Source organism: Colius striatus, chromosome W, assembly GCF_028858725.1.
Source record: "Colius striatus isolate bColStr4 chromosome W, bColStr4.1.hap1, whole genome shotgun sequence".
Lineage (NCBI taxonomy): Eukaryota > Metazoa > Chordata > Aves > Coliiformes > Coliidae > Colius > Colius striatus.
The window spans coordinates 33,330,329-33,402,417 of NC_084789.1; the positions used below are offsets into that span (position 1 = coordinate 33,330,329).

General features: G+C 46.7%; 1 pseudogene; it reads left to right on the forward strand.

The window, feature by feature from the left end:
• Positions 1-32,573: 32,573 nt before the first annotated feature.
• Positions 32,574-54,600, forward strand: LOC133628525 (tektin-3-like; annotated as a pseudogene).
• The last annotated feature ends 17,489 nt before the right edge of the window (positions 54,601-72,089 follow it).

Sequence of the window (72,089 nt, forward strand, 5' to 3'; positions counted from 1 at the left end):
GCAACATCAGCAGCATAGAGTAAGAATAAAAACGATGAGCGTGACTGGTTCCAATCCACCCCGCTGGCTCCTACCGTCTCAAAAGTAATGCTCCCCCCCCCCCACCATGTAGAAAATGACCGTGGAGGCACGGACGGAGTACGGGAACCATATGAGCCATCAGCCCCTCCTGGGGAACGAGAGTGCCAGCCTAAAGAGCCCCTGCCTCCGCTCCCCCTACATGGTGAGCCTGTCCCTGGGGCAGAGAGAGAACTCTGGGAGGCCATCGCAAGGGAGCGGACGGAGGCTTGGGCTGCACTCGCAAAGGATTGTCTGGGAAAAGGGGATGGCGATGCACTGGATGCAGCCAGAACTTTGGCGTTGCCACTGCTATTCCAACCCATTGTGGGGGGAGGTATGCAAGCAACAATTTCTGCTCTGGATTGGAAGTTGTTATCCCAGTTGCGGTCAACGGTCAGCCAGTTCGGGGTAAATAGTGAACCAGTGAAACAAATGATTGACTATGTATGGGGAACCCAGTTGCTACTGCCTGCTGACTGTCGCGGCATAGTAAAACTTCTTTATAAACAACATCAGCAGCTGTTATTTAATGCACATTGGCAGGCATTAGAGAATGAAAGTGTCGCAACTCAGCGTCAGCAAGGCGACCCTCTCTATGGTGTGACGGTGGAAGAGCTGATGGGTTTGGGACCCTTCCTCCGTACAGAGGCTCAGGCTTTGATAGGGCCTGATAAGTGTAGAGAGGCAATGCGATTAGTAAGGGAGGCTATGGAAAAGGTAAAGGATCCAGGTGGAGTGCCAATATATATGGGCAAGGTCGGGATGAAATGTTCGGGACCTTTATTGATAAAGTTGCCTCCGCCATAGAGAGGGCTGGAGTTCCGGAATATATGCGTGGCGCCTTGCTAAAACAATGCGCCCTACAGAATTGTAAACCAACTACCAGGACAGTATTGAGTACGTTAGGAGCCAATTGGTAGTGTATGGCCCAGGTCCCGACAGGTCAACAAGCTTTTCTCGTGGAAACTATTAAGGAATTGGGATTGGGATTAAAGGAACAGGTGAAAGCAACTCAGAATCAGGTGTTAGCCGCCCTTGCACCCCTTCAAGCATCCGCTGTGACCACTCAAAGGGGCTCTTCCAGTGGACGAATAAAGTGTTACCGGTGTGGCGGAATGGGACATTTCCGTCGTGAATGCAATGCTACAGGAATCTGGTGTCAAAAATGCCAAATGCACAATCACAACACCGGGGCATGTCGTCGCAGGTCGGGAAACTCCAATTCGAGCGTGTCGAACCGCAGCGGCCGCGCACAGACACATGTCGCCGCTGCAGCTCAACAGACTTCAGCAGCTGCCTCCAGCCAGCCACAAGTGGGAGCCTCGGAATGGACCTGGCAGCAGCAGTAGCTGTTACCATTATGACAACAAGTCCACAGAAGATACCCACCGGAGTGAAAGGTCCAATCACTGTAGGGGGACGAACAGTGGGCGCATTGTTGTTAGGACGCTCGTCAACTACCATGCTTGGACTCTTTGTTCTCCCCGGAGTTATCGATGCAGATTATTTGGGAGAAATTATGATCATGGCCCACACCCCCTTTCCACCAATACAAATGATGAAAAATCAGAGAACTGCGCAATTAATACCATTGGAACAAATGTCAAAAGGAATAAGACCAATAAAAGAGGACTTAAGAGGAGAAGGGGGATTTGGCTCCACGGGAGGACTTACACTGTTGACTATGGATCTCAGTGAAAGGCCTAGACGCAAAATAGACCTTGAATTTCAAGGACAAAAAAGGTCCTTGATGGGATTATTGGACACGGGGGCAGATTCCAGCATTATCAGCCCAAGATGTTGGCCACAACACCGGCCCCTGCAACCGTCAGCAACTACTGTGACTGGGGTAGGAGGACTTACTCTGGCTAGTCGCTCTCCACCCATCTTGGTTCATGTGGATGAGAAACCCATAACTGCTAGTTTTTCTGTTGTGCAGCTGCCTCCAACCGTGCAATGTCTTATTGGTCGAGACATACTAGCCCAGATAGGAATGGTCCTAACAAATGAGCACCCTTTGGCATAATGGCCGTTGCATGGACTTTCCCACTTCCTATTACCTGAAAAACAGCCGAGCCATTATGGGTTAAGCAATGGCCTTTAAAAAGGGAAAGTCTTGAGCATGCTCATGAGTTAGTGCAAGAGCAACTTGCCCAAGGACATTTAAAGTTATCTACAAGCCCGTGGAACACTCCTATATTTGTTATTAAAAAGAGATCTGGCAAGTATCGTTTGTTACATGACCTACGTGCAGTAAATGAACAAATGGAACCTATGGGAGCATTGCAGCCAGGACTACCCAGTTGGGCTATGATTTCGCAGGGTTGGCCACTGTTAATCGTAGATCTAAAGGACTGCTTTTTTACCATTGCCTTACATCAGCGGGATACATAACAGTTTGATTTTACCTTGCCTGCAATAAATAGAGAAGGTCCAGACCAACGTTTTGAATGGAAAGTTTTGCCCCAAGGCATGCGTAACAGCCCAACTATCTGTCAGCTGTATGTTGACGCAGCTTGACAACCCTTTCGATGACCATGGCCTAACGTTATCATCTACCATTACATGGATGATATCCTCTTTTCTCAGTGTGGTAGTTTGAGCCTGGCTGGATGCCAGGTGCCCACCACACCGCTTTACCCCCCACCTCCTCAGCAAGCCAGGGAAGGGGAGAAAATAAGATGGGAATCTCGTGGGTTGAGATAAAAGCAGTTTATTAAATAAGAAGCAAAGCCGCGCGCGCGGGAAGCAAAGCAGAAGCAGATAAGCTGTAACTCTCTACTTCCCATCAGCAGCGATGTCCGGCCACCTCCCGAGAAGCAGGGCTTCAGTACGCGTAGCGGTTGCTTTGGGAAGGCCAGAAATGAATCTCGCCTCCCCTTCCTGCTCCTTTCCCCCAGTTTATATTACTGAGCTGACGTCATATGGTATGGAATATCTCCTTGGTCAGCCTGGGTCAGCTGTCCTGGCCATAGTCCCTCCCAAGATCATGCCCACTCACAGCTATTGGTGAAGGTGGGGGAAGGAATGCTGGAGGGACAGCCCCGATGTTGTGCAAGCGGTAGTCATAATATTGATATCAACAGTAAGCACAGCACTGCAGGAGCTGCTGTGGAAAATCACTACCGTCCCAGACCCACTACAGTCTCCACCCCTTATTCCATACCATTTATGTCATGCTCAGACAAACCATCTTCACAATCCATATACATTCTTATATACTCTCATTAACCAGTACCCCCACTCTTCAACAGAAAAACATCATTCTTGTATTCCCTCTTGCATCTTGCATCAAACAAACAAACAACATTCTTATATCTTTCATCCTCTGTAGATGTTCACTGGAGCAGGTCATAACTTCTGTCTCATCCATCAAGATGAATATCCAGGCCAGGGGAAACAGTATGTTCAGTGTTGGGCACCAGCACCGGCTTGGTTTGTCAACTTGTCCGGTTTTTCTTGCAAAGTTCATCTACAACAGATAACTCACATAACAGGTTATTTTTCCCCCAAGGTTAAGTCTCCTTGAGGTACACATCGAGTTTCCCCATCCTTTCTCATCACCCACCAAGTACACCCAGGCCCTTGAGCAAAGACAATCCCACGAATGGGTTTGCCTTTTCCCATGGGAGGTGCAACCCATACTGCCTTCCCCAGCCATTTCCCTGGGTGCACTACGGGGACCTTATCTCCTCCCACAGTATGTAGTGGTTTTGTTTGGGCAGGACCAGGACGGTTAGTTGAACCTCTGCTATTGACCAGCCAAGTGGCTTCTGCTAAATTTTTATCCCACTGCTTCCATGCCCCATTGCCCAGTGCTCTCAACATGGTCTTTAGTAACCCATTATATCTCTCAATCTTTCCAGAGGCTTGAGGGTGATAGGGGATGTGGTATATCCACTCAATGCCATGTTTCTTTGCCCAGGAGTTTATGAGATTATTTCGAAAATGAGTTCCATTATCTGATTCAATTCTTTCTGGAGTGCCGTGTCGCCACAAAACTTGCCTTTCAAGACCCAAGACAGTATTTCGGGCAGTGGCGTGGTTTACAGAGTATGTTTCCAACCAACCGGTAGTTGCTTCCACCATGGTGAGTATATACCGCTTGCCTTGATGTGTTCGTGGTAGTGGTCCAACATAGTCAATTTGCCAGGCCTCACCATACTGAAAACCCAGCCATCGCCCTCCGTTCCAGGGAGACTTGATTCGTGTGGCTCGCTTGATTGCGGCACACGTTTCACATTCATGGGTGACCTGTGTGATGGCTTCCATGGTCAAGTCCACCCCTCGATCACGAGCCCATCTATATGTTGCATCTCTTCCCAGATGTCCTGATGTTTCATGGGCCCATCGAGCTATGAATAGCTCACCTTTACGCTCCCAGTCTAGATCTACCTGAGCTAGTTCAATTTTAGCAGCTTTATCTGCCTGTTGGTTATTCCATTGTTCTTCATTGGCACGGCTTTTTGGCACATGAGCATCTACATGACGTACCTTCAGAGTCATATTTTCCACCCGAGCAGCAATGTCTTGCCATAATGCAGCAGCCCAGATGGGTTTACCCTTGCGCTGCCAGTTGGTCTTCTTCCATTGCTGTAGCCATCCCCATAGAGCATTAGCCACCATCCAGGAGTCAGTGTAAAGATAGAGTACTGGCCACTTCTCTCGTTCTGCAATCTTTAGAGCTAGTTGGATAGCCTTCACTTCAGCAAACTGACTTGACTCACCTTCTCCTTCAGTGGCCTCAACAACTCGTCGTGTGGGACTCCACACAGCAGCTTTCCACTTACGATGATTTCCTACCACGCGGCAGGATCCATCAGTAAACAAAGCATAATGCCTCTCATCTTCTGACAGTTCATTATATGGTGGTGCCTCTTGGGCGTGAGCTACTTCCTCAGGCAATGCTCCAAAATCTCTGCCTTCTGGCCAGTCCATGATTTCTTCCAGGATTCCTGGGCGATTAGATTTCCCCAGTCGAGATCGTTGTGTAATCAACGCCATCCACTTACTCCATGTAGCGCTGGTTGCATGATGTATAGAAGGGGTTTTCCCTTTGAACATCCAGTGTAACACAGGCAGACGTGGTGCCAAGAGGAGATGAGCTTCTGTGCCAATGACTTCTGAAGCAGCTCGAAGTCCCTCATATGCTGCTAGTATTTCTTGTTCAGTTGGGGTGTAGTGGGCTTCCGATCCTCGATATCCTCGGCTCCAAAACCCTAATGGTCGACCTCGGGTTTCTCCAGATGTTTTCTGCCAGAGACTCCAGGTGAGACCATGCTCTCCAGCGGCAGTGTAGAGGATATTCTGCACATCTGGTCCTGTACGGATGGGCCCAAGGGCGACTGCACGAGCTATTTCCTGTTTAATTTGTTGAAAAGCTTGTTGTTGCTCAAGGCCCCACTCAAAACAGTTCTTTTTTCTGGTTACTCTAAAGAGAGGGCTCACAAGCTGACTATAACCTGGGATATGCATCCTCCAGAATCCCACAAGGCCCAGGAAAGCTTGTGTTTCTTTCTTATTAGTCGGTTGAGACATAGTAGCTATTTTATTCACAACATCCATAGGCACATGCCGACGCCCATCTTGCCATTTTATGCCCAAAAAGTGTATCTCTTGTGCAGGTCCCTTTACTTTGTTTCTTTTTATAGCAAAACCAGCTTTCAGGAGAATCTGTATTATTCTTTTCCCTTTCTCAAACACTTCTTCTGCCTTGTTGTCCCATACAATTATGTCATCAATGTACTGTAAATGTTCAGGGGCATCACCCGTTTCCAGCACAGTTTGGATTAGACCATGGCAAATAGTAGGACTATGTTTCCACCCCTGGGGCAATCGATTCCAGGTATATTGGACACCTCTCCATGTGAAGGCAAATTGTGGCCTGCACTCTGCTGCCAATGGAATTGAGAAGAATGCATTAGCGATGTCAATCGTAGCATACCACTTGGCTGCTTTTGACTCCAGTTCATACTGGAGCTCTAACATGTCTGGTACAGCAGCACTCAGTGGTGGTGTCACTTCGTTCAGGCCACGATAGTCTACTGTTAACCTCCACCCTCCATCAGATTTTTTCACAGGCCCTATGGGACTATTAAATGGAGAATGAGTTTTGCTAATTACTCCTTGAGCCTCCAGTTGATGAATCAACTCACGGATGGGAGCCAGGGAATCTCGGTTCGTGCGATATTGCCTCCGGTGCACTGTCCTGGTAGCAATTGGTACCTGTTGCTCTTGAACTTGCAGCAATCCCACAACAAAAGGGTCTTCTGAGAGGCCAGGTAAATTAGAGAGTTGTTTGATTTTCTCTGCATCTACAGTGGCTATACCAAAAGCCCATCGATACCCCTTGGGGTCTTTGAAGTACCCTCTCCTGAGGTAATCTATGCCAAGAATACAAGGGGCCTCTGGACCAGTCACAATGGGGTGTTTTTTCCATTTGTCCCCTGTTAAGCTCACTTCAGCCTCTAATACAGATAGTTCTTCACATCCCCCTGTCACTCCAGAGATCCAGACAGAATCTGTGCCTCTATACCTTGATGGCATCAGTGTACACTGTGCCCCTGTGTCTACTAAGGCTTTATACCTTTGTGGGTTTGATGTGCCAGGCCATCGAACCCACACAGTCCAGTAGATTCGGTCATCCCTTTCCTCCTCCTGGCTGGAGGCAGGGACCCTCTATTTCTGTTCTTCATCAGAGTATTCGCTATCTGATCCTTTCAATTGCAGACCTGAAGTCTCCTCATTGGCTTCGAAGGAAGTAGCTGCAGTTCTTCTATGTCTTGGAGATTGTTGATTGTCCTCTTTTGTTTTGGCAGTTACTATGCTGACAGCTCTCCTGGGCGGTCCTTTTCTAACAGCTGTCTTCCCCCTTAGTTCACGTACACGCGCTTCTAGCTTAAAAGTGGGTTCACCATCCCACTTCCTCATATCCTCTCCTTGGCCACGCAAAAAGAGCCAGAGTTCATTTCGCGGTGTACTCCTGCGTCTGGGACTTCCCTTTCCCCTGGTCGGGACAGTGGATGACTGAGTTCTTGAGGCAGATCTAACAATCAGGCCATCATCCCACACTGATGAGGAGGTGCAGAGGCTCTCTTCATAGTTCTGTAACCAAGAAGATACCCTCTCCACTGTTGGTATGTCCATGTCTGGATGATACACCATTGCCAGGATATTAGAATATGTAGCTGGGGCACTCTGAATCACTTTTCTCAACATGGCCCGTGTACACTGGACATCGTCTGGATCTGTGGAGGCCTCGACATTATCCAGATCACCATAGATGACTTCCAACACAGCTAATTCCCTTAGATATTGGATCCCTTCATCAGCTCTAGTCCACTTTCCTCGGGCATTTACAAGGTCTTCCTTGAATGGGTATCTTGCCCGTACACTTGAGAGGAGTCGTTTCCAGAGACTACAAATTGAGGTCTTCTTTCCAATGCCTTTATCAATTCCCCGGTCCCTAGCAAGAGATCCCAGCTGTTGGGCTTCTCTGCCTTCCAATTGTTGACTGTCAGCCCCGTTATCCCAGCATCGGAGCAGCCAGGCACCAATCCGCTCACCTGGCTGGCGACTGTAATCTTTTCGCATATCTCTAAGTTCTGTTGAGGTGAGGGACTGAGTAGTTTCCATTTCCTTTTCGATTTCTTTCACTTCTCCTGATCTCCTTACCGAAGGACCAGTTTCTTCTTCTAGCCTTTCCTCTTCCTCCTCTTCTGCCCTTACTAATCGATGATATGGACTTGACCTCCTTATCCACTGCTTCTTTTTCACTACTGGGGCAATCACTGTGGTTGTTGTTTGATTCCCTGACTCAACCATGGTAGTCTCAGGTATAGTTTGAATTTCCACCTCGGCCATAGTTCTCTGAGAGGGCTGGACTGCGACTGACTCAACTATGTTGGTCTCAGGTATCGTTTGAGTTTCCATTTCAATCACAGTTCTCTGAGAGGACTGGAATGCAGCTCGGTAGGCAGAGGCTAGGCCCCAGTATAGTGCCTGAACCTGATGGGCCTCATTAGGGTAGGTAAGACACCCTTCTATCAGGTAGCGTGTCAGTAAAGCAGGGTTTTTTATCTGTTCAGATGTAAAATCCCAGGTTACAGGAGGTGATAACCGTCCTAGGAATTTGCCTAAATTCATCCACATACCCTGCCACCCAGGGACTGGCCGCTTCAGGGGGCATTTTAACATGTTTCCATCACAAATTTGTACTCTCTGATACCCAGATGACTCCAGATTCCACAAGATATATAATATACCAACCATGTTAATTAGTAATATTAAAACTCTCGTATAAGGGTGACTAAGGACCTGGGAAGTCTGTGTAACAGAATTGTCTAGATCAGTCCGAGCTGAGGAGAAAGAGGTGCTTTGCCCCATGGCCTCCACAAGATAGCTCCCACAGCACACTAAATTCATCAGTAACAGAATGAGACTTGCTATTATTATTTGGGCCATCATGTTCCCAGGCCCTTTCATCCTCTTCACAAAATTATATAGCCAGCTTAGCAAAGCTATTAAGGTTAAAGCACAGCCGAGAGTCAATGTTAGGAGCATCGTGTTCCCAAACATTAGAAAGTGTAAGATAAGCTGCATAACAGCAAGGCTCCGTGACCAGCACAGGAACTTTGCTCTCATTGGTTTACTGTAATTGCAATGCATTTAATGTAAATCTGCTATTATCTCGCCCCACGTTGGGCGCCAAAAGGGCTGTGGTAGTTTGAGCCTGGCTGGATGCCAGGTGCCCACCACACCGCTTTACCCCCCCACCTCCTCAGCAAGCCAGGGAAGGGGAGAAAATAAGATGGGAATCTCGTGGGTTGAGATTAAAGCAGTTTAATAAATAAGCAGCAAAGCCGCACGCGCGGGAAGCAAAGCAGAAGCAGATAAGCTGTTACTCTCTACTTCCCATCAGCAGCGATGTCCGGCCACCTCCCGAGAAGCAGGGCTTCAGTACGCGTAGCGGTTGCTTTGGGAAGGCCAGAAATGAATCTCGCCTCCCCTTCCTGCTCCTTTCCCCCAGTTTATATTACTGAGCTGACGTCATATGGTATGGAATATCTCCTTGGTCAGCCTGGGTCAGCTGTCCTGGCCATAGTCCCTCCCAAGATCATGCCCACTCACAGCTATTGGTGAAGGTGGGGGAAGGAATGCTGGAGGGACAGCCCCGATGTTGTGCAAGCGGTAGTCATAATATTGATATCAACAGTAAGCACAGCACTGCAGGAGCTGCTGTGGAAAATCACTACCGTCCCAGACCCACTACACCAGCTACTTTCCTGTGGGAGTTATCTCCAATCCTACGCTCTCGGCCTCGTCAGCTCCCTTTAAAAATACATTCTGTCGATATAAGTTATACCACTGCGTATGGAAGGTACAAGAAAACAGGAAAGCAAACGCAAAATACAGTGTTAAGTAGGTTTCGATGTATTCTATTAGCCAACACTGTGTCAAATTTGCAGCTGCCTTCCTGTGGGCGCTATCTCCAATCCCAGTCACTTGGACTGCTCAACGCCCATTGAAAAAATATTTGCTGTCAGTTTAGTTATACCACTCTGTATGTGAGCTACAAGAAAGCAGGAAGGAAGACCCCACCCACAGTAATTAGTAGGTCCCCATCTAGTCTATCAGCCAGCACTATGTCACATTCCCAGCTGCTTTCCTGTGGGACATATCGTTAATCCCATGCTCTTGGCCTCGTCAACTCTCTTTAAAAATACATTCTGTCGGTTAAGTTATATCACTGCGTTTGAGAGTTACAAGAAAGCGGGAAGGCAGATCCAACTACAGAAGTAAGTAGGTCCCCATGTAGTCTATCAGCCAGCACTGTGTCACATTTGCAGCTGCTTTCTTGTGGGACTTATCTCCAATACCACGCGTTTGGACTCGTCAGCTCCCTTTAAAGATACATTCTGTCGGTATAAGTTATACCACTGCGTATGGGAGCTACAAGAAAAAAGATACGCAGACCCCACCTACAGTAGTAAGTAGGTCCCCATGTACTCTGTCAGTCAGCACTGTGTCACATTTGCAGCTGCTTTCCTGTGGGAATTATCTCTATTTGCACGCTCTTGGCCTCGTCAGCTCCCTTTGAAAATAAAGACTGTTGGTAGAAGTTATACCACTGTGTATGGGATCTACAAGAAAGCAGGAAGACAGACCCCACCTACAGTAGAAAGTAGGTCCTCATGGAGTCTATCATCCAGCACTGTTTCACATTTGCAGCTGCTTTCCTGTGGGAGCTATCTCCAAACCCACTCACTTAGTCTGCTTTGATCACACTGAAGAAATACATGCTGGCGATAGAAGTTATACCACTGGGTATGAGAGATACAAGGAAGCAGGAAGGCAGACCTCTCCTACAGTACAAAGTAGGTCCCAATGTAGTATATCAGCCAGCACTGTGTCACATTTGCACCTGCTTTCCTGTGGGAGCTATCTCCAATCCCACTCACATGGATTGCTCAGCTCCAATTCAAAAAATACAGAATGTCGGTAGAAGATATGCCACTGCGTATGAGAGCTAAAAGAAAGCAGGAAGAGAGATCCCACATAAAGTAGTAAGTAGGTCCCCATATAGTCTATGAACCAGCACTGTGTCACATTTGCAGCTGCTTTCCTCTGGGAGTTGTCTCCAATCCTACGCTCTTGGCCTTGTCAGCTCCCTTTAAAAATACATTCTGTCGGTATAAGTTATACCAATGCGTATGGGAGCTAAAAGAAAGCAGGAAGGTAGACCCCACCTTCAGTAGTAAGTAGGTCCCAATGTAGTCCATCAGTCAGAACTGTTTCACATTTGCAGCAGCTTTCCTGTGGGAGCGATCTCTAATCCTACTCACTTGGACTGCTGTGATCACCTTGAAAAAATACATGCTGCCGGTTAAGTTATACCACTGTGTATAGGAGGTACAAGAAACAGGAAAGCAGACCCGAACTACAGTGTTGAGTAGATTTCCATGTAGTCTATTAATCAGCACTGCGTCAAATTTGCAGCTGTTTTCCTGTGGGCGCTATCTCCAATCCCAGTCACTTTGACTGCTCAACGCCCATTGAAAAAATACAGGCTGTCGGTAGAAGTTATACCACTGCGTATGGGAGCTACAAGTAAGCAGGAAGGCACGCCCCATCTACAATACCAAGTAGGTCCCCATGTAATCTATCAGCCAGCACTGTGTCACATTTGCAGATGCTTTCCTGGTGGAGCTATCTCCATTTTCACGCTCTCGGTCTTTTCAGCTGCCTTTAAAAATACATTCTGTCGGTTATGTTATACCACTGCGTATATGAACTATAAGAAAGAAGGAAGGAAGACCCCATCTACAGTACTAAGTAGGTCCCCATGTAATCTGTCAGCCAGCACTGTGTCACATTTGCGCCTGCTTTCCTGTGGGAGCTATCTGCAATCCCTCTCACTTGGATTGCTCAGCTCCCATTGAAAAAATATATGCTGTCGCTTAAGTTATACCACTGCGTATGGGATCTACAAGAAAGCAGGAAGGCAGACCCCACCTACAGTAGAGGACTTTCTAGGGGAATGTCTGGCAGCCTATCCTTAGGGCCTTCTTTCTTCTGGGAACTATCTGCAGTCCCACTCACTTGGACTGCTTTGATCCAATTGGAAAAATACATGCTGGCGGTAGAATTTAAACCACTGTTTATGGGAGTAACAAAAAAACTGGAAGACAGACCCCAACTACAGTGTGCAGTAGGTCCCCATGTAGTTTATCAGCCAGCAGTGTGTCACATTTTTAGCTGCTTTTCTGTGGGAGCTATCTCCAGTCCTACTCACTTGGACCGCTCAGTTCCCTTTGAAAAAATATAGACTGTTGGTAGAAGTTATACCACTGTGTATGGGATCTACAAGAAAGCAGGAAGGTAGACCCCACCTACAGTAGTAAGTAGGTCCCCATGTACTCTCTCATCCAGCACTGTGGCACTTTTGAAGCTGCTTTCCTGTAAGAGCTGTCTCCATTCCCACTCGCTTGGACTGCTCAACGCCCACTGAAAAAATATTTACTGTAGAATTTATACACTGCATATGAGAGCAACAAGAAAGCAGGAAGGCAGACTCAACCTACAGTAGTAAGTAGGTTCCCATGTAGTCTATCAGCCAGCACTGTGTCACGTTTGCAGCTGCTTTCATGTGGTAGCTATCTCCAATGCCAGTAAGGTGGAATGCTAAACGTCGTTTGAAAAAATACATACTTTCCGTTACATTATCATCGGGGTCTTTACTTGTAGTTGGAGCTGTAGCTTCTGTGGTACTACGAGCTGTTCTGATAACGACCATCTGAGATATTTCCATGGAGCTGTACACTGAACCTTTCCTGGAGCTATCACAAGGTGGCATTGAGCCAGTGCCTGTTGAAACTCCTTCACCTGTTGTTCCGTAAATGGTGCAGGCTGAGAAAAGAGGATATCATCCATGTAATGGTAGATGATAACGTTAGGCCATCGTCATCGAAGGGGTTGTCAGGCTTCGTCAATATTCAGCTGACAGATAGTTGGGCTGTTACGCATGCCTTGGGGCAAAACTGTCCATTCAAAACGATGGTCGGGACCTTCTCTATTTATTGCAGGCAAGGTAAAAGCAAACCGTTGTGTATCCCGCTCATGTAAGGCAATGGTAAAAAAGCAGTCCTTTAGATCTATGATTAACAGTGGCCAACCCTGCGGAATCATAGCCGGACTGGGTAGTCCTGGCTGCAATGCTCCCATAGGTTCCATTTGTTCATTTACTGCACGTAGGTCATGTAGCAAACGATACTTGCCAGATCTCTTTTTAATAACTGGGTATGGGAGCTACAAGAAAGCAGGAATACAGACCCCACCTACAGTAGTAAGTAGGTACCCATGTGGTCTATCAGCCACCACTGAGTCACATTTGTACCTACTTTCCTGTGGGAGTTATCTCCAATCCCACTCACTTGGACTGCTCAACTCCCATTGAAAAAATATATGCTGTCACTTAAGTTATACCACTGCGTATGGGAGCTACGTAAAAGCTGGAAGGCAGACCCTACCTACAGAAGTAAGTAGGTCCCCATGTAGTCTATCAGTCAGCACTGTGTCACATTTGCAGTTTTTTTCCTGTGTGAGCTATCTCTAATCGCACTTACTTGGACTGCTCAACTCCCATTGAAAAAATACAGACTGTCAGTTGCTTTAGGTATACCACTTCGTATGGGAGCTACAAAAAAAAAAAAGGAAGGCATACCCAACGTACAGTGCCAAGTAGGTCCTCATGTAGTCTATCAGCCAGCACTGTGTCACATTTTCAGCTGCTTTCCTGTGGGCGGTATCTCCAATCCCACTCACTTGGACTGCCCAACTCCCATTGGAAAAATATGTGCTGTCGGTTAAGTTATACCAATGCATATGAGAGGTACAAGAAAGCAGGAAGGCATACCCCAACTACAGTATTAAGTAGGCCACCATGTAGTCTATCAGCCAGCACTGTGCCATCCTTGAAGCTGCTTTCCTGTGGGAGCTATCTCCAAACCCAGTCACTTGGACTGCTCAACTTCCATTAAAAAAATATAGACTGTTGGTAGAAGTTATACCACTGCGTATGGGAGCTACAAGAAAGCAGGAAGGCAGGCCCCACCTACAGTAGTAAGTAGGTATCCATGTGGTCTATCAGCCAGAACAGTGTAACATTTGCAGCTTCTTTACTGTCGGAGCTATCTCCAATCCCACTCACTTGGATTGCTCAGCTCCCATTGAAAAAATATATGCTGGCGTTAGAAGTTATAGCATTGCCTATAGGAGCAACAAAAAAGCAGGAAGGGAGACCCCACCTACAGTAGTAAGTAGGTGCCCATGTAGTCTCTCAGCCAGCACTGTGTCTCCTTTGATGCAGCTTTCCTGTGGGAGCTATTTCCAATCCAACGGTCTTGGCATCGTCACCTCCCTTTAAAAATTCATTCTGTCGGAAGAATTTATGGGAGCTACAAGAAAGCAGTTAGGCAGACCCCACCTACAGTAGTAAGTAGGTACCCATGTGGTCTATCAGCCGGCACTGAGTCACATTTGTACCTACTTTCCTGTGGGAGCTATCTCCAATCCCACTCACTTGGACTGCTCAACTCCCATTGAAAAAACATATGCTGTCACTTAAGTTATACCACTGCGTATGGGAGCTACGTAAAAGCTGGAAGGCAGACCCTACCTACAGAAGTAAGTAGGTCCCCATGTAGTCTATCAGCCAGCACTGTGTCACATTTTCAGTTGCTTTCCTGTGGGCGGTATCTCCAATCCCACTCACTTGGACTGCTGTGATCACCTTGAAAAAATACATACTGTCGTTTAAGTTATACCACTGCGTATGGGAGCTACAAGAAAGCAGGAAGGCAGACACCACCTACAGTAGTAAGTAGGTACCCATGTGGTCTATCACCCGGCACTGTGTCACATCTGCAGTTGCTTTCCTTTGGGAGCTATCTCCATTATCACTCACTTGTACTGCTCAGGTCCCATTGAAAAAATACATGCTGGCGCTTAAGTTATAGCATGAAAGAATAGTTTTGCAACGTACCATTTAAAGTCATTGTAAAAGTCTTTTAAAACTTTTACCGTAAAGTCACTACAATGGCACCAGTGCAGTTGGCTAAGGTGCTTATAGCAGATACAATAGGTTGCGCATGAGCTGATAAGAGCCAAGAGAAGAGTTCATGAGCGGGTCACTAGAGGAAGACTACTGACTTCATCCCAGTCACCACCCTATGACCACCAGGAGGAAGAAGAAGACCCCATGGTAACAAGAGGGGCACATGCTCAGAGTACACCAGGGAGCGATGCACTCGACCAAAAATGACTGTATAAAAGGACTCTGATACGGGGAGGGGGGGGATCACGCGCCGTTGGTGAAGCAGGGTGTCCTGGTCGCCCAGCGCTGCTTTGCTTATTTGCCGCTTGCTTAATAAATTTGTTCTGTGAGTCATTTAAATTGGCCTGTGAACTTTTTCACAGCAATTTATAACAATTTGATGCCGTGACTTGGATACAGGTAAATTTGGTATTGGATTCCCAGACTAGGGGGGCGTCCCATCTGCGGATGGCCCTGGTGTGGGAAATTCCCTTGCCAAACTGTATTCCGCACCTCTTCTAAATTTGACAAATAAGCAAATAAACCTGCAGTACCCCATAATTTTTGTGGAGGAAGATCCAAACAAAAACTCTGGATTGAGTAAGTATTTGCGTGGTTCCGTTCGGTTGGGGTGGTTATCCTAGAGTGTGAGTGACTGAGAGGTCTCAAGGAGACCAAGTGAGTGCAGACCCTCCAGTAGTGCAGTTCCCATTGCCCGCGAGGGCGTGGGTCACAACAGAGGGGAACGATTGTGAAAACGAGTCAAGGGCACTCTAGAAGTTGGGACAGAGGAAGAGCAAGCCCTCTGATCCCATGGGTGGCATAAGGATAGACTGCCAGAAAGTCCTCTGGGGATGATAAAATTTTGGAATGATTCCCCCCTGTAGAAGACAAAAGAGTAAGGAAAAGATGGTACATTACTGTATGGAAGTTAGGGGTGGGGGGGAAGAGTCATTAGGAAATGCCCATATTATTTGGCCCATATTTGGGTCTTTTGAGGACTGGTTATGAGCAGATCTCAATTTGTGGGTAAATGATAAGAAGACCGTTACCCAAGAGGAAATTGAATATGCGAGTCTCTGGATACCCCAACCTTCTGATAAGGTATCCTTGTTCGCTCTTAAGGAAAAGAAAGCAAAGAGTCCACCCGAAGAGGAGATTTGGTAGAGGATCCTCTAGGTGTGTCTGAGAGATTAGAACAGTTCTTAGGGCTGAATGTCTATACCTGGGATGAACTATATTATTCACAATGGAGGAAAGGAAAATGATTCGAAGAGCAGGAATGAGAATCTGGGATCAACAGCACCAGGCAGGACCAGACGCACATGTGAACAAAGCATTTAATGAGAGACAGAGAAAAGACAAAACCCCGACTGATTGGCTTGAGAGATTATGTAAAAGCCTTCAACTGTACTCTGGAGTAGATCCAGCAGCTCCAGTGGGACAGGCATTATTAGAGACCCAGTTTGTGGCAAAATCATGGGTAGATATCTGAAAGAAACTAGAAAAAATAGAAGATTGGCAAGAAAAAGGGCTAGAAAGGGAAATGAAAGCGTGGGAGACAGGTGCATTCAACAGGAAAAAAAAAAAAAAGAAAAGGAATCAAAGGACGATGGAATGTTTTTAAGGAAGAATAGGGGGAGTCAGGGGCTCTATTTGCTGAGGACCACAAGAGTAATCGAGCCCTTGATAAAACTGAAGTTAGGTCCTCAGCATCAGGAAGTTGAATTTTTAGTGGACTCGGGCTGAGAGATCTACGATCCAGTGATTGCCCCAGGGGTGTAAGACAAGTAGTAGGGGCAAAAGGGGAAACATTTAAAGTACCTCTTGTGAAGGAGGTACTCTTAGAATCTGAAGCAGCAAAATATGCTGTAGGATCGTTTTTGTTTGTTCCGGAGGCTGATCATAATTTATTAGGGAGAGACATAATTATAGACTTAGGAAAAACCCTGGGCTGCCGGTAAGGGTAAAGCAGTGCCCCTTGTCACAAGAAGGTAGACGAGGATTAACCAGAAATAGAAAGACTAATATCTAAGGGATTACTTGAGCCCTGTATGTCCCCTTACAATACTCCCATATTGCCAGTAAAGAAATCTGATGGGACTTATAGATTGGTACATAACCTCCGGGAGATAAACAAGAGAACTATTACTAGGTTCCCTGTGGTAGCTAACCCGCACACCTTATTGAGTCAGTTGAGTCCAGAGTACCAGTTGTATAGTGTTCTAGACCTTAAGGATGCCTTTTTGGGCATGTTTTGGGACACTGGTTTATAAAGGGAAGTAAGAAACTTGATCCAGATCGAGTAAATGGGATACTGTCCCTACAAGCTCCAAAGAGTAAGAGACAAGTTAGACAGCTTTTAGGTCTGTTGGATATTGCAGACAATGGATTGAAAATTTTATTAAGAAGGTAAAATTTTTGTACCAGAAATTAGGTCGAGATGGATTAGTTAAATGGCCCAAAGAAGATGAAAGAGACTTTGAGAATTTAAAAGTGGATTTGATTAATGCTCCTCTGCCTAGTCTGCCTGATGTTAGAAAACCTTTTATTTGTTACCTTTGGAGGGGAGTTAAAGGTGTTTTCTCCCCACAACATTCGGGGGAGGTATTACAACAAAAGGCGGAAAAACGGATAACTGATGCTCGGCTCTTAAAATATGAAGGTATATTAATTCACTCTCCGAAATTAGAAATAGAAACCACCAGTATTAGGAGCCAGTACACCATAGTATCCCCAAAGTTCCGGAAGAGTGGACAGAATGAATGGAGAAATTAAGAAACAGCTAATGAAATTAATGTTAGAAACAGAAATGTCCTGGATTAAATGTTTCCCCTTAGCTTTGTTACAGACACAGGGACTTCTCTGTTTGAAATGTTGTAAAAAGGGAATGGTGGTACAGAGATCACCCTTAGATATTGCTATCCACACGGTTAATCCTGGGGACAAAGTCTTGATAAAAACCTAGAAAGAATCATCTTTAACTCCCCGATGGGAGGTTCCTTTTCTTGTCTTATTTAAGGACCAATTTCCCAGGATCAGTGGGAAGCTGCAGAGGTCCCAGGAGAAATGATACTTCAGCTGCATAAAAAGTGACATGTTAACTGAGGAGTGGAGTGTAGGGATTTCCTTTTTGTAAAATATTAGAGTTTAATGTTTACATTGTGATCATCAGAAAGGTGTAAGATAATCGGTGGGGCTGTAATACCTATTTTAAAGTAACAGATTGTGGAACAGAAATACCTTAGAAGTATAGAACAATCTGAGTCCAGTGGGGACTGTAATTTAAGTTTATAAAAGGGTGCTTTATACGTAGAAGGCCCGGAGAACCGAGACCTGGATGTGAAAGCCAGTGTTTCAGGCACCCCGTGGGTGCTGGAGCAAAAGGCAAGAGGAAAGAGGCCTATAACGAGAAAGAGAATATCCCTGAAGATTCCGACTGCTGTCGAGAAGATCATAAACCTCACTGCTCTAAGCAACAGAGTAGGTGAAGGAGACAGAGGCGTACTGGGAGTGGGGTACAGAGTCTCTCAAAGCCTCAAACTGGGAATCCTAAGATCCCAAGCCTACCTCTATGAAGGGCAAAGATGTTGCACCTAAAAGAATGTGGGGTGAAAAACTAAAAAGGAAAGTACCATTTTATTTGATAAATGCCCCACCCATTATCCGGGGATGGTATATTTTTATCTGGCTGATGGAGTGTTTAACTCTCCTGCTGCTAGCTATGTTATAGCATGAACCCCCCATTTTCTGAGGCAATCAAACTGACGCAATCAGACCTGTGAACAGCTCAAAGTGGGTTTGTTCGAAAACCAGTGTAACCCCATGCCTCTTTAAAAGGTATTTAATGCCAGCAGTGAATATTGTATTCAGGTAACCGTTCCATGCATTTTATAATCACCCTGAAGAATTTGTCTATAATCATTGGAGTACCAGCACTGTGTCACATTTGCAGCTGCTTTCCTGTGAAAGCTATCTCTAATCTCACTCACTTGGACTGCTCAACTCCCAATTCAAACACTACAAACTGTCGATAGAAGTTATAGCACTGCCTATGGGAGCAACAAGAAAGCAGGAAGGCAAACCCCACCTACAGTAGTAAGTCGGTCCCGATGTAGTCTATCAGCAGGCACTGTGTCACATTTGCAACTGCTTTCCTTTGAAAGCTATCTCCAATATTACTCACTTGTACCGCTCAACTAGCAATGAAAAAATAAAAACTGTCGGTTAAGTTATAGTACTGCATATGGGAGCTACAAGAAAGCAAGAAGGTAGACCCCAACTACAGTGTTAAGGAGGTCCCCATAAAGTCTATCATCCAGCACTGTGTCACATTTGCACGTGGTTTCCTTTCGGAGCTATCTCCAATCCCAGTCTCTTGGACTGCTCAATTTCCATTGAAAAAATACATGCTTTCCGTTAAGTTATTGCACTGCGTATGGGAGCTACAATAACGCAGGAAGGCGCAGCCGAACTATGCCGCGAAGTTTTCGGCTCTTGGCCTAAAAAACAGACTCGAAGTCTGAAAACCAGGCTCGAAGCCTGAAAAATGAACCAGACTCGAAATCTGAAAAACCCAGGCTCGAAGCCTGAAAAACCAGCTCTAAGCCTATTTCATGCGGCGATCAACCCAGGGTCAAGTTCTCAGCTGGGTGGGAAGAAATCTGTCCTACTCAGTGTCAGTGATAGCAGAAATCTTCTTCTTTATTGAGAGCAGGCTCTAACTTATACACACAGCAGCTTCAAAGCTAGCTCAGCAACAGCAGCTAATAGATTTAATTTTCTTCTTCATCTTACTTGTGGTTTCTGCTATAAGCAAGCTCCCTCACATTTTCCCATCTTGTTTTTCCCCAAAGTTTTTTACCACTTTTAGCCGAAAACAGTCTGACCTTGAGGGAATAGAAAGTGGACTGCTGTCTACATGACAGCAACTGCTTTAACCATGGCTCTGACTCTGGTCTGTTATATCCCGGGATCCATGTCCATGCTCCCTCATTTTTTTCTCGACACACGTACAGTAGTAAGGAGGTCCCCATGTAGTCTATCAGCCAGCACTGTGTCACATTTCTACCTGCTTTCTTTTGGGAGCTATCTCCAATCCCACTCACTTGGACTGCTCAGCTCCCATTGAAAAAATACATGCTTTCCGTTAAGATATACCACTGCGTATGGGAGCTATAAGAAAGCAGGAAGGCAGACCCCACCTACAGTAGTAAGTAGGTCCCCATGTAGTCTATCATCCATCACTGTGTCACATTTGCAGCTGCTTTTTTGTAAGAGTTATCTCCAATCCCAGTCGCTTGGACTGCTCAACGTCCATTGAAAATATATTTGCTGTCGGTTAAGTTACACCGCTGCGTATGGGAGCTACAAGAAAGCAAGAAGGCAGACCCCAACTACAGTAGTAAGTAGGTCCCCATGTAGTCTATCAGCCAGCAGTGTGTCAATTTTCAAGCTGCTTTCCTGTGAAAGGTATCTCCAATCCCACTCACTCGTACTGCTCAGGTCCCATTGAATAAATATATGCTGTTGGTTAAGTTACACCACTGCGTATGGGCGCTACAAGAAAGCAAGAAGGCAGACCCCAACTACAGTGTTAAGAAGGTCCCCACATAGTCTATCATCCATCACTGTGTCACATTTGCACGTGCTTTCCTTTGGGATATATCTCCAATCTCACTCACTTGGACTGCACAGTTTCCTTTCAAAAAATACATGCTGTAGGTAGAAGTTATACCACTTCCTATAGGAGCTACAAGAAAGCAGGAAGGCAGACCCCCACATACAGTAGTAAGTAGGTCCCCATATAGTCTATCAGCCAGCACTGTATCACATTTGAACCTGCTTTCCCGTGGGAGCTATGTCCAATCCCACTCACCTGGACTGCTAAACTCCCAATGAAAAAATACAGACTCTCGGTAGAAGTGATACCACTGCTTATGGGAACTACAAGAAAGCAGGAAGGCAGACCGCACCTAAAGTAGCAAGTAGAACCCCATGTAATCTATCAGCCAGCACTGTGTGACATGTGCAGCTGCTTTCATGTGAGAGCTATCTCCAATAACACTCACTTGTACTGCTCAGGTCCCATTGAGAAAATATATGCTGTCGCTTAAGTTATACCACTGCGTATGGGACCGACAAAAAAGCTGGAAGGAAGACCACACCTAAAGTAGTAAGTAGACCTCCATTTAGTCTATCATCCAGCACTGTGTCACATTAGCAGCTAATTTCCTGTTGGAGCTATCTCCAATCCCATGCTCTTGGCCTCGTCAGCTCCCTTTAAATATACATTCTATCAATCTAAATTATACCACTGCGTATGGGAGGTACAAGAAAACAGGAAGACAGACCCCAACTACAGTGTTAAGTAGGCTCCCCTGTAGTCTTTCAGGCAGCACTGTGTCACATTTGAAACTGCTTTCCTGTCGGAGCTATCTGCAATCCCACTCACTTGGACTGTTCAACTGCTATTGACAAAAAATATATGCTGTCGCTTAATTTATACCACTGAATGGGAGGTAAAAAAAAACTGTAAAGCAGACCCCACCTACAGTAGTAAGTAGGTCCCCATGTAGTCTATCAGTCAGCACTGTATCACATTTGTAGCTGCTTTCCTGTGGGAGTGTGGTAGTTTGAGCCTGGTTTGATGCCAGGTACCCACCACATAGCTTTATCCCCCACCTCCTCAGCAAGCCAGGGAAGGGGAGGAAACAACATGGGAGTCTCGTGGGTTGAGATAAAAGCAGTTTAATAAAGAAGCAGTAAAACCGCGCGCGCGGGAAGCAAAGCAAAAGCAAATAAATAGTCCCTCCCAAGATCATGCCCATCCACAGCTGTGTGTGAAGGTGGGGGAAGGAATGCTGGACGGACAGCCCTGATGCTGTGCAAGCGGTAGTCAGAATATTGATATCAACAGTAAGCACAGCACTGCAGGAGCTGCTGTTGAAAATCACTAACATCCCAGACCGACTACAGTCTCCACCCCTTATTCCATACCATTTATGTCATGCTCAGACAAACCATCTTAACAACCCATATACATTCTTGTATACTCTCATTAACCAGTACCCCCACTCTTCAACAGACAAACATCGTTCTTGTATTCCCTCTTGCATCTTGCATCAAACAAACAAACAACATTCTTATATCTTTCATCCTCTGTAGATGTTCACTGGAGCAGGCCATAACTTCTGTCTCATCCATCAAGATGGATATCCAGGCCAGGGGAAACAGTATGTTCAGTGTTGGGCACCAGGACCGGCTTGGTTTGTCCACTTGTCCGGTTTTCCTTGCAAAGTTCATGTACAACAGATAACTCACATAACAGGTTATTTTTCCCCCAAGGTTAAGTCTCCTTGAGGTACACATCGAGTTTCCCCATCCTTTCTCATCACCCACCAAGTACACCCAGGCCCTTGAGCAAAGACAATCCCACGAATGGGTTTGCCTTTTCCCATGGGAGGTGCAACCCATACTGCCTTCCCCAGCCATTTCCCTGGGTGCACTACAGGGACCTTATCTCCTCCCACAGTATGTAGTGGTTTTGTTTGGGTAGGACCAGGACTGTTAGTTGAACCTCTGCTATTGACCAGCCAAGTGGCTTCTGCTAAATTTTTATCCCACTGCTTCCATGCCCCATTGCCCAGTGCTCTCAACATGGTCTTTAGTAACCCATTATATCTCTCAATCTTTCCAGAGGCTTGTGGGTGATAGGGGATGTGGTATATCCACTCAATGCCATGTTTCTTTGCCCAGGAGTTTATGAGATTATTTCGAAAATGAGTTACATTATCTGACTCAATTCTTTCTGGAGTGCCGTGTAGCCACAAAAATTGACTTTCAAGACCCAAGACAGTATTTTGGGTGGTGGCATGGTTTACAAGGTATGTTTCCAACCAACCGGTAGTTGCTTCCACCATGGTGAGTATAGAACGCTTGCCTTGATGTGTTCGTGGTAGCGGTCCAACATAGTCAATTTGCCAGGCCTCACCATATTGAAAACCTAGCCATCGGCCTCCGTTCCAGGGGGACTTGATTCGTGTGGCTCGCTTGATTGCGGCACACGTTTCACATTCGTGGGTCACCTGTGTAATGGTTTCCATGGTCAAGTCCACCCCTTGATCACGAGCCCATCTATATGTTGCATCTCTTCCCAGATGTCCTGATGTTTCATGGGCCCATCAAGCTATAAATAGCTCATCTTTACGCTCCCAGTCTAGGTCTACCTGAGCTGCTTCAATTTTGGCAGCTTTATCTACCTGTTGGTTGTTCCACTGTTCCTCATTGGCACGGCTTTTTGGCACGTGAGCATCTACATGACGTACCTTCAGAGTCATATTTTCCACCCGAGCAGCAATGTCTTGCCATAATGCAGCAGCCCAGATGGATTTACCCTTGCGCTGCCAGTTGGTCTTCTTCCATTGCTGTAGCCATCCCCATAGAGCATTAGCCACCATCCGGGAGTCAGTATAAAGAGAGTACTGGCCACTTCTCTCGTTCTGCAATCTTTAGAGCTAGTTGGATGGCTTTCACTTCAGCAAACTGTCTCGACTCACCTTCTCCTTCAGTGGCCTCAACAACTCGTCGCGTGGGACTCCACACAGCAGCTTTCCACTTACGATGATTTCCTACCACACGGCAGGATCCATCAGTAAACAAAGCATAATGCCTCTCATCTTCTGATAGTTCATTATATGGTGGTGCCTCTTGGGCATGAGCTACTTCCTCAGGCAATGCTCCAAAATCTCTGCCTTCTGGCCAGTCCATGATTTCTTCCAGGATTCCTGGGCGATTAGATTTCCCTAGCCGAGATCGTTGTGTAATCAACGCCATCCACTTACTCCATGTAGCGCTGGTTGCATGATGTATAGAAGGGGTTTTCCCTTTGAACATCCAGTGTAACACAGGCAGACGTGGTGCCAAGAGGAGATGAGCTTCTGTGCCAATGACTTCTGAAGCAGCTCGAAGTCCCTCATATGCTGCTAGTATTTCTTTTTTCAGTTGGGGTGTAGTGGGCTTCCGATCCTCGATATCCTCGGCTCCAAAATCCTAATGGTCGACCTCGGGTTTCTCCAGATGTTTTCTGCCAGAGGCTCCAGGTAAGACCATGCTCTCCAGCAGCAGTGTAGAGGACATTCTGCACATCTGATCCTGTACGGATGGGCCCAAGAGCGACTGCACGAGCTATTTCCTGTTTAATTTGTTGAAAAGCTTGTTGTTGCTCAAGGCCCCACTCAAAACAGTTCTTCTTTCTGGTTACTCTAAAGAGAGGGCTCACAAGCTGACTATAGCCTGGGATATGCATCCTCCAGCATCCCACAAGGCCCAGGAAAGCTTGTGTTTGTTTCTTATTAGTTGGTTGAGACATAGTCGCTATTTTGTACACAACATCCACAGGCACATGCCGACACCCATCTTGCCATTTTATGCCCAAAAACTGTATCTCCTGTGCAGGTCCCTTTACTTTGTTTCTTTTTACAGCAAAACCAGCTTTTAGGAGAATCTGTATTATTCTTTTCCCTTTCTCAAACACTTCTTCTGCCTTGTTGCCCCATACAATTATGTCATCAATGTACTGTAAATGTTCAGGGGCATCACCCATTTCCAGCACAGTTTGGATTAGACCATGACAAATAGTAGGACTATGTTTCCACCCCTGGACAATCGATTCCAGGTATATTGGACATCTCTCCATGTGAAGGCAAATTGTGGCCTGCACTCTGCTGCCAATGGAATTGAGAAAAATGCATTAGAGACGTCAGTCGTAGCATACCACTTGGCTGCTTTTGACTCCAATTCATACTGGAGCTCTAACATGTCTGGTACAGCAGCACTCAGTGGTGGTGTCACTTCGTTCAGGCCACGATAGTCTACTGTTAACCTCCACCCTCCATCAGATTTCTTCACAGGCCATATGGGACTATTAAACGGGGAATGAGTTTTGCTAATTAGTCCTTGAGCCTCCAGTTGATGAATCAACTCACGGATGGGAGTCAGGAAATCTCGGTTCGTGCGATATTGCCTCCGGTGCACCGTCCTGGTAGAAATTGGTACCTGTTGCTCTTGAACTTGCAGTAATCCCACAACAAAAGGGTCTTCTGAGAGGCCAGGTAAATTAGAGAGTTGTTTGATTTTCTCTGTATCTACAGTGGCTATACCAAAAGCCCATCGATACCCCTTGGGGTCTTTGAAGTACCCTCTCCTGAGGTAATCTATGCCAAGAATACAAGGGGCCTCTGGACCAGTCACAATGGGGTTTCTTTCCCATTTGTCCCCTGTTAAGCTCACTTCAGCCTCTAATACAGATAATTCTTCACATCCCCCTGTCACTCCAGAGATCCAGACAGAATCTGTGCCTCTATACCTTGATGGCATCAATGTACACTGTGCCCCTGTGTCTACTAAGGCTTTATACCTTTGTGGGTTTGATGTGCCAGGCCATCGAACCCACACAGTCCAGTAGATTCGGTCATCCCTTTCCTCCTCCTGGCTGGAGGCAGGGACCCTCTATTTCTGTTCTTCATCAGAGTATTCGCTATCTGATCCTTCCAATTGTAGACCTGAAGTCTCCTCATTGGCATCGAATGAAGTAGTTGCAGTTCTTCTATGTCTTGGAGATTGTTGATTGTCCTCTTTTGTTTTGGCAGTTACTATGCTGACAGCCCTCTTGGGTGGTCCTTTTCTAACAGCTGTCTTCCCCCTTAGTTCACGTACACGTGTTTCCAGCTTAAAAGTGGGTTCACCATCCCACTTCCTCATATCCTCTCCTTGGCCACGCAAAAAGAGCCAGAGTTCATTTCGCGGTGTACTCCTGCGTCTGGGACTTCCTTTTCACCTGGTCGGGACAGTGGATGACCGAATTCTTGAGGCAGTTCTGACAGTCAGACCATCATCCCACACTGATGAGGAGGTGCAGAGGCTCTCTTCATAGTTCTGTAACCAAGAAGATACCCTCTCCACTGTTGGTATATCCATGTCTGGATGATACACCATTGCCAAGATATTCGAATATGTAGCTGGGGCACTCTGAATCACTTTTCTCAACATGGCCTGTGTACACTGGACATCGTCTGGATCTGTGGAGGCCTCGGCATTATTTAGATCACCATAGATGACTTCCAACACAGCTAATTCCCTTAGATATTGGATCCCTTCATCAGCTCTAGTCCACTTTCCTCGGGCATTTACAAGGTCTTCCTTGAATGGGTATCTTGCCCTTAGACTTGAGAGGAGCCGTTTCCAGAGACTACAAATTGAGGTCTTCTTTCCAATGCCTCTATCAATTCCCCAGTCCCTAGCAAGAGATCATAGCTGTTGGGCTTCTCTGCCTTCCAATTGCTGACTGTCAGCCCCATTATCCCAACATCGGAGCAGCCAGGCACCAATCCGCTCACCTGGCTGGCGACTGTAATCTTTTCGCATATCTCTAAGTTCAGTTGAGGTGAGGGACCGAGTAGTTTCCATTTCCTTTTAGATTTCTTTCACTCCTTCTCCTGATCTCCTTACCGAAGGACCAATTTCTTCTTCTAGCCTTTCCTCTTCCTCCTCTTCTGCCCTTACTAATCGATGACATGGACTTGACCTCCTTATCCACTGCTTCTTTTTCACTACTGGGGCAACCACTGTGGTTGTCGTTTGATTCCCTGACTCAACCATGGTAGTCTCAGATACCGTTTGAATTTCCACTTCAATCATAGTTCTCTGAGAGGACTGGAATGCAGCTCGGTAGGCAGAGGTTAGACCCCAGTATAGTGCTTGAACCTGATGGGCCTCATTAGGGTAGGTAAGACACCCTTCTATCAGGTGGCATGACAGTAAAGCAGGGTTTTTTATCTGTTCAGATATAAAATCCCAGGTTACAGGAGGTGATAACCATCCTAGGAATTTGCCCAAATTCATCCACACACCCTGCCACCCAGGGACTGGCCGCTTCAGGGGGCATTTTAACATGTTTCCATCGCAAATTTGTCCTCTTTGATACTCAGATGAGTCCAGATTCCACAAAATATGTCATATACCAACCATGTTAATTAGTAATATTAAAACTCTCATATAAGGGTGACTAAGGACCTGGGAAGTCTGTATAACAAAATTGTCTAGATCGTCCGAGCTGAGGGGAAAGAGGTGCTTTGCCCCATGGCCTCCAGAAGATAGCTCGCACAGCACAGTAAATCCATCAGTAACAGAATGAGACTTGCTATTATTATTTAGGTCATCATGTTCCCAGGCCCTTTCATCCTTTTCACAAAATCATATAGCCAGTTTAGCAAAGCTATTAAGGTTAAAGCACAGCACAGAGTCAATGTTAGTAGCATCGTGTTCCCAAACATTAGAAAGTGTAAGATAAGCTGCATAACAGCAAGGCTATGTGACCAGCACAGGAACTTTGCACTCATTGGCTTACTGTAATTGCAATGCAGTTAATGTAAAACTGCTATTATCTCGCCCCACGTTGGGCGCCAAAAAGGGCTGTGGTAGTTTGAGTCTGGCTGGATGCCAGGTGCCCACCACACCGCTTTATCCCCCACCTCCTCAGCAAGCCAGGGAAGGGGAGAAAATAAGATGGGAGTCTCGTGGGTTGAGATAAAAGCAGTTTAATAAATAAGCAGCAAAGCCGCACGCGCGGGAAGCAAAGCTAAAGCAGATAAAACTGTTACTCTCTACTTCCCATCAGAAGCGATATCCGACCACCTCCCGAGAAGCAGGGCTTCAGTACGCGTAGCGGTTGCTTTTGGAAGGCCAGAAATGAATCTCGCCTCCCCTTCCTGCTCCTCTCCCCCAGTTTATATTACTGAGCTGACGTCATATGGTATGGAATATCTCCTTGGTCAGCCTGGGTCAACTGTCCTGGCCATAGTCGCTCCCAAGATCATGCCCATCCACAGCTATTGGTGAAGGTGGGGGAAGGAATGCTGGAGGGACAGCCCTGATGCTGTGTGAGCAGTAGTCATAATATTGATATCAACAGTAAGCACAGCACTGCAGGAGCTGCTGTGGAAAATCACTACCATCCCAGACCCACTACAGGGAGCTATCTTCAATAACACTCACTTGTAATGCTCAGGTCCCATTGAAAAAATACAGACTCGGTAGAGGTTATACCACTGCGAATGGGAGCTACAAGAAAGCAGGAAGGGAGACCCCACCTACACTAGTAAGTAGGTCCTCATGTAGTCTATCAGCCAGCACTGTGTCACATTTGCACCTGCTTGCCTGTGGGCACTACCTCTAATCCCACTCACTGTATCTGCTCAGCACCCATTGAAAAAATACATGCTGGCGGTAGAAGTTATACCACTGCCGATGGGAGCTGCAAGAAAGAAGGGAGACCCCACCTAAAGTAGTAAGTAGGTCCCCATGTAGTCTATCAGCCAGCAATGTGTCACATTTGCAGATGCTTTATTCTGGGAGCTATCCCCAATCCCACTCACTTGGACTGCTCAACTAACACTGAAAAAATATATGCTGTCAGTTAAGTTATACCACTGCTTATGGGAGCTACAAGAAAGAAGGAAGGCAGACTCCACCTACAGTAGTAAGCAGATCCCCATGTAGTCTATCAGCCAGCACTGTATCACATTTGCAGCTTCTTTCCTGTGGGAGTTATCTCCAATCGCACTCACTTGGACTGCTCAACTCCCATTGAAAAAATATATGCTGTCGGTTAAGTTATATCACTGCATATGGAAGCTACAGGAAAGAACGAAGGCAGATCCCAATTACAGTTTTAAGTAGTCCCCATGTAGTCTATCAGCCAGCACTGTGTCACATTTGCAGCTGCTTTCCTGTCAGAGCTATCTTCAATCCAACTCACTTTGGCTGCTCATCTCCCATTGAAAAAATACATGCTGGCGGTAGAAGTTATGTCACTGCCGATGGGAACTACTAGAAAGCAGGAATGCAGACCCCACCTAAAGTAGTAAGTAGGTCCCCATGTAGTCTATCAGCCAGCACTGTGTCACTTTTGCAGCTTCTTTCCTGTGGGAGCTATCTCCAATCCCACTCACTTGGACTGCTCAACTAACATTGAAAAAATATATGCTGTAGGTTAAGTAATATCGCTGCGTATGGGAGCTACAAGAAAGAAGTAAGGCAGACCTCACCTACAGTAGTCAGTAGGTCCCCATGTAATCTATCAGCCAGCACTGTGTCACGTTTGCATCTGCTTTGCTGTAGGAGCTATCTCCAATCCCACTCACTTGGACTGCTCAACTCCCATTAAAAAAATATATGCTGTTGCTTAATTTATACCACTGTATATGGGAGCTCCAAGAAAACTGGAAGGCAGATCCCACCTAGAGTAGAAAGTAGGCATTTGCAGCTGCTTTCCTGTGGGAGCTATCTCCAATCCCACTCACTTGGACTGCTCAATTCCCATTGAAAAAATACAGACTGTTGGTAGAAGTTATATCACTTTATACGGGAGCTACAAGAAAGCAGAAAGGCAGACCCCACCTACAGTAGTAATTAGATCCCCATGTAGTCGATCAGCCAGCACTGTGTCACAGTTGCAGCTGCTTTCCTGTGGGAGCTATTTTCAATAACACTCTCTTGGAGTGCTCAGCTCCAATTGAAAAAATGCATGCTTTCCGTTAAGTTATACCAGTGCGTATGGGAGCTACAAAAAAGCTGGAAGGCAGACCCCACCTACAGTAGTAAGTAGGTCCACATGTAGTCTGTCAGCCAGCACTGTGACACCTTTGAAGCTGCTTTCCTGTCAGAGCTATCTCCAATGCCACGCTCTTGGCGTCGTCAGCTCTCTTTAAAAATACATTCTGTCTGCAGAAGTTGTCTGCACTTGGACTGCTCAGTTCTCATTAAAAAAATACATGCTTTCTGATAAGTAATTGTACTGCATATGGGAGCTATGAAGAAAGCTTGAAGGCAGACCCTATCTAAAGTAGTAAATAGGTCCCCATGTAGTCTATCAGCCAGCACTGTGTCACATTTGCACCTGCTTTCTTTTGGGAGCCTGCAGAGGCTGGTTCATGCCAAGGCCACGCTGGAGCACGACCTCTCTGTCAAGGCCAATTCGCTCTTCCTGGACCAGGAGAAGTGCCTGGGGCTGTGCAAGGCCTTCCCCAGCACCGTGCGGCTGCTGAGCTACGTGTAGGCTGGACCCAGCAGCCCTCACTGCATCTCCTGTTGGAGCTGTTCCCAGTTTGGCCCGAGCGCACTCCCACTTTTGCTTTGATCTTTTTTGTGGCGTAGGTAGAGTCTGCTTCCTTCTGAAAGGCTTGAGTGGGAATTAAATGATCGTTTGGTGTGTTACATGGTCTGCCCGGGTTTTCTTTTGCCTTTGGTTTTTCTCTTTCTGCCGCTGCTCTTTCAAAGTGGGACAGAGAGCAGCCGAAAGGAGGTTGTAGCCAGGTGGGGGTCGATCTCTTCTCTCCAGTAAGGAATGACAGGGCAAGTTGCATCAAGTTGCAGCAGGGGAGGTTTAGATCGGAGATGAGGAAGAATTGTCAGGGACACGGGGACACAGTAAGAGTTCACTGGGGTGGGTTTCACCCAGTATCTATTAGGAAGAAGCCCAGTGGTTTTGGGAGAGCCACTCTGGACACTTTGCATCACCACGGGCTTGCAGGAGGGCCTGTACGCTCATAGAATCGTAGAACTGTAGGGGTTGGAAGGGACCTCTCGAGACCATCTAGTCCAACCCCCCTGCCAAAACACGTCCACCTAGATCAGGTCACAGGAACGCGTCCAGGCGGGTTTGGAAGTCCTCCCAGGGAAGGAGCCTCCACACCCTCCCTGGGCAGCCTGTGCCAGTGCTCCCTCACTTCAACTGTAACACAAGGTTTTTCTTGTGTTTAAATGGGATCTTTTGTGTTCCAGCTTCATCCCATTGCCCCTTGTCCTGTCACCAGGTACAACAGAAAAAAACTATGGACTATAGCACTTGGTTTTATTCCACCACTGCCCATAGAATTTGTCACCCTGGAGTCATAATTTTTGAAAGGTTCCTGTCTTGATGACTAAGCTGGGCTGTCTCCCAGAACACATAAGTTAATTTGGAAATGGCCACCACTGTTGGTACTTTGCAGAATTAATTGTTCCTTAGACTTTCAGGGAAATCGGAAACAGCGTTGTTGGGAGCCTATGGGCAGAAGTCCCACCTGGCCGTGAATTCAGCTTCTCACCTGCTGTTTCAGTGCATCCTGAATTCTGCAGAGGCTGTTCACGCTGTCTGCGGACACCCAGGTACTGATCACCTGGGCAGCCAGAGTTGAACTAGCAGTTCTAAGAAAGACCTTGAGATTTTGAAAGAAAGATGTTCAAAAGAAAGTCAAGTTGGCATGGAATTACCCGATTCCAGCAATTATTTACTGAAGCACAACTTCTCTGCGAGATCTAGGTACAGGGCACGTAACTCCCATTCTAGGACCAGTAACTTTCATAAATTGCCAACTCACAAAAATTTCTCTGCCCCTGATGCGCTTGCGGACTTTGATTTGTGAGATTTTTGAGATATCCTGAATTAGTTGCTGGGACTTATCTTTATTCATTATACAAAACCACTGGACTGGAACCTACTCAGAATTCTCCACCTGTCTGTAGGCAGTGTAAAAATCTATTTTGATGGCCTTGTTCATCGTGGTGAGAAATTCCAGTGCCCAATGCAGTCTAATTGCTCCCTCACAGAGAGAGCAACTCCATCTCCTTGAGAAGGGGAGAGTGAGGAGAGGCCGGGAGCAGGTTGCCCATTCCTGCATCCAGCCGCCCTCTCAGCTGCCGGGACTGGCCCACGCAGAATGAGGTCACAGAGCCCCCTGCGCCCCTGGCAACGCTCCCTGGGCCTGTGTCCCCGTGTCCCTGACAGGGCCACATTGGCCGTGGGGCCACTGAGCCGACAGCACACGGTGAGCAGCAGCTCCCAGGCACCGCCAGCCCCCCGGGCTGAGCCAGGCTGGGAGCAGCAGGGACGGGACGGGTTCGGGGAAGGACATGTCCCTGCAACACGGCAGCTGCCTGCAACTGCCACAGGGACTTTCTGTGCCAGGGGCTGACACCTGTACCCACACAAGAGCTTCATGCCCAGCTCAGCAGACCCTCCTGGTCGTTTGCCCTCAGCTGGGGTGTGTTGGGTACATTTGGTGGCCCTCTGCTCAGAAGGGGCTGAGAACCTCCACCTGGAAAGAGAAAGAGCCCCCAGAGTGCCATAGGCAGCTCTCAGGAGCTCAATCTTCCTGTGTGGTCTTTCCTCCCAGGGTTACTGCAAGGCTGCTGTTTACAAGACGCTCTGACAAGGCTGTGGGATCTCTCCCTTCCAAGCATGTTCCCTTGGCGTCAGGTGAGCCACAGACCGGTTTTCTTCCTTTGAGATCAAGAGATGGCTGTTCTGGGGGAGGAGGGGGTGGGTTGGTCACCTGTGGGCCCCGTCCTGCAAAGCTCAGCTCCCCTGCAGAGTCCTCAGCCCAGCATTTCATGCTGTGAAGACAGAGAGGATGAGGATGGAGTCCCTGGCCCACAGCTGGCGCTGAGCTGGGAGCGGCTGTGTCTTCACAGCCCTCGGGGCTGGCAATGGAGCTTTTCAAGTGAAAATGATCCCTGGAGGCCTCTGAGGTCAGCAGATACGCCAGCCAAAAGAAAGAGATGGGCAGTGGAGGAAGGGCAAGTGCACTTGCCCTGGACTGACAGATTGAAGGAAGATGAAGGCCCAGTGTCAGCCCTTCTCCTCAGCAGCCGTGGTTTGCTCCTCCGACCTGGTGCTGGATCCCAGCCCCACAGTCCAACCCTGACTTAGGCAAACGCTTGGGGAGGGATTTCTTTTCAAGGGCTTTAGCACAGGCCACGTGTGGGTGCCGTGTGCGTCGCCGTTTGTGCTCTCAGCTGTTGCTGTCAGGCAAGTGCAGGAGCTGACTGAGGGAAGTTGTCTTCTCCCGTCTCCTCTGTGCAGGACACGTCCCGGAAGAGAATGGACCTGCTTGGCTCTCCCTTAACCGTCACATCCGCTCACCCCAAGTCAACTCCTGCCCGCTTTCTGCCTGCCATCAGCCCCATGGCTTCGAGCTACAAGAACCGTGCTCCTCGCTACGCCGTGCTGCAGAGCTACGGCCTCCCCTGGATGCCCAGAGCCTACTATAAGGCCGCTGCCACCCACCCCACTCTGACTCCCTTGTCTGGCACCTGCCAGGGCTTGAGCCCCAGTGAGATGTTGCCTTCTGTGTCAAACAGAACGGCGCTTTTCACCCGCTACAGCCCTGGTACCGCTCCAACCAGAGCAACTACCACGAGGTGGAGACGTCCCGGCGCAAGGCGGAGCTGCTGACGGCGGATACCTCCCGCCTGGTGCAGGACAAATACCAACAGACCAGCAAGAGCCAGGCAGACAACACAAAGAAGCTGGGGCAGCGAGTCAGCGACATTGAGTTTTGGAAGGCGGAGCTCTGCCATGAGCTGGCAGAGATCATCAAGGAGAGCGATGCCCTGAGAGAGATGAAGGCACGGCTGGAGAGAGCTCTGGCCGAGACAGAGGCCCCTCTCCAGGTGAGCACCCTGTGCGTGGGCCGCAAGCTGTAGCCCACTGCTGCCGCTGCACCAGGGACACGTGTGCTCTCTCCTGGGGCTTTCATGTTGCCACTGCATGAAACGAGCTCTGCCACCCATTAGTCGTGGCCTAAACCGGCTGCCCAGGGCACTGCTTGCCCTTGTCCTCATCTCTGTGTCCACCTCCCCTTTCTTGTCTGCCCTGTCCTGAGCCGGGCAGCATCCCTGCGGGAAGCCCTGCAGCCGGCACCAACGGCCTCTCCCCAACAGGTTGCTCGGGAGTGCCTCCTGCAGCGGGAGAAGAGGATGGGCATCGACCTTGTCCATGACGAGGTGCAGAAAGAGCTTTTAACAGTAAGTCTGGACGCAGATCCCACCTTCCAGTTGAGGTCAGCAGAGCTGTCAGCTGTGACGCTGGAGCGTGGCCTCTGATGGCTTGTGCTTTGCCTCTCTCTGTCCAGGAAGTGGATGGCATCAGGGCCTGCCAGGAGAGGATACGGCTATTCCTGGAGAAGGCAAAAGCCCAGCTCATGTAAGGAGGAGCCCCGTATCTCCCTGGGGAGCGGGCAGTGATGTTGGTGGGAGCACAGAGCTGCCCGGGAGGGATGGAGGGGGGGGGTGGGAGGAAGGGAGAAAGGGAGCTGCGTGGCCATGGGAAGGGGAGGAGACCGTCCCACCCACACGTGGCCACCACGGCTGTCCCTGTGTGTTTAAGGACCAACTGGGGGGCCCAGCACGAGCTGGAGAAGGACCTGGCCAACAAGCAGGCAGCCCGCCGCATCAACGGCAAGTGCCACCAGCTGAGGAACTGCTCCGACGGCATCAGCTACTACCACGGGGTGCAGCGGGTAGATGCCACGTGAGTGCGCGCCTGGCAGCGCTGGCACCCGGCCGTCCCGGGATGCTCGGTGCCGCTCCCTTTCCCCGACAGGAAAGGCCACCAGGGAAGGCTGTGTCTGTGCAGGGCCTGGCCCTCCCAGCACGGGCTGACCGCGGGCCTCTCCTTTCCTCCCTCCAGCATCTCCGTGCCCGAGTCGTGGGCCAAGTTCAGTGACGACAACATCCTCCAGACGCAGAGAGAGCGGGTGGCCTCCGCCCAGCTGCGGGACTCCATTGAGAACCTGATGGAGGTGACAGCCACCGAGATGCGGTGCCAGTTCAACAGGGTGAACGTGACCCTCACCAACTGCATCGCCGAGATGCCAAGAACAAGCTTCGGGCCCACCTGGCCAAGGTAGCCCAACCCCTCCCTGTGTGTGTGACGCCCTCACCTCCCTGGGACACCGACCACCCTCCACGCAGACCTGGTCCGGGAAGAGGCCAATCCCACTCACTTGGACTGCTCATGTCCCATTGAAAATATATATGCTATCGCTTAAGTTATACCACTGCATATGGGAGCTACAAGAAAGTAGGAAGGCAGACCCAACCTACAGTAGTAAGTAGGTCCCCATGTAGTCTATCAGCCAGCACTGTTTGACATTTGCAGTTTCTTTCCTGTGGGAGCTATCTCCAATCCCACTCACTCGGACCGCTCAGCTCCTATTTAAAAAAATATATGCTGTCACTTTAGTTATACCACTGAGTATGGGAGGTACATGAAAACAGGAAGACAGACCCCAGCACAGTTTTAAGTAGGTCCCCATGTAGTCTATCAGCGAGCACCGTGTCACATTTGCAGCTGCTTTCCTGTGGGAGCTATATCCAATCCCACTCACTTGGACTATTCAACTCCCACTGAAAAAATAATGACTATCGGTAGAAGTTATACCACTGCGTATGGGAGCTACAAGAAAGCAGGAAGGCAGACCCCACCTATAGTACTAAATAAGTCCCCATGTGGTCTATCAGCCAGCATTGTGTCACATTTTCAGTTGCTTTCCTGTGGGAGCTATCTCCAATCCCACTTACTTGGACTGCTTAGGTTTTCAGGCTTCGAGCCTGGTTTCAGGCTTTCAGTCTGGGTTTTTCAGATTTTGAGTCTGGTCCATTTTTCAGGCTTCGAGCCTTGTTTCAGGATTCGAGTCTAGTTTTCACACTTTAAGTCTGATTTTTTCAGGCCAAGAGACAAAAAACTTCGCCAAATAGCTGCTTTCCTGTGAAAGCTGTCTCCAATCCCACTCACCTGGACTGCTCAACTCCCACTGAAAAAATGCAGACTGTGGGTAGAAGTTATACCACTGCATATGGGAGGTACAAGAAACCAGGAAGGCAGACCCCACCTGCAGTGGTAAGTAGGTCCCCATGTAGTCTATCAGCCAGCACTGTGTCACATTTGCAGCTGCTTTCCTGTGGGAGTGTGGTAGTTTGAGCCTGGCTTGATGCCAGGTGCCCACCACACCGCTTTATCCCCCACCTCCTCAGCAAGCCAGGGAAGGGGAGAAAATAAGATGGGAGTCTCGTGGGTTGAGATAAAAGCAGTTTAATAAATAAGCAGTAAAGTCGCGTGCGCGGGAAGCAAAGCAAAAGCAGATAAAGCTGTTACTCTCTACTTCCCATCAGCAGCGATGTCCGGCCACCTCCCGAGAAGCAGGGCTTCAGGACGCATAGCGGTTGCTTTTGGAAGGCCAGAAATGAATATCGCCTCCCCTTCCTGCACCTCTCCCCCAGTTTATATTACTGAGCTGATGTCATATAATATGGAATATCTCCTTGGTCAGCCTGGGTCAGCTGTCCTGGCCATGGTCCCTCCCAAGATCATGCCCACCCACAGCTATTGGTGAAGGTGGGGGAAGGAATGCTGGAGGGACAGTCCTGATGCTGTGCAAGTGGTAGTCATAATATTGATATCAACAGTAAGCACAGCACTGCAGGAGCTGCTGTGGAAAATCACTACCATCCCAGATCCACTACAGGGAGCTATCTCCAATAACACTCACTTGTACTGCTCAGGTCCCATTGAAAAAATACAGACTCGGTAGAAGTTATACCACTGCGAATGGGAACTACAAGAAAGCAGGAAGGGAGACCCCACCTACACTAGTAAGTAGGTCCTCATGTAGTCTATCAGCCAGCACTGTGTCACATTTGCACCTGCTTGCCTGTGGGCACTACCTCTAATCCCACTCACTGTGTCTGCTCAGCACCCATAGAAAAAATACATGGTGGCGGTAGAAGTTATACCACTGCCGATGGGAGCTACAAGAAAGAAGGCAGGCAGACACCACCTACAGTAGTAAGTAGGTCCCAATGTATTCTCTCAGCCATCACTGCATCACATTTCCAGCTGCATTCTTGTGGGAGCTATCTCAAATCCCAGTCACTTGAACTGCTCAGGTCCCATTGAAAAAATATATGCTGTCGGTTAAGTCATACCACTGTGTATGGGATCTACAAGAAAGCTGGAAGGCAAACCCCACCTAAAGTAGGAAGTAGGCCCCCATGTAGTCTATCAGCCAGCACTGTTTCACATTTCCAGCTGCTTTCCTATGGGCGCTATCTCCAATTCCAGTCACTTGGACTGCTCAACTCCGATTGAAAAAATATATGCTGTCGGTAGAAGTTATACGACTGCATATGGGAGGTACAAGAAAACAGGAAGACAGACCCCACCTACAATAGTAAGTAGGTCCCTATGTAGTGTATCAGCCAGCACAGTGTCACATTTGCACCTCCTTTCCTGTGGTAGCTATCTCCAATCCCACTCACTTGGACTGCTCAACTCCCATTGAAAAAATATATGCTGTGGGTAGAAGTTATACCACTGCATATGGGAGGTACAAGAAACCAGGAAGGCAGACACCACCTGCAGTGGTAAGTAGATCCCTATGTAGTCTATCAGTCAGAACTGTGTCACATTTACACTTGCTTTCCTGTAGGAGCTATCTCCAATCCCACTCATTTGGACTGCTTAGCTCCCATTTAAAAAATATATGATGGCGGTTAAGTTATACCAATGGGAATTACAAGAAAGCAGGAAGGCAAAACCTAATAACAGTGTTAAGAAGGTCCCCATGTAGTCTACCAGCCAGCATCGTGTCACATTTCTCCCTTCTTTCCTGTGGGAGCTGTCGACAATTCCAGTCACTTGGACTGCTCAACGCCCATTGAAAAAATACACGTTGCCGGTAGAACTTACGCAACTGCATCTGGGCACTACCAGAAAACAGGTACGCAGACCCCATCTGCAGTGGTACATAGCTCCCATTGAAGTCTATCAGACAGCACTGTGTCACATGTTTAGGTTCTTTCCTCTGGGAGCTATCTCCAATTCCACTCACTTGGACTGCTCATCTCCCATTGAAAAAATATAGGCTGTTGGTAGAAGTTATACCACTGCGTATGGGAGCAACAAGAAAGCAGGAAGGCAGAAACCACCTAGAGAAGTAAGTAGGTCCCCATGTAGTCTATCAGTCAGAACTGTGTCACATTTGCATCTGTTCTCCTGTGGGCGCTATCTCCAATCCCAATCACTTGGACTGCTAAACTTTCATTGAAAAAATATATGCTGTCCTTTAGGTTGTACCACTGCGTATGAGAATTACAAAAAAACAGGTACGCAGACCCCACCTACTGTAGTAAATAGGTCCCGATGTAGTCTTTCAGCCAGACTCTGTCACATTTTCAGCTGCTTTCCTGTTGGAGCTATCTCCAATAACTCTCACTTGTACTTCTCAGGTCCCATTGAAAAAAAAAAATGCTGTCGCTTAAGTTATACCACTGCGTATCGGAGCTACAAAAAAGTTGGAAGGCAGACCCAACCTATAGTAGTAATTTGGTCCCCATATTCTATCAGCCAGCACTGTGTCACATTTGCAGGTTTTTTCCTGAGGCAGCTTTCTCCAATCCCACACTCTCGTCCTCGTCAGGTCCCTTTAAAAATACATTCTTTCGGTAGAAGTTATACCACTGTGTATGGTAGCTACAAGAAAGCAGGAAGGCAGACACCACCTACAGAAGTAAGTAGGTCCCCATGTAGTCTATCAGCCAGCACTGTGTCACATTTGCAGCTGCTTTCCTGTGAATGCTATCTCCAATAACACTCACTTGTACTGCCCAGATCCCATTGAAAAAATACAGACTGTCGGTAGACGTTATACCACTGTGTATGGGAGCTACAAGAAAGCACGAAGGAAGACCCCACCTACAGTAGTAAGTAGGTCCAAATGTATTCTATCAGCCAGCACTGTGTCACATTTGCAGCTGCTTTCCTGTGGGAGCTATATCCAATCCCACTCACTTGGACTATTCAACTCCCACTGAAAAAATAATGACTATCGGTAGAAGTTATACCACTGCGTATAGGAGCTACAAGAAAGCAGGAAGGCAGACCCCACCTACAGTAGTACGTAGGTCTCCATGTATTCTGTCAGCCAGCACTGTGTCACGTTTACAGCTGCTTTCCTGTGCGAGCTATATAAAATCCCACTCACTTGGACTGCTCAAATCCCACTGGAAAAATACTTACTATCTGTAGAAGTTATACTACTGTGTATGGTTACTACAAGAAAGCAGGAAGGCAGACCCCACCTATAGTACTAAATAAGTCCCCATGTGGTCTATCAGCCAGGACTGTGTTAAATTTGCAGCTGCTTTCCGGTGGGAGCTATCTCCAATCCCATTCACATGGACTGCTCAGCTCCCATTAAAAGCTACATGCTTTCCGTTAAGTTATACCACTGCGTATGGGAGCTAGAAGAAAGCAGGAAGGCAGACCCCACCTACAGTAATAAGTAGGTCCACATGTAGTCTATCAGCCAGCACTGTGTTAAATTTGCAGCTGCTTTCCGGTGGTAGATGTCTCCAATCCCACTGACTTGGACTGCTCAGATCACATTGAAAAAAAATACGCTGTCGTTTAAGTTATACTGTGGGGAGTTATGTGGATACTTGGCTACAGGAATGAGGACATGATAGAATACAGCTGGTTAGGCAGTGAGCATTAAGCGATAAGATATTGGACTCCTGCTCAAGGACGTGAGAGCAAGAGAGTTGTATGATATCAGGATGAGAAAACAGGAGCTTAGTTTGGGTTAAGCAGCCACAAGTATCTGGAGTTTGTTGAAACAAGGGCGAGGTTTGCATTTAACTGGGAACCAATGATGAGCTTAGCTTTTGCAATACATATGAGCCTGATTATTGTATCTATAAAACAGTTTTATCTTTGCAAATAAAGTTGAGACTTGTTGCACTACAAGGTGGGCTTATCTGCCGTCGTCTTCAGCAAATGGTGACCCCGACGCGATACACGAAGGACGTGATATACCAACTGGGCGCCACGGCGGAGCGACGAAGGGTCCTATGCAGCAAGGATGGCAATAAGCGTGAAAATTGGGAACACGACATGCCCTGGGTGACCGTATAGACAAGCCCGGCAAATACGTGCCGCCGGACCTTGAAGGGCTGCAACAGTGCGCTGACAAATAGGTATGGAAAGGCAAGCAGCATATGATTTATTTACTGCATTCTTGCAGAAGCGGCAGATAAACGGTATAGATCTGCAAAAGGACCTACCAGGGTTGTTAGCTTATGGGTATGCTAAGGGAGTGTTTCAGAATCCACATACAGTGCATGAATTGAGCGAATGGCGTAAATTTGGGGATTTGCTGTGGGAGGCTACCCTGGAGGATGATAAGATAGCTGAAAAGTTAGGGAAGCTTTGGAGCATAGTGCACAATGAGTTGTTGTAACATCAGGCAGAAAAGAAGACTGCTGAGCACACATCAGCAGCACAGAGTAAGAATAAAAACGATGAGCATGACTGGTTCCAAACCACTCCGCTGGCTCCTACCTTCTGAAAAGTAATGCTTCCCCCCCCCCGTGTAGAGCGGTCAGCGCCAGAAGAGGCACCGACAGTAGTGCCGGGAGAGGCGCCGAGAGCAGCGCCCTGAGCAGCACCGAGAGTAGTGCCGGGAGCGGCGCTGAGGCGGATGATACCGAGAAAAGAGAAAAGTCAGCCAGCCCACGATCCGCCAAAGTTGGCGCCTGACGGAAATGGAGGCGGGACAAAGGGGAAAAGTCAGCCGCCTCGTTGGCCACCGAAGATGAGTGATCTACGTGGAGGTTTGGCAGAACTGAGAGCTAGAAGACGGAGTCTGGTGACGAGACGGGGGGTGGTGTGGTTAGAGAGGCGAAGGGGCTTCGGAGCAGAGCTCCCGCGGGAGAGCTGCTTCCCATTCGAGCCCAGCCCGCCGAGTTACCCTGGGACCACTTGCAGGGGAATGCCGAGCGGGCGGAGTCGGGCGGGGGTGCAGCGCAGGATGATCAGAGGAAAGTGGGGGAGCGCAAACCCATGTCAGACTGGGCACCATCGGTCACGCGAGGGACGAAAAAGAAAACACGGGAGAGAGTAATACCGACTGCGTCGCTGGCGCCGGGGACGGCATGGAGTGAGTCAGACCCCCCCCTCCCCGCCTCTTCCATCCGCCGCCACGCAGTCGCTTCCTGCGCCCGGTCAGTGTCTCCGGAGTGCCCCCCCACACACACCGCGCACCGACACCGCCGGCTCCAGCCCTCACAGACCGCTGCGCTCATCCTTTCCATCCTCAGTCCCTTGCCTCAAATAGTGTAAAAACTGTTGGTCGTGATGTTATGCATTTTGCTGTAAATGTGATGATGAATAGTCGTTTTCTTACAGTGGAAACTTTCTAAGGTGGTTTAGGTGTCAGGAATGGATCTTGGAAGAACAGAACATTTTGACATTGAGAAGCTAAAAGGTGGTTTGTGTTTTAGACTCATTGACTCATTTTGGCATTAAGTCAGTGACACGGTAAAAAAGAAAGAAAAAAGGGTTAAAAAGGTTTATAAAAACTGATCTGTGTTTTCGACTCATTGGTGAAGGATCTTTTTTTTTTAATCAGGAGTAAAAAAAAAAAAAAAGGATTTTGTCATACTATTGATGCTTCAAATGATTGTGGTAAACAGTTTTAGGCAATTTCAAGAACCCAAGCAAAACATGTGGCTTACACTGGCCAAAGGAATCAATCAGTCTACAATATGTTTTTCAATGGCCACTCCAGATAATCCTTTTTCTACCTGTTTGGTGGGAGTTCCATCAGATGTGTCACAGTGGCCTGTACCAAATGCATTAAAACCAAATCCATTAGTTAAGGGTAATGGCAAAGTTGACAGCTGGGATTTGATCATTTCATGGTTGCCAATAATGACAACAGAGCCACAGGAGTTATAATTATTGGGATCTATAAAGATGGACTGTTGTGTTATGTTTAATTTTACCAGCAATACCAAAACATTTGGGACAGAATGTGGATCCCATCCTGGGCATGTATAAGAACACAAAGTCTTGGTGCAATTATACTTCACCAAAAAGATCCAGGTCCTATCTTGTTCCTGTACAGTTACCAAAGGGAATTTTTCTGATCTGTGCGGACAAGGCATGGCCTGGAATATCCTCGAGATTACAAAGGGGACCATGAGGTCTGAGACAACTGACGATCTTGATGCCTAATTACACAATGATTTAGAAACATCATTGTACAAAACAATTTGTGCATGCATTTACTGGCGAATATGATGACTATGTTACCTTTGGTATCCCTCAGCAATAATAGCAACTAGTATATTTGCTCCAGGTGTAGGAGTATCTGCTTTATTAACTCAGCTATGCAAATTAGGATACTGGCCTAGCAAACAAAGTAACCAAACCTCAATGACATTAGAAGACTTGATTAGTAATATAAGTAGTATTAGTCATACAACTTTGCAACATAGACCTGATAGAGATTTTACCTTTAGCACGAGTATAATAACTTTGTTTGGTAGCTCTGCTTTTTTTTTCAGTGGATAAGAAGCTTACCAGGCATGAGTTGCTAAACTAATGTGCAGATTGTCCTTGAGCTGCTCTCGACTGTGAGAAACGAAGAAGCAAAAATGCATACGAGATAGCAGCTTCGGGAAGGGAGGAGGCTGCGGCAGCGTGTGAAACTGCAAGGCTTCTCACAGAAAACTACAGCTGGCTTTTAGAAAAAGAACCAATTAGAAGTAATATAAACATGCTAGCTTTGCTGCTGATTATGGAGATCTGATTCTTGTTAGTAAAATTTGAGTTTTTAAAATCAGTAGAGCAGGCTGCCCAGAGGGGTCATGGACATACCAGCTATCTCCATGCATTGAGCCACGGTATCCCTCACACTAGCGAGGGACAGGCGGTCGTTAAATGCACTCATAGCTCAACCGTCTTAGGGAGGGGGAGAGCATGGGGCGCAGAAGATATAACGGTCTACTGAGTCTCTCTTGCAGATTGACGTGTTCCTTTGGAGTGCTTGCCGTGATGCATATCAAGATGGAGTCACTCAACTATTGGCAGGATTGAATAGTGAAGTGGAACACGACCAGCATCTGATCATATCTTCCTGCAATTGGCTCAGCTAGCATATGTGCTGGGCAGACATGTTATGTATCAGCCCGTGCCACAGGACACTGGAGTCATCGAGCATAGGGAGCGGGAGATGTGGTAGGCGTCTGGAAGATCTCAGGTTGTAACGTGAGAGGTGGAAGGTACGAAAGAGGTAGGCATGGGGTGGAGTGAGAGGAGGTGCTGGTCGTGGCAGATGTGAGCACATGGTGTAAACAAGGGGTTGAAGTTTGGCAGATGGATGTCACTCGTGGCAAAGTTTGGAAGACTAAAATATGTGCATGTAACCATAGAAACATGGAGCAAATTCGTTCGGGCAACAGCACAGACAGGGGAGAGGGCCATACATGTGGAGCGTCATTGATATAGTTGTTTTGCAACAATGGGAATTCCGCAGAAAATAAAGACACACAATGGGCCGGCCTATATAAGTAGAAGCATAGAACAGTTTATGAGGCAATGGGGAGTTAAACATGTAACAGGGATTCCCCATTCCCTCACAGGACAGGCCATCATAGAAAGAGCTAATGGGACTCTAAAAAGATATCTTGGTAAATATGGGGATGTGAATGACCCACATAGGAAATTGATAAAGGCCTTATTTGTTATGAACCACCTGTGTGTGTTTGGGGAACAGAAGCTACCACCTGTAATAATACATCATAATCCAAAGGCACAAAAGAAGAGAGAGAAAGAAATATGGGTTAAATATCGTGACCCTAAAACAGGGATATGGCAGCCTCCGGCCAAAGTATCATACTGGGGACGTGGATATTTGTGTGTTGATTCTCTCACAGGATCCATTTGGGTGCCAGCCAGGTGGACAAGAGCTGTCCTTGAAGCTGCAGAGATCAAATCATCTGACGGTAAAAAGAACAGGAAGAGATTGAAGAATGAATACACCCTCGTCTTGAGGTCATTGGAGGACTGGCTAACAATAAAAAGACTGAAGGTTATATAACAAAAAGACAGTGAATTTAATGAATAATAATGAGGTGTTTTGTTATAACCATAGCTTTTAATGTAACTATAATAGGTAACAGCTTGATGCATTTTAATCAGCCTAGAGATAATATTTGGATAACCTTTGCTAATCCAACTGGTCAATCATCTCTTTGTCTTAGTTTGGGAGGGGTTACTAATCCTTTTAAAACGTGTTTGATAGGATTGCCCGTGTGGAATCCGGTGGAATTTTGTGGACTTGTAGACAATAACACCTTGTGTAATAGGACAGGGCTGAACACAATTAGCAGTGATCACGATCATTCAGATGGGAAACGTCAATGTGAGATAACTAAGTCCCTTAATACCATATTAGCCTCACCCCCTGAGGAAATAGACATGTTTGGAAGTGCCGATGCAAGCTTTGGTACTAATGGAACTGGGGGAAAATTGGATAAGTTTTATGTCACAGGATATCCATGACTTTAATAGAGGAATCGAAAATATTGGGCCACCTTAGAGTCTTCTTTGAAGTCAGAAACGATATTTAAGCAATTGTATTCCAGCTGTAATGTCTCTGAAGAAATTGCCCACGGGTATATTTTTAATCTGTGGAGAAAGGTCCTGGAACGGAATACCAGTACATCCCCCGGGTGGACCCTGTTATTTGGGGAAATTCTCTTTATTCCACCCTAACTTAACCACGCTAATGCAGCTTGCTGACCATAATAACAGCTCCCGCAAAAAACGTAGTTCTTATGAGTTTGATTGTACTGATATTGATCCCCCACGATTTTGTAGTGAACTGAAGCAAGTCATAGTTGCCACCCTTTTGCCAGGAGGAGCAGCCAATAAGGTCATGAACTAGGCTAAACAGTTAGGATGTTGGACTAAAGACGAGTTAAATAAAACTTTAGAAATGATTGATATGTTAACAGTTGACGTTCAAAGTGTAAATCATGTGGTGTTACAAAATAGAGCTGCCATAGACTTTTTATTATTAGCCCACGGACATGGATGTGAAGAATATGAGGGCATGTGTTGTATGAATCTGTCAGACCATTCCACCTCGATACATGCCAAACAGGGATTACATCAGTTGAAACAAGAAGAGGGATTAGGACTTGAAGGATTGTTTAAGGGATGGGGAATAGGCCCTTGTTTGCGAAATGTTATAATGTATGGAATTGGCTTTATGGGTATTGTTTTATCCATATTGTTAGTGTTTTCCTGTTTTATAAATTGTATTTAACGGACAATAGAAATAACATTTGAGAGAATGTGGCAGGCTAATATCATTTTCCAAAAAAGAAAATGGGGGAAATGTGGGGAGTTTTATGGAGACTTGGCTAGAGGAAAGAGGACATGATAGAATACAGCTGGTTAGGCAGTGAGCATTAAGCGATAAGATATTGGACTCTTGCTCAAGGACGTGAGAGCAGAAGAGTTGTATGATAACAGGATGAGAAAGTAGGAGCTTAGTTTGGGTTAAGCAGCCACAAGTATCTGGAGTTTGTTGAAACAAGGGAGAGGTTTGCACCTAACTGGGAACCAATGATGATCTTAGCTTTTGCAATATGTATGAGCCTGATTATTGTATCTATAAAAGAACTGTATCTTTGCAAATAAAGTTGAGACTTGTTGCACTACAGGGTGGGCTTGTCTCCTGTCGTCTTCAGCATTATACCACTGCGTAGGGGAGGTACAAGAAAGCAGGAAGGCAGACCCCAACTACAGTAGTAAGTAGGTCCCCATGTAGTCTATGAGCAGCAAAGTGTCACATTTGCAGCTGCTTTCCTTTGGGAGCTATCTCCAATCCCAATCACATAAACTGCTCAACTCCCATTGAAAAAATATATGCTGTCGGTTAAGTTATACCACTGCGTATGAGAATTACAAAAAAACAGGTACGCAGACCCCACCGATTGTAGTAAGTAGGTCCCCATGTAGTCTATCAGCCAGCACTTTGTCACATTTGCAGCTGCTGTCCTGTGAAAGCTATCTCCAATCCCACTCACTTGGACTGCTAAACTCACCTTGAAAAAAATACTAACTGTCGGTTAAGTTATACCACTGCGTATGGGAGCTACAAGAAAGCAGGAAGGCAGACCCCACATATAGTGTTAAGTAGGTCCCCATGTACTTTATCAGCCAGCACTGTGTCACATTTGCAGCTGCTTTCCTTTGGGAGCTATCTCCAGTCCCACTCTATTGGACTGCTTTGATCCCATTGAAAAAATACAGAATGTCGGTAGAAGTTATACCACTGCATATGAAAGCTACAAAAAAGAAAGAAGGCAGACCCCAACTACTGCATGAACTAGGTCCCCATGTAGTCTATCAGCCAGCACTGTGTAACGTTTTCAGCTGCTTTCCTGTGAAAGCTATCTCAAATCCTACTCACTTGGACTGCTCAACTCCCACTGAAAAAATAAAGGCTGTCATTTAAGTTATACCACTGCTTATGGGAGCTACAAAAAAGCAGCAAGGCAGACCCCACCTACAGTAGTAAGTAGATCCCCATGTAGTCTCTCAGACATCACTGTGTCACATTTGCAACTGCTTCCCTATGGGAGCTATCTCCAATCCCACTCACGTGGACTGCTCAACTCCCATTGAAAAAATACCGACTGTCGGTAGAAATTATACCAACACAAATGGGAGCTAGAAGAAAGGAGGAAGGCAAACTCCAGCTACAGTAAGTAGTAAGTAGCTCCCCATGTAGTCTATCAGTCAGCACTGTCTAACGTTTTCATCTGCTTTCTTGTGGGTGTCAGCTACAATCTTACTCAATTGGACTGCTCAGTTCCCATTGAAAAAATATATGCTGTCTCTTAAGTTATACCACTGCGTATGGGAGCTATAAAAAGGCTTGAAGGGAGACCCCACCTGCAGTAGTAAGTAGGTCCCCATGTACTCTCTCATCCAGCACTGTGGCACTTTTGAAGCTGCTTTCCTGTAAGAGCTGTCTCCAATCCCACTCACTTGCACTGCTCAGCTCCAATTGAAAAAATACATGCTTTCCGTTAAGTTATAGTACTGCATATAGGATCTACAAGAAAGCTGGAAGGAAGAACCCACCGAAAGTAGTAAGTAGGTCCCAATGTACTCTCTCAATAAGCACTATGTCACATTTTCAGCTGCTTTCCTGTGGGAGGTATCTCCCATCCCAAGCTCTTGGCATTGTCAGCTCCCTTCCAAAATACAGACTGACCTACTTACTACAGCAGTTGAGCTATCTCCAATCGAACTCACTTGGAGTACTCAACTGCCATTTAAAAAATATAGTGTCGGTAGAAGTTATACCACTGTGTATGGGAGCTACAAAAAACAGCAAGGCAGACCCCATCTACAGTACTAGGTTGGTCCCCATGTAGACTTGAAACCAGCACTATGTCACATTTGGAGCTGCTTTCCTGTGGGAGCTATCTCCAATCCTATGCACTTGGACTGCTCAACTCCCATTGAAAAAATTTATGCTGTTGGTTAAGTTATACCAGTGCGTATGGGAGCTACAAAAAAGCTGGAAGGCAGACCCCACCTAAAGTAGTAAGTAGGCCCCAATGTAGTCTGTCAGGCAGCACTGTGTCACATGTGCAGCTGCATTCCTATAGTAGCTTTTTCCAATCCATTCACTTGGAATGCTCAACTCCCATTGAAAAAATACATTTTGTCGATTGAAGTTATACCACTGCGTATGGGTACTACAAGAAAGCAGGGAGGCAGACCCCACCTAAAGTAGTCTGTAGGTCCCCATGTAGACTATCAGTCAGCATTGTGTCACATTTGCAGCTGCTTTCCTGTGGAAGCTATCTCATATAACACTCGTATTGCTCAGGTCCCATTGAAAAAATACATGCTCTTGGTTAAGTTATACCACTGCATATGGCAGCTGCAAGAAAGCAGGAAGACAGACCCCAACTGTGTTAAGTAGGTCCCCATGTACTCTATCAGCCAGCACTGTGTCATATTTGCAGCTGCTTTCCTATGGGAGTTATCTCCAATCCCACTCACTTGGACTGCTCAGCGCCCATTGAAAAAATACATGCTGGCAGAAGAAGTTATACCACTACCTGTGGGAGGTACAAGGAAGCAGGAAGGCAGGCGTCAACTACAGTGTTAAGTAGATCCCAATGCAGTCTATCAGCAAGCACTGTATCACCTTTGCATCTGCTTTCCTGTGGGCGCTATCTCCAATCCGACGCTCTTGACCTCGTCATCTCCCTTGGAAAAAATACAGTCTGTCGGTATAAGTTGTAGCAATGCATATGGGAGTTGCAAGAAATCAGGAATACAGTCCCCATTTACACTAGTAAGTAGGTCCACATGTACTCTCTCAACCAGCACTGTGTCACATTTGCTGCTGTTTTTCTGTGGGAGCTATCTCCAATCCCACTCACTTGGACTGTTCAACTCCTATTGAAAAAATACATGGTTTTTGTAAAGTTATAGCACTGTGTATGGGAGCTACAAGAAAGCAGGAAGGCAGACCCCACCTACAGTAGTAAGTAGGTCCCCATGTAGTCTATCAGCCAGCACTGTGTCACATTTGCAGCTGCTTTCCTGTGGGAACTATCTCCAATCCCACTCCCGTGGACTGCTCAACGCCCATTGAAAAAATACAGAGTGTCGGTAGAGGTTATACCACTGCTTATGGGAGCAACATGAAAGCAGGAAGGCAGACCCCACCTAGGGGTAGTCTGTAGGTCCCCATGTAGTCTATCAGCCAGCACTGTTTCACATTTGCAGCTTCTTTCATGTTTGAGTTTTCTCCAATCCTACACTCTTTATCTCATCAGCTCCCTTGAAAAATACATTCGGTCGGTTAAGTTATACCATTGTGTATAGGAGCTACAATAAAGAAGAAAGGCAGATCCCAATGATAGTGTTAAGTAGGTCTTCATGTAGTCTATCAGCCAGCACTGTGTCACATTTGCAGCTGCTTTCCTGTGGGAGCGATCTCTAATTCCATTCACTTGGACTGTTCAACTCCCATTGAAAAAATACATGCTTTCCTTATACCCCTGAATATGTGAGCGACAAGAAAGGAGCAGGCAGAACACAACTTCCGACTGCTCAACTCCAATTGAAAAAATATTTGCTGTCGGTTAAGTTGTACCACTGCGTATGGGAGCTTCAAGATAGCAGGAAGGCAGACCCCAATTACAGTTTTAAGTAGGTCCCCATGTAGTCTATCTGCCAGCGCTGTGCAAACTTTGCAGCTGCTTTGCTGTGGCACTTACACCCTATCCCGGGTTTTGGTTTCCTCAGCTCCCATTTAAAAGTTTGGTATTTAAAGTTACACCACTGCCTGTGGGACATTTAATAAAACAGGTACGCAGACGCCATCTACAGTGGTACGTAGGTCCCATTGTAGTCTATCAGACAGCACTGTGTCATATTTGCAGCTACTTTCCTTTGGGAGTTATCTCCAGTCCCACGCACTTGGCCTGCTCAGCTCCCTTTGAAAAAATACACGTTGCCGGTAGAACTTACGCAACTGCATCTGGGCACTACCAGAAAACAGGTACGCAGACCCCATCTGCAGTGGTACATAGGTCCCATTGACGTCAGCCAGCACTGTGTCACATGTTTAGGTTCTTTCCTCTGGGAGCTATATCCATTCCCACTCACTTGGACTGCTCATCTCCCATTGAAAAAATATAGGCTGTTGGTAGAAGTTATACCACTGCGTATGGGAGCAACAAGAAAGCAGGAAGGCAGAAACCACCTAGAGAAGTAAGTAGGTCCCCATGTAGTCTATCAGTCAGAACTGTGTCACATTTGCATTTGTTCTCCTGTGGGCGCTATCTCCAATCCCAATCACTTGGACTGCTAAACTTTCATTGAAAAAATATATGCTGTCCTTTAGGTTGTACCACTGCGTATGAGAATTACAAAAAAACAGGTACGCAGACCCCACCTACTGTAGTAAATAGGTCCCGATGTAGTCTTTCAGCCAGACTCTGTCACATTTTCAGCTGCTTTCCTGTTGGAGCTATCTCCAATAACTCTCACTTGTACTTCTCAGGTCCCATTGAAAAAAAAAAATGCTGTCGCTTAAGTTATACCACTGCGTATCGGAGCTACAAAAAAGTTGGAAGGCAGACCCAACCTATAGTAGTAATTTGGTCCCCATATTCTATCAGCCAGCACTGTGTCACATTTGCAGGTTTTTTCCTGAGGCAGCTTTCTCCAATCCCACACTCTCGTCCTCGTCAGGTCCCTTTAAAAATACATTCTTTCGGTAGACGTTATACCACTGTGTATGGTAGCTACAAGAAAACAGGAAGGCAGACACCACCTACAGAAGTAAGTAGGTCCCCATGTAGTCTATCATCCAGCACTGTGTCACATTTGCAGCTGCTTTCCTGCGGGAGCTATCTCCAATAACACTCACTTGTACTGCCCAGATCCCATTGAAAAAATACAGACTGTCGGTAGACGTTATACCACTGCGTATGGGAGCTACAAGAAAGCAGGAAGGCAGACCCCACCTACAGTAGTAAGTAGATTCCCATGTAGTCTATCCGCTAGCACTGTGTCACATTTGTACATGCTTTCCTGTGAGTGTTATCTCCAATCCCACTCACTTGGACTGCTCAACTCCAATTGAAAAAATATATGCTGTCCGGTAAGTTATACCACTGCGTATTCGAGCTACAAAAAAGCTAGAAGGCATACCCAATCCAAAAGTAGTAAGTAGGTCCTCATGTAGTCTATTAGCCAGCACTGTGTCATATTTGCAGCTACTTTTCTGTGGGAGTTATCTCTAATAACACTCACTTGGCGTGCTCAGCTCCCTTTGAAAAAATGAATACTGCCGTTAGAACTTACGCCACTGCATCTGGGCAGTACAAGAAAGCAGGTATGCAGACCCCACCTACAGTGGTAGGTTGGTCACGTTGGAGTCTATCAACTTGCACTGTGTCACATGAGCAGCTGCTTTCCGGTGGGAGATGTCTCCAATCCCACTGACTTGGACTGCTCAGGTCCCATTGAAAAAATACAGGCTGTCAGTAGAAGTTATACCACTGAGTATGTGTGGAGAATTTTGTGGAGACTTGGCTAGACGAAAGATGACATGATAGAATACAGCTGGTTAGACAGTAAACATTAAGCGATAAGATATTGGACTCCTGCTCAAGGACGTGAGAGCAAGAGAGTTTTATGATAATAGGATGTGAAAGCAGGAGCTTATTTTAGGTTAAGCAGTCACAAGTATCTGGAGTATCTTGAAACAAGGTCGAGGTTTGCATCTAACTGGGAACCATTCATGAGCTTAGCTTTTGCAATATGAATGTGCCTGATTATTGTATCTATAAAACAGTTGTATCTTTGCAAATAAAGTTGAGACTTGTTGCACTACAGGGTGGGCTTGTCTCCCATCATCTTCAGCAAATGGTGACCCCGACGTGATAGCGGCTTGGCGCCACGGCGGAGCGACGAAGGGGTTCGGGTCCTACGCAACAAGGACAGAAATAAGCGTGAAAATTGGGAATATGTCATGCCCTGGGTGATCGTATAGACGAGCCCGGCCAATATGTGCCGCCGGACCTTGAAGGGCTGCAACAGCGCGCTGACGATAATAGCTATGGAAAGGCAAGCGGCATATGATTTATTTACTGCATTCTTGCAGAAGCGGCAGATAAACGGTATAGATCTGCAAAAGGACCTACCAGGGTTGTTACCTTATGGGTATGCTAAGGGAGTGTTTCAGAATCCACATACAGTGCATGAATTGAGCGAATGGCATAAATTTAGGGATTTACTGTGGGAAGCTACCCTGGAGGACGATAAGACAGCTAAAAAGTTAGGGAAGCTTTGGAGGATAGTGCACAATGTGTTGCTGCAACATTAGGCAGAAAAGAAGGCTGCTGAGCACGCATCAGCAGCACAGAGTAAGAATAAAAACTATGAGCGTGACTGGTTCGAATCCATCCCGCTGGCTCCTACAGTCTCAAAAGTAATGCTCCCCCCCCCCGTGTAGAAAATTGCGCTGGAGGCACGGACGGGGTAAGAGAACCATGTGAGCCATCACACCCTCCTGAGGAATAGGAGTGCCAGCCTAAAGAGCCCACGCCTCCCCCCCCCACTTGGTGAGCTTGTCCCTGGGGCAGAGAGTGAACTTACGGAGGCCATCGCAAGGGAGCAGAGGGAGGCTTGGGCTGCACTCGCAAAAGATTGTCTGGGAAAGGGGGATGGCGATGCACTGGAAGCAGCCAGAACTTTGACGTTGCCAGTGGTATTCCAACCCATTGCTGGGGGAGGTATGCAAGCAACAATTTCTGCTCTGGATTGGAAGTTGTTATCCCAGTTGCGGTCCACGGTCAGCCAGTTCGGGGTAAATAGTGAACCAGTGAAACAAATGATTGACTATGTATGGGGAACCCAGTTGCTACTGCCCGCTGACTGTCGAGGCATAGTAAAACTTATTTATACACAACATCAGCAGCTGTTATTTAATGCACATTGGCAGGCATTAGTGAATGAAAGTGTCGCAACTCAGGGTCAGCAAGGCGACCCTCTCTATGGTGTGACGGTGAAAGAGCTGATGGGTTTGGGACCCTTCCTCCGTACGGAGGCTCAGGCTTTGATAGGGCCTGATAAGTGTAGAGAGGCAATGCGATTAGTAAGGGAGGCTATGGAAAAGGTAAAGGACCCAGGTGGAGTGCCAATATATATGGGAATCAAACAAGGTCGGGATGAAACGTTTGGGACTTTTATTGATAAAGTTGCCTCCGCCATAGAGAGGGCTGGAGTTCCGGAATATATGCGTGGCGCCTTGCTAAAACAGTGCACCCTACAGAACTGTAATCCAGCTACCAGGACAGTATTGAGTACGTTAGGAGCCAATTGGTCAATTGAAGATGCTTTAGACCGTATGGCCCAGGTCCCGACAGGTCAACAAGCTTTTCTCGTGGAAGCTATTAAGGAATTGGGATTAGGATTAAAGGAACAGGCGAAAGCAACTCAGAATCAGGTGTTAGCCGCCCTTGCACCCCTTCAAGCATCCTCTGTGATCACTCAAAGGGGCTCTTCAAGCGGACGGATAAAGTGTTACCGGTGTGGCGGAATGGGACATTTCCGTCGTGAATGCAATGCTACAGGAATCTGGTGTCAAAAATGCCAAACGGACAATCACAACACCGGGGCGGGTCGTCGCAGTTCGGGAAACTCCAATTCGAGCGCGTCGAACCGCAGTGGCAGCGCTCAGACACAAGTCGCCGCTGCAGCTCAACAGATGTCAGCAGCTGCCTCCGGCCAGCCACAAGTGAGAGCCTCGGAATGGACCTGGCAGCAGCAGTAGATGTTACCATTATGACAACAAGCCCACAGAAGATACCCACCAGAGTGAAAGGTCCAATCACTATAGGGGGACGAACAGTGGGCGCATTGTTGTTAGGATGCTCGTCAACTACCATGCTTGGACTCTTTGTTCTCCCCGGAGTTATTGATGCAGATTATTTGGGAGAAATTATGATCATGGCCCACACCCCCTTTCCACCCATACAAATTATGAAAAATCAGAGAACTCCGCAATTAATACCATTGGAAAAAATGTCAAAAGGAATAAGACCAATAAAAGAGGACTTAAGATGAGAAGGGAGATTTGGCTCCACGGGAGGACTTACACTGTTGACTATGGATCTCAGTGAAAGGCCTAGATGCAAAATAGACCTTGAATTTCAAGGACAATAAAGGTCCTTGATGGGATTATTGGACACAGGGGCAGATTCCAGCATTATCAGCCCAAGATGTTGGCCACAACACTGGCCCCTGCAACCGGCAGCAACTACTGTGACTGGGGTAGGAGGACGTACTCAGGCTAGTCGCTCTCCACCCATCTTGGTTCATGTGGATGAGAAACCCATAACTGCTAGTTTTTCTGTTGTGCAACTGCCTCCAACTGTGCAATGTCTTATTGGTCGAGACATACTAGCCCAGATAGGAATGGTCCTAACAAATGAGCACCCTTTGGCTTAATGGCCGTTGCATGGACTTTCCCACTTCCTATTACCTGGAAAACAGCCGAGCCAGTATGGGTTAAGCAATGGCCTTTAAAAAGGGAAAGTCTTGAGCATGCTCATGAGTTAGTGCAAGAACAACTTGCCCAAGGACATTTAAAGTTATCTACAAGCCCGTGGAATACTCCTATATTTGCTATTAAAAAGAGATCTGGCAAGTATCGTTTGTTACATGACCTACATGCAGTAAATGAACAAATGGAACCTATGGGAGCATTGCAGCCAGGACTACCCAGTCCGGCTATGATTCCACAGGGTTGGCCACTGTTAATCGTAGATCTAAAGGACAGCTTTTTTACCATTGCCTTACATCAGCGGGATACACAACGGTTTGCTTTTACCTTGCCTGCAATAAATAGAGAAGGTCCCGACCATCGTTTTGAATGGACAGTTTTGCCCCAAGGCATGCCCAACTATCTGTCAGCTGTATGTTGACGCAGCTTGACAACCCTTTCGATGACGATGGCCTAACGTTATCATCTACCATTACATGGATGATATCCTCTTTTCTCAGCCTGCACCATTTACGGAACAACAGGTGGAGGAGATTCGACAGGCACTGGCTCAATGCCACCTTGTGATAGCTCCAGAAAAGGTTCAGCGTACAGCTCTATGGAAATATCTTGGATGGTCTTTATCAGAACAGCTCGTAGTACCACAGAAGCTACAGCTCCAACTACAAATAAAGATCCTGAATGATGCTCAGAAGCTTTTAGGAGATCTGCAATGGTTAAAACCAATAGTGGGAATACCCAACGAGTTGTTAGAAAAACTATGACCACTTTTGAAAGGAACCAACCCCACCCGTCAAATACAGGTAACACCAGAGCTTCAGGATGCGCTTCAACAAACTATGGACTGTGTCATACAAGGGCAGGTCCGACGTCACGATGTTGACTTACCTATTGACTTAACCATCTGGTATAGTACAAAGTATTTGCTTGGGGCCTTGACACAATCTCAAAAGAAAACGGGGGAGGTATGGGTTCCAGAATGGATTTCCCCAGCCTTACAACAAACAAAAACCCTTTTTCAAAAAATTGAGATGTTGGCGGGACTAATAAAAAAGAGTCGTGAAAGAGCATTACAAGTAACTGGTGCTGAGCCGCATACGATAAGGATACCAATGAAAAAGGACTCTCTAAAATGGTATTTAGACAATACAGAAGATCTTCAGGAGGCGCTCTTAGGTGGCGGCAGTATAGTAGCAACAGACAAAATAAAAAAAGCACCATTACAATGGCTAGGAAAATGGAATTGGCTAGTACGACCCAAACGAGAGACGGCCCCCATCGCGGATGCGTTGACAGCATACACGGATGCAGGAAGAAAGTCTAGAACGGTGGCAATAACCTGGCAAGAGGAAGGGCAGTGGAAGCCGAAGAGAAGACACATTACAAACCTTGGAACTGTTGGCAGTAGTATGGGCCATGATGAATCTGAAAGGGCCCCTGAATGTGGTTACAGACTCATTCTATGTCGCGGGTATCGTAGAGAGAATCGAGGACGCCTCCATTAAGGAAGTGCAGAATCCCAGACTATTTGAATTATTAATACAGTTGTAGAAGGCAATAAAGCTTAGGGAGCATGTTTATGCCATTATACATATCAGGAGCCATAAATGGGACATTGGGCTGGGAGAAGGTAATGCTAGGCCAGATAAGCTGGTCACAGTGAAACATAATACGCCTCTGTCTAAACAGATACTAGCCAGAGAAGCGCACTCCCTGTTTCATCAGAATACACGGGGCTTACACCGAGAGTTTCAATTATCGCTAAAGGATGCAAAGGCTATTATTAGAGCTTGTCCCATTTGTAGCCATCAGAATGGAGGTGTTGTCTTAGGCATGGGGGTGAACCCTAGAGGATTATCTGCAAATGAAGTTTGGCAGATGGATGTCACATGTGGCAGAGTTTGAAAGACTAAAATATGTGCATGTAACCATAGACACATGGAGCAAATTCGTTTGGGCAAAAGCACAGACAGGGGAGAGGGCCATACATGTGGAGCATCATTTATATAGTTGTTTTGAAACAATGGGAATTCCTCAGAAAATAAAGACAGACAATGGGCCGGGCTATATAAGTAGAAGCATAGAACAGTTCACGAGTCGATGGGGAGTTGAATATGTAACAGGGATTCCCCATTCCCCCAGAGGACAGGCCATAATAGAAAGAGCTAATGGGACTCTCAAAAGATAACTTGGTAAATATGGGGATATTAAGGACCCACATATGAAATTGTTAAAGGCCTCATATGTTATGAACCACCTGTATGTGTTTGGGGAACAGAAGCTACCACCTGTAATAATGCATCACAATCCAAAGGCACAAAAGAAGAGAAAGAAAGAAATATGGGTTAAATATCGTGACCCTAAAACAGGGATATGGCAGCCTCTGGCCAAAGTATTATACTGGGGACGTGGGTATTTGTGTGTTGATTCTCCCACAGGATCCATTTGGGTGCCAGCCAGGTGGACAAGAGCTGTCCTTGAAGCTGCGGAGATCAAACCATCTGACAAAAAAGGACAGGAAGAGATTGGAGAATAAATACACCCTCGTCTTGCGGTCATTGGAGGACTGGCTAACAATCAAAAGACTGAAGATTATATAAGAAAAAGACAGTGAATTTAATGAATAATAATGAGGTGTTTTGTTATAACCATAGCTTTTAGTATAACTATAATTGCTAACAGCTTGTTGCATTTTAATCAGTCTAGAGATAATATTTGGATAATCTTTTTCTAATTAAACTGGTCAATCATCTCTTTGTCTTAATTTTGGAGGGGTTACTAATCCTTTTAAAATGTGTTTGATAGGACTTCCCATGTGGAATCTGGAGGAATTTTATGGACTAGTAGACAATAACACATTGTGTAATAGGACGGGGCTGAACACAGTTAGCGATGATCACGATCATTCAGATGGGAAACGTCAATGTGAGATAATTAAGTCCCTTAATACCACATTAGCCTCACCCCCTGAGGAAATAGACCTGTTTGGAAGTGTCAATGCAAGCTTCGGTACTAATGGAACTGGGGGAAATTGGATAAGGTTTATGTCACAGGATATCCATGACTTTAATAGAAATCGAAAATATTGGGCCACCTTAGACTCTTCTTTGAAGTCAGAAATGGTATTTAAGCAATTGTATTCCAGCTGTAATGTCTCTAGTATTACATCAAGTCATAGTTGCCACCCTTTTGCCAGGAGGAGCAGCTAATAAGGCCATGAACTTGGCTAAACAGTTAGGATATTGGACTAAAGACGAGTTAAATAAAACTTCAAAAATGATTGATATGTTAACAGCTGACGTTCAAAGTGTAAATCATGCGGTGTTAAAAAATAGAGCTGCCATAGACTTTTTATTATTAGCCCACAGACATGGATGGGAAGAATATGAGGGCATGTGTTGTATCAACCTATTGGACCATTCCACCTCGATACATGCCAAACTGAAAGAACTTCAACAGAGATTACATCAGTTGAAACAAGAAGAGGGATTAGGACTTGAAGGATGGCTTAAGGGATGGGGAATAGGCCCTTGTTTGCGAAATGTTATAATGTATGGAATTGGCTTTATGGGTATTGGTTTATTTGTATTGTTAGTGTTTGTTTTATAAATTGTATTCAACGGACAATAGAAAGAACACTTGAGAGGATGTCGCAGGCTAATATCATTGTCCAAAAAGAAAACGGGGGATGTATAGAGAGTATTGTGGAGACTTGGCTAGAGGAAAGAGGACATGATAGAATACAGCTGGTTAGGCAGTAAGCATTAAGTGATAAGATATTGGGCCCTTGCTCAAGGACGTGGTGTTCTTGAGCAAGAGAATTGTATGATAACAGGATGAGAAAACCGGAACTTAGTTTGGGTTGAGCAGCTACAAGTATCCAAAGTATGTTGAAACAGGGGCAGGATTTAACTGGGAACCAACGATGAGCTTAGCTTTTGCAATATGTATGAGCCTGATTATTGTATCTATAAAAGAGTTGTATCTTTGCAAATAAAGTTGAGACTTGCTCAGCACTACAGGGTGTGTCTGTCTCCCGTCGTCTTCAGCAAGTATGGGAGCTACAAGAAAGCAGGAAGGCAGACCCCACCTACAGTAGTAAGTAGATCCCCATGTAGTCTATCAGCCAGCACTGTGTCACATTTGCAGCTGCTTTCCTGTGGGCGCTATTTCCAATCCCAGTCACTTGGACTGCTCAACTCCCATTGAAAAAATATATGCTGTCTGTTACGTTATACCACTGCTTATGGGAGCTACAAAAAAGCTGGAAGGCAGACCCAACCTACAGTAGTGTATTGGGTCTGGGATGTTAGTGATTTTCCACAGCAGCTCCTGCAGTGCTGTGCTTACTGTTGATATCAATATTATGACTACCGCTTGCACAGCATCAGGGCTGTCCCTCCAGCATTCCTTCCCCCACCTTCACCAATAGCTGTGGGTGGGCATGATCTTGGGAGGGACCATGGCCAGGACAGCTGACCCAGGCTGTCCAAGGAGATATTCCATACCATATGACGTCAGCTCAGTAATATAAACTGGGGGAGAAGAGCAGGAAGGGGAGGCGAGATTCATTTCTGGCCTTCCAAAAGCAACCGCTACGCGTACTGAAGCCCTGCTTTTCGGGAGCTGGCCGGACATCGCTGCTGATGGGAAGTAGAGAGTAACAGCTTTATCTGCTTTTGCTTTGCTTCCCGCGCGCGCGGCTTTGCTGCTTATTTATTAAACTGCTTTAATCTCAACCCACGAGACTCCCATCTTCTTTTCTCCCCTTCCCTGGCTTGCTGAGGAGGTGGAAGATAGAGTGGTGTGGTGGGCACCTGGCATCCAGCCTGGGTCAGAGTACCACAGCCCTTTTGGCGCCCAACGTGGGGCGAGATATTAGCAGTTTTACATTAACTGCATTGCAATTACAGTAAGCCAATGAGTGCAAAGTTCCTGTGCTGATCACGGAGCCTTGCTGTTATGCAGCTTATCTTACACTTTCTAATGTTTGGGAACACGATGCTACTAACATTGGCTCTGTGCTGGGCTTTAACCTTAATAGCTTTGCTAAGCTGGCTATATGATTCTGTGAAAAGGATGAAAGGGCCTGGGAACATGATGGCCCAAATAATAATAGCAAGTCTTATTCTGTTACTGATGGATTTACTGTGCTGTGGGAGCTATCTTGTGGAGGTCATGGGGCAGAGCACCTCTTTCCCCTCAGCTCGGACTGATCTAGACAATTTTGTTATACAGACTTCCCAGGTCCTTAGTCACCCTTATATGAGAGTTTTAATATTACTAATTAACATGGTTGATATATGACATATTTTGTGGAATCTGGACTCATCTGGGTATCAGAAAGGACAAATTTGCGATGGAAACATGTTAAAATGCCCCCTGAAGCGGCCAGTCCCTGGGTGGCAGGGTGTGTGGATGAATTTGGGCAAATTCCTAGGACGGTTATCACCTCCTGTAACCTGGGATTTTACATCTGAACAGATAAAAAACCCTGCTTTACTGGCACGCTACCTGATAGAAGGGTGTCTTACCTACCCTAATGAGGCCCATCAGATTCAAGCACTATACTGGGGCCTAGCCTCTGCCTACCGAGCTGCATTCCAGTCCTCTCAGAGAACTATGATTGAAGTGGAAACTCAAACGGTACCTGAGACCAACATGGTTGAGTCAGTCGCGGTCCAGTCCTGTCAGAGAACTATGACCGAGGTGGAAATTCAAACTATACCTGAGACTATCATGGTTGAGTCAGGGAATCAAACAACAACCACAGTGGTTGCCCCAGTAGTGAAAAAGAAGCAGTGGATAAGGAGGTCAAGTCCATATCATCGATTAGTAAGGGCAGAAGAGGAGGAAGAGGAAAGGCTAGAAGAAGAAATTGGTCCTTCGGTAAGGAGATCAGGAGAAGGAGTGAAAGAAATCGAAAAGGAAGTGGAAACTACTCGGTCCCTCACCTCAATAGAACTTAGAGATATGCGAAAAGATTACAGTCGCCAGCCAGGTGAGTGGATTGGTGCCTGGCTGCTCCGATGTTGCTGGGGGTGACAGTCAGCAATTGGAAGGCAGAAAAGCCCAACAGCTAGGATCTCTTGCTAGGGACCGGGGAATTGATAGAGGCATTGGAAAGAAGACCTCAATTTGTAGTCTCTGGAAACGGCTCCTCTCAAGTGTAAGGGCAAGATACCCATTCAAGGAAGACCTTGTAAGTGTCCGAGGAAAGTGGACTAGAGCTGATGAAGGCATCCAATATCTAAGGGAATTAGCTGTGTTGGAAGTCATCTATGGTGATCTAGATAATGCCGAGGCCTCCACAGATCCAGACGATGTCCAGTGTACACGTGCCATGTTGAGAAAAGTGATTCAGAGTGCCCCAGCTACATATTCGAATATCTTGGCAATGGTGTATCATCCAGACATGGATATACCAACAGTGGAGAGGGTATCTTCTTGGTTACAGAACTATGAAGAGAGCCTCTGCACCTCCTCATCAGTGTGGGATGATGGCCTGACTGTCAGATCTGCCTCAAGAATTCAGTCATCCACTGTCCCGACCAGGGGAAAAGGAAGTCCCAGACGCAGGAGTACACCGCGAAATGAACTCTGGCTCTTTTTGCATGGCCAAGGAGAGGATATGAGGAAGTGGGATGGTGAACCCACTTTTAAGCTGGAAGCGCGTGTACGTGAACTAAGGGGGAAGACAGCTGTTAGAAAAGGACCACCCAAGAGGGCTGTCAGCATAGTAGCTGCCAGAACAAAAGAGGACAATCAACAATCTCTAAGACATAGAAGAACTGCAACTACTTCCTTCGAAGCCAATGAGGAGACTTCAGGTCTACAATTGCAAGGATCAGATAGCGAATATTCTGATGAAGAACAGAAATAGAGGGTCCCTGCCTCCAGCCAGGAGGAGGAAAGGAATGACCGAATCTACTGGACTGTGTGGATTCGATGGCCTGGCACATCAAACCCACAAAGGTATAAAGCCTTAGTAGACACAGGGGCACAGTGTACATTGATGCCATCAAGGTATAGAGGCACAGATTCTGTCTGGATCTCTGGAGTGACAGGGTGATGTGAAGAATTATCTGTATTAGAGGCTGAAGTGAGCTTAACAGGGGACAAATGGGAAAAAACACCCCATTGTGACTGGTCAGGGGCCCCTTGTATTCTTGGCATAGATTACCTCAGGAGAGGGTACTTCAAAGACCCCAAGGGGTATCAATGGGCTTTTGGTACAGCCACTGTAGATACAGAGAAAATCAAACAACTCTCTAATTTACCTGGCCTCTCAGAAGACCCATTTGTTGTGGGATTGCTGCAAGTTCAAGAGCAACAGGTACCAATTGCTACCAGGACGGTGCACCGGAGGCAATATCACATGAACCGAGATTCCCTGACTCCCATCCGTGAGTTGATTCATCAACTGGAGACTCAAGTAGTAATTAGCAAAAGTCATTCCCCATTTAATAGTCCCATATGCCCTGTGAAGAAATCTGATGGAGGGTGGAGGTTAACAGTAGACTATCGTGGCCTGAACGAAGTGACATCACCACTGAGTGCTGCTGTACCAGACATGTTAGAGCTCCAGTATGAACTAGAGTCAAAAGCAGCCAAGTGGTATGCTACGATTGACATCGCTAATGCATTTTTCTCAATTCCATTGGCAGCAGAGTGCAGGCCACAATTTGCCTTCACGTGGAGAGGTGTCCAATATACCTGGAATCGATTGCCCCAGGGGTGGAAACATAGTCCTACTGTTTGTCATGGTCTAATCCAAACTGTACTGGAAATGGGTGATGCCCCTGAACATTTACAGTACATTGATGACATAATTGTATGGGGCAACAAGGCAGAAGAAGTGTTTGAGAAAGGGAAAAGAATAATACAGATTTTCCTAAAAGCTGGTTTTGCTGTAAAAAGAAACAAAGTAAAGGGACCTGCACAAGAGATACAGTTTTTGGGCATAAAATGGCAAGATGGACGTCGGCATGTGCCTGTGGATGTTGTGAACAAAATAGCGACTATGTCTCAACCAACTAATAAAGAAACACAAGCTTTCCTGGGCCTTGTGGGATTCTGGAGGATGCATATCCCAGGTTATAGTCAGCTTGTGAGCCCTCTCTTTAGAGTAACCAGAAAGAAGAACTGTTTTGAGTGGGGCCTCGAGCAACAACAAGCTTTTCAACAAATTAAACAGGAAATAGCTCGTGCAGTTGCCATTGGTTCATCCGTACAGGATCAGATGTGCAGAATATCCTCTACACTGCTGCTGGAGAGCATGGTCTCACCTGGAGCCTCTGGCAGAAAACATCTGGAGAAACCCGAGGTCGACCATTAGGGTTTTGGAGCCGAGGATATCGAGGATCGGAAGCCCACTACACCCCAACTGAAAAAGAAATACTAGCAGCATATGAGGGACTTTGAGCTGCTTCAGAAGTCATTGGCACAGAAGCTCATCTCCTCTTGGCACCACGTCTGCCTGTGTTACACTGGATGTTCAAAGGGAAAACCCCTTCTATACATCATGCAACCAGCGCTACATGGAGTAAGTGGATGGCGTTGATTACACAACGATCTCGACTGGGGAAATCTAATCGCCCAGGAATCCTGGAAGAAATCATGGACTGGCCAGAAGGCAGAGATTTTGGAGCATTGCCTGAGGAAGTAGCTCGTGCCCAAGAGGCACCACCATATAATGAACTATCAGAAGATGAGAGACATTATGCTTTGTTTACTGATGGATCCTGCCGTGTGGTAGGAAATCATCGTAAGTGGAAAGCTGCTGTGTGGAGTCCCACAGGACGAGTTGTTGAGGCCACTGAAGGAGAAGGTGAGTCGAGACAGTTTGCTGAAGTGAAAGCCATCCAACTAGCTCTAAAGATTGCAGAACGAGAGAAGTGGCCAGTACTCTATCTTTATACTGACTCCCGGATGGTGGCTAATGCTCTATGGGGATGGCTACAACAATGGAAGAAGACCAACTGGCAGCGCAAGGGTAAACCCATCTGGGCTGCTGCATTATGGCAAGACATTGCTGCTCGTGTGGAAAATGTGACTCTGAAGGTACGTCATGTAGATGCTCACGTGCCAAAAAGCCGTGCCAATGAGGAACAGTGGAACAACCAACAGGTAGATAAAGCTGTCAATATTGAAGCAGCTCAGGTAGACCTAGACTGCCGTGAAGTTTTCAGCTCTGAGTCTGAAAAACCAGACTCAAAGTCTGCAACCCAGACTCTAAGTCTGAAAAACCCAGGCTCAAAGCGTGAAACCCAGGCCTGAAGCCTGAAACCAGACTCTAAGTCTGAAACCAGACTCTAAGTTTGAAACATCCAGGCTCGAAGCCTACTTCATGCGGCGATCAACCCAGGGTCCGATTCTCAGCTGTGTGGGAAGAAATCAGTCCTACTCAATGTGAGTGACAGCAGAAATCTTCTTCTTTCTTGAGAGCAGGCTCTAACTTATATACACAGCAGCTTCAAAGCTAGCTCAGCAACAGCAGCTAATAGATTACATTCTTATGTTCATCCTACTTGCGGTTTCTGCGATAAGCAAGCTCCCTCACATTTTCCCATCTTGTTTTTCTCCAAAGTTGTTTTCCACCTTGAGCTGTTAGCTCCTTAGCTGAAATCAGCCCGACCTTGAAGGAGCAGAAAGCGGCCTACTGTCTTCGCTGACTATGTGACAGCAACTACTTTAACCATGGCTCTGACTCTGGTCTTGATTGTGCATTAAATTCATATAACTAGAACTCAGATTGCCTTGCCCCATCAGGCCTAACATTATACCCTGGGATCCGTGTCCATTCTCCCTTAACCACTCCTCGACACTAGACTGGGAGCGTAAAGGTGAGCTATTTATAGCTCGATGGGCCCATGAAACATCAGGACATCTGGGAAGAGATGCAACATATAGATGGGCTCGTGATCGAGGGGTGGACTTGACCATGGAAGCCATTACACAGGTCACCCACGGATGTGAAACGTGTGCTGCAATCAAGCGAGCCATACGAATCAAGTGTCCCTGGAACAGAGGCCGATGGCTGGGTTTTCAATAGGGTGAGGCCTGGCAAGTTGACTATGTTGGACCGCTACCACGAACACATCAAGGCAAGCGTTCTATACTCACCATGGTGGATGCAACTACCGGTTGGTTGGAAACATACCCTGTAAACCATGCCACGGCCCGAAATACTGTCTTGGGTCTTGAAAGGCAAGTTTTGTGGCGACACGGCACTCCAGAAAGAATTGAGTCAGATAATGTAACTCATTTTCGAAATAATCTCATAAACTCCTGGGCAAAGAAACATGGCATTGAGTGGATATACCACATCCCCTATCACCCACAAGCCTCTGGAAAGATTGAGAGATATAACGGATTGCTAAAGACCATGTTGAGAGCACTAGGCAATGGGGCATGGAAGCAGTGGGATAAAAATTTAGCAGACGCCGCTGTGGTAGTTTGAGCCTGACTGGATGCCAGGTGCCCACCACACCACTTTATCCCCCACCTCCTCAGCAAGCCAGGGAAGGGGAGAAAAGAAGATGGGAGTCTCGTGTGTTGAGATTAAAGCAGTTTAATAAATAAGCAGCAAAGCCGCGCGCACGGGAAGCAAAGCAAAAGCAGATAAAACTGTTACTCTCTTACGTCCCATCAGCAGCGATGTCCGGCCACCTCCCGAGAAGCAAGGCTTCAGTACGCGTAGTGGTTGCTTTGGGAATGCCAGAAATGAATCTCGCCTCCCCTTCCTGCTCCTCTCCCCCAGTTTATATTACTGAGCTGACGTCATATGGTATGGAATATCTCCTTGGACAGCCTGGGTCAGCTGTCCTGGCCATGGTCCCTCCCAAGATCATGCCCACTCACAGCTATTGGTGAAGGTGGGGGAAGGAATGCTGGAGGGAAAGCCCTGATGTTGTGCAAGCGGTAGTCATAATATTGATATCAACAGTAAGCACAGCACTGCAGGAGCTGCTGTGGAAAATCACTGCCTTCCCAGACCCACTACAGCCTCTTGGCTGGTTAACAGCAGAGGTTCAACTAACAGTCCTGGTCCTGCCCAAAGAAAACCACTACATACTGTGGGGTGAGATAAGGTCCCTGTAGTGCACCCAGGGAAATGGCTGGGAAAGGCAGTATGGGTTGCACCTCCCATGGGAAAGGGCAAACCCATTTCTGGGATTGTCTTTGCTCAAGGGCCTGGGTGTACTTGGTGGGTGATGAGAAAGGATGGGGAAACTCGATGTGTACCTCAAGGAGACTTAACCTTGGGGGACAAATAACCTGTTATGTGAGTTATCTGTTGTAGATGAACTTTGCAAGAAAAACCGGACAAGTGGACAAACCAAGCCGGTGCTGGTGCCCAACACCGAACATACTGTTTCCCCTGGCCTGGATATCCATCTTGATGGATGACACAGAAGTTATGGCCTGCTCCAGTGAATATCTACAGAGGATGAAAGATATAAGAATGTTGCTTGTTTTTTTGATGCAAGATGCAAGAGGGAATACTAGAATGATGTTTGTCTGTTGAAGAGTGAGGGTACTGGTTAATGAGAGTATATAAGAATGTGTATGGGTTGTTAAAATGGTTTGTCTGAGCATGACAGAAATGGTATGGAATAAGGAGTGGAGACTGTAGTGGGACTAACAGCTAACAGCTTTATCTGCTTTTGCATTGCTTCCTGCGCGCGCGGCTTTGCTGCTTCTTTATTAAATAACTTTTATCCCAACCCATGAGACTCCCATCTTATTTTGTCCCCTTACCTGTCTTCCTGAGGAGGTGGAAGATAGAGCGGTATGCTGGGCACCTGGCATCCAGCCAGACTCAAACTACCAAAAGTAGTAAGTAGGCCCCCATGTAGTCTATCAGCCAGCACGGTGTAACATTTGCAGCTGCTTTCCTGTGGGAGCTATCTCCAAAAACACTCACTTGTACTGCTCAGGTCTCATTTAAAAAATATATGCTGTCGCTTAAGTTATACCACTGCATATGGGAGCTACATGAAAGCAAGAAGGCAGACCCCACCTACAATAGTAAGTAGGCCCCCATGTAGTCTCTCAGCTAGCACTGTGTCACCTTTGAAGCTGCTTTCCTGTGGGAGCTATCTCCAATCCCACGCTCTTGGTTTTGTCAGCTCCCTTTAAAAGCATATTCTGTTGGTAGAAGTTATACTACTGCGTATGGGAGCAACAAGAAAGCAGGAAGGCAAACCCCACCTACAGTAGTAAGTAGGTACCCGTGTAGTCTATCAGCCAGCACTGTGTCACATTTGCAGCTTCTTTCCTATAAGGGCTATTTACAATCTCACTCCCTTGGACTGCTCAACACCAATTGAAAACATATATGCTGTCAGTTAAGTTATACCACTGCGTATGGGAGCTACAAGAAAGCAAGAAGGCCCCCACTACAGTGTTAAGTAGATCTCCATGTAGTCTATCAACCAGCACTGTGTCACATTTGCACCTGCTTTCCTTTGGGAGCTATCTCCAATCCCACTCACTTGGACTGCTCAGATCCCATTGAAAAAATACATGCTGGCGGCAGAAGTCATACCTCTGCCTATGTGCTGAAGACAACGGGAGAGAAGCCCACCCTGTAGTGTAACAAGTCTCAACTTTATTTGCAAAGATACAGCTCTTTTATAGATACAATTATCAGGCTCATACATATTGCAAAAGCTAAGCTCATCGTTGGTTCCCAGTTAGATGCAAACCTTGTCCTTGTTTCAACTCTATATGTTTGTGGCTGCTTAACCCAAACTAAGCTCCTGCTTTCTCATCCAGTTATCATACAACTCTTCTGCTCTCACGTCCTTCAGCAAGGGTCCAATATCTTATCGCTTAATGCTTACTGCCTAACCAGATGTATTCTATCATGTCCTCTTTCCTCTAGCCAAGTCTGCAAAAAATTCCCCACATTTCCCCCGTTTTCTCGTTGGAAAATGATATTAGCCTGCCACCTCCTCTCAAATGTTCTTTCTATTGTCTGTTGAATACAATTTATAAAACAAGGAAATACTAACAATACAAATAAAACAATACCCATAAAGCCAATTCCATACATGATAACATTTCACAACATAGGGCTTATTCCCCATCCCTTAAGCCATCCTTCAAGTCCTAATCCCTCTTCTTGTTTCAACTGATGTAATGCCTGTTGAAGTTCTTTCAGTTTGGCATGTATCGAGGTGGAATGGTCTGACAGGTACATACAACACATGCCCTCATATTCTTCACATCCATATCCGTGGGCTAATAATAAAAAGTCTATGGCAGCTCCATTTTGTAACACCGCATGATTTACACTTTGAACGTCAGCTGTTAACATATCAATCATTTTTGAAGTTTTATTTAACTCGTCTTTAGTCCAACATCCTAACTGTTTAGCCAAGTTCATGGCCTTATTGGCTGCTCCTCCTGGCAAAAGGGTGGCAACTATGACTTGCTTCAGTTCACTCCAAAATCGTGGGGGACCAATATCAGTACAATCAAACTCATAAGAACTACGTTTTTTGCGGGAGCTGTTATTATGGTCAGCAAGCTGCATTAGCGTGGTTAAGTTAGGGTGGAATAAAGAGAGTTTCCCCAAATAACAGGGTCCACCCGGGGGATTTACTGGTATTCCGTTCCAGGCCCTTTCTCCACAGATTAAAAATATACCCGTGGGCAATTTCTTCGGTGATGTAATACTAGAGACATTACAGCTGGAATACAATTGCTTAAATACCGTTTCTGACTTCAAAGAAGAGTCTAAGGTGGCCCAATATTTTCGATTTCTGTTAAAGTCATGGATATCCCATGACATAAAACTTATCCAATTTTCCCCCAGTTACATTAGTGCCAAAGCTTGCATTGGGACTTCCAAACAAGTCTGTTTCCTCAGGGGGTGAGGCTAATGTGGTATTAAGGGACTTAATTATCTCACATTGACCTTTCCCATCTGAATAATCGTGATCACCGCTAATTGTGTTCAGCCCCATCCTATTACACAAGGTGTTATTGTCTACTAGTCCACAAAATTCCTCCGGATTCCACACAGGCAATCCTATCAAACACGGTTTAAAAAGATTAGTACTCCCTCCCAAACTAAGACAAAGAGATGATTGACCAGTTTGATTAGCAAAGGTTATCCAAATATTATCTCTAGTGTGATTAAAATGCAACAAGCTGTTAGCAATTATAGCTATACTAAAAGCTATGGTTATAACAAAACACCTCATTATTATTCATTAAATTCACTGTGTTTTCGCTATATAATCTTCAGTCTTTTGATTGTTAGCCAGTCCTCCAATGACCGCAAGTCGAGGGTGTATTTATTCTTCAATTTCTTCTTGTCCTTTTTTGTCAGATGGTCTGATCTCCGCAGCTTCAAGGACAGCTCTTGTCCACCTGGCTGTGTTCTGGTTTAGCAAGGAGTAGCTTTTGGCTTAGTAACAGGGGGAGCGGGTTTCAGTGAAGACCTGGTAAAGAGTTTGCGTACTCTCCCCCGGCTCCTGGGTTCACACCCACCTCCGGCCCGGCTGGGCCAATCTGGCGCCGCTGTGATCACTATTTAGGGGACGGGAATTCGAAATGCGAGGGGAGAGGTGTAAGAGTGATACAAGATGGAGGCAACCACGCGGATCCCTCAGCCAGAGAGTGAGGCAGGAAGGAGAAGCAATAGACCAGAGACTCCTCTGCAAGCCGTGGCGAGAATGCAAGCTGTGCCCCTGCAACCTATGGCGATCCATGGCAGGACCGAGAGTTACCAGCAGCTCCATGTGAGTGAGCCCGGACGGGCGAGGGACTGTGTGGAGAGATGGTCATGGCCCAGGCCGTGTTGGAGAGCCTGCACGTCGCAGAGCAGCCCCACACAAGAGGCAAAGAGGAGCTGCAGCTTTTGGAATAAGTGCGCGTCGGAGCAACCCGTACAGGTCTGCCGTGTGTGTTAGTTACCCCACGGTCTTGCAGGGAGGACTGGTGTGGAGTTCACCCGTCCTGAGGAGGGACAAACGGCAGAAGCTATCGGGAACAGACTAACTGAAACCCCATTGCCTTCCCCACCCAACCATTCAGGGGGGGACAGGGTAAAAACACCGGGATCAGGGCTCTGAGCCTGGAAAGAGGGGAGGTGTGGCAAGAAGGTGTTCTTAAAAAGACTGGTTGGACTCTTCATTGATGTAATACTCTGTGTTGTTTCATTTTGGCCATGTTTTGGGTTTTTGGGGGTATGTTTTAGTTGATGTTGCATTAAATTATTTTTCTGTTTTCTTCCCTAAACCCAGTAGCCTGGTCTGTTTTGTCCTGAAACTTAAGGGGCAATTAAGCTCTCCCTGCCCTTGAGCAATTCTCAGTCTCTTCTGTACTTGAGGCTAATCCTGGTCTTTGTTCCCTGATGGGCCTAAACCATGACAGGATGGCACCCAAATGGATCCTTTGGGAGAATCAACACACAAACACCCACGTCCCCAGTATAATACTTTGGCTGGAGGCTGCCATATCCCTGGTTTAGGGTCACAATTTTTAACTCATATTTCTTTCTTTCTGTTCTTTTGTGCCTTTGGATTATGATGCATTATTACAGGTGGTAGCTTCTGTTCCCCAAACACACACAGGTGGTTCATAACAAATAAGGCCTTTAACAATTTCATATGTGGGTCTTTAACATCCCCATATTCACTAAGATATCTTTTGAGAGTCCCATTAGCTCTTTCTATTATGGCCTGTCCTGTGGGGGAATGGGGAATCCCTGCTACAGGTTTAACTCCTCATTGCCTCATACACTGTTCTATGCTTCTACTTATATAGGCCGGCCCCTTGTTTATATCATGTGCTTATATCTGCTACCACCAGCACCTCCTCTCACTCCATCCCGTGCCCACCTCTTCTGTACCTTCCACCTCTCACATTACAACCTGAGATCTTCCGGACGCCTGGAGTGGCAATTGATAAACATATGGTAGAGTGATTGATTGCTTTGGCCAGTGTAAGCCACATGTTTTGCTTGGGTTGTTGAAATTGCCTAAAACCATTTACTCCAATCATTTGAAGCATCAATAGTATGACAAAATCCCTTTTTTTTTTTTTTTTACTCCTGATCAAAAAAAAAAAATCCTTCACCAAAGAGTTTAAAACATAAACCACCTTTTAGCTTCTCAATGTCAAAATGTTCGATTCTTCCAAGTTCCATTCGTGACACCTAAATCACCTTAGAAATTTTCCACTGTAAGAAAACCAGTATTCATCATCACATTTACAGCAAAATGCATAACATCACGACCAACAGTTTTTACACTCTTTGAGGCAAGGGACTGAGGATGGAAAGGATGAGGCCAGCTGTCCGTGAGGGCTGGGACTGGCGGTGTGCTTGTGGGGGGCACTCCGGAGACACTGACCGGACGTGGGAAGCGGCTGCGCGGCGGCGGCTGTGGATGGTAGGGCCGGGGGCAGGGGGAATCTGGCTCACTCCGTGCCATCCCCGGTGGCGCAGTCGGTATTACTCTCTCCCATGTTTTCTTTTTCTTCCCTCGCGTGCCCAATGGTGCCCAGTCTAACATGGGGTCGCGCTCCCCCACTCTCCTCTGATCATCCTGCCCTGTACCCCCGCCCGACTCCGCCCACTTGCCAGTCCCCTGCAAGTCGTCCCAGGGGTAACTCGGCGGGCTGGGCTCGAATGGGAAGCAGCTCTCCCGCGGGGGCTCTGCTCCGAAGCCCCTTCGTCTCTCGGACTTTGTAAAAACTCTTGTGTAGAGAAGAATGTTTTGCTTAACACCATGTTACCGCACCACCCCCCGTCTCCTCACCAGACTCCGTCTTCTAGCTCTCATTTCTGCCACTCCTCCACGTAGATCACTCATCTTCGGTGGCCAACGAGGCGGCTGACTTTTCCCCTTTGTCCCGCCTCCATTTCCATCAGGCGCGATCTTTGGCGGATGGTGGGCTGGCTGACTTTTTTCGGCATCATCCGCCTCAGCGCCACTCCCGGCACTACTCTCGGTGCTGCTCCTGGCTCTGCTCTCGGCGCCTCTCTCGGCACTGCTCCCGGCACCTCTCCCAGCGCTACTCTCGGCACTACTGTCGGTGCCTCTCCCGGCGCTTCTCCCGGCGCTGACCGCTCTACACGTGTGGTGGGGGGAGCATTACTTTTGAGACGGTAGGAGCCAGCGGGGTGGATTGGAACCAGTCACGCTCATCGTTTTTATTCTTACTCTGTGCTGCTGATGCATGCTCAGCAGCCTTCTTTTCTGCCTGTTGTTGCAACAACTCATTGTGCACTATCCTCCAAAGCTATCTCATCGTCCTCCAGGTTAGCCTCCCACAGCAAATCCCCAAATTTAGGCCATTCACTCAATTCATGCACTGTATGTGGATTCTGAAACACTCCCTTAGCATACCCATAAGCAAACAACTCTGTTAGGTCCCTTTGCAGATCTATACTCTTTATCTGCTGCTTCTGCAAGAATCCAGTAAATAAATCATATGCCGCTTGCATTTCCATACCTATTATCGTCAGCGCGCTGTTGCAGCCCTTCAAGGTCTGGCGGCACGTATCGGCTGGGCTCGTCTATACAGTCACCCAGGGCACGGCGTGTTCCTAATTTTCATGCTTATTGCCGTCCTTGCTGCATAAGACCCGAACCCCTTCGTCGCTCCGCCGTGGCTCCCAGTCAGTATATCAAGTCCTTTGTGTATCACGTCAGGGTCACCATTTACTGAAGACGACAGGAGACAAGCCCACCCTGTAGTGTAACAAGTCTCAACTTTATTTGCAAAGATAGAGCTCTTTTATAGATACAATAATCAGGCTCATACATACTGCAAAAGCTAAGCTCATCATTGGTTCCCAGTTAGATGCAAACCTTGCCCTTGTTTCAACATACTCGAGATACTTGTGGCTGCTTATTCTATCCTGTCCTCTTTCCTCTAGCTAAGTCTCCACAAAAATCCCCACACCTATGGGAGCTAAAAGAAAGCAGGAAGGGAGACCCCACCTACAGTGGTAAGTAGGCCCCCATGTAGACTATCAGCCATCACCGTGTCACATTTTCAGCTGCTTTCCTGTGAATGCTATCTCCAATCACACTCACTTGCACTGCTCAACTCCCTTTGAAAAAATACAGACTGTCAGTATAAGTAATACCACTGCGTATGGTGCACCTATGGGAGCTAAAAGAAAGCAGGAAGGGAGACCCCACCTACAGTACTAAGTAGGTCCCCATCTAGTCTATCAGCCAGCACTGTGTCACATTTTCATCTGTTTTCCTTTGAAAGCTATCTCCTATCCCACTCACTTGGACTGCTCAGCTCTTATTGAAAAAATACATGGTTTCTGTTAAGTTATTGAACTGCGTATGGAATATACAAGAAATCAGGAAGGGAGATCCCACCCACAGTATTAAGTAGGTCCCCATGTAGTCTATCAGCCAGCATTGTGTCAAATTTGTAACTGCTTTCTTATGAAAGCTATCTCTTATTACACTCACTTGTACTGCTCAGGTCCCAATTGAAAAAATATATGCTCTCGGTTAAGTTATACCACTGCGTATGGGAGCTACAAAGAAGCTGGAAGGCAGACCACACCTACATTAGTAAGTAGGCCCCCATGCAGGCTATCAGCCAGCACTGTGTCACATTTGCAGCTTCTTTTATATGAAAGCTATCTCCATTCC